The sequence below is a fragment of the Bos grunniens genome, chromosome 24 (genome assembly GCF_055505025.1).
Source record: "Bos grunniens cultivar Pamir isolate PY7600 chromosome 24, Bosgru_T2T1.0, whole genome shotgun sequence".
Lineage (NCBI taxonomy): Eukaryota > Metazoa > Chordata > Mammalia > Artiodactyla > Bovidae > Bos > Bos grunniens.
The window spans coordinates 35,367,953-35,440,041 of record NC_141188.1 but is presented as its reverse complement, the minus strand read 5'-3'; the positions used below and the strand labels follow the sequence as shown (position 1 = coordinate 35,440,041).

The following is a 72,089-nucleotide window of genomic DNA, read 5'->3' as shown; positions in this document are numbered from 1 at the left end:
TATTACCATATTGCTTTCCAGAAAGCTTTTATCCACTGTTACCTGTCCCTCCCCAAAGGATTTGAGTATGCCTGGATAACTGGGGTTCTCAACATCTCCTCATCCTCTGGGTCCTGGTTTAAATGTCACCTTTAGGGGACATGTCATGGTCATCTACACTGGTTCTCTCCCTTGTCATGCTTCTATATCGCATCTCTCCTAAGACTGCTTAGTTATCTGGATCCTCCTTCAGAGGAACAAAAAAATCTCTATTTGAAAAGGCCACCATTTGTGAAATCAGAAGCTCTGTGAAACTGATTGATGGCTTTTTGTATTATGCTGATTTTCATGAGATTTTAGCACAAAATTTCTGGTTCTTTTAATTTTTGCCAACAGGATACACATTAAGATAAACTATTACCATATGTACATTAAATATTGCCATTACTATAAAACAAGTGAAAATTTACCCAGAAGTGAATATTTTGAAAATTCTTATTTTAAAATAAAATAACCCAAATAATCAATATTAGGTGAGTGGTTAAGTAAGTGAGGCAAATCTAAGTAATAGTACAGTCTGTAGATGTTAAAAGTAATATTCACAAAGACTTAAAACAACATGGGGAAAATACTTGTTAAATATGGATATTTAATTGTTATGGGTAAAATAACCATTAGAAAATCAAAATGCTGAATGTAGCACAAAAAGACCAGTAAGATATAGTTAGTGATGCAGCTATGGGTGATCAAAATTTATTTTCTTAAAAATTTTCTTTATTTCTGACCACAACACAACAATGAAAGAAGGAGCTTTGGAAAAAACATTATTTAAGCATCTATCATTCCTACTTACCAAAGCTTTAAAGAGGAAGGGAGTTTTCAATCATGGTAACTTCTAAACTTTCCCATCTAAATTTTGCAGCATGAATTTAATGTTAATACTACTTCCATATCTAAAGAATCTAGCAAAAAGAAGTCAATCAGCTAACCAACAAATAAATATTTGGGATTCTCCATTTCTTTCTGAAGATTTTCAGCCATATTCTATTACAACAGTATTTATAATTATTCCTTATTTTTTAAATCTGTAGTCTCTTTGACTAAAGTTATCAACACCTCCACTCAAACTGATGAAATGTGCCTCAGTAGGCAAATACATAATAAATGCCAGGTTATTTCATTGTCTTCATCTTGAGCAGTAATTAAAGAGCATTTGCTAAGCATTACTTGAAGCTATTACACTTGGTGTTATATAAAGAGGCTTACACGGTAGACTTGGCCTTGAGTTCTAGAACCTTAAAGCTAATGATCTGTGTTGAATTCCATGACAACCCCCCTGGACCTAAAGCCAAAGGAATTTACAGCTTTCCAGGGGAACGTGATATTTTCTTTGACAGTTTCACATAGCTTTATCCTGGAGCCAGACAAAGAGCTGAGGTTTCATCTTCACTCGCCTTTCCAGGGATCAAGCTCTTTGATGGGAGGAGATCACTGGGAATCCACCCCTAGGCCTGGAGGTGTTAGAGGCAGAAACCAGACATACAAATCCTGCTCACTTTGGGCCGCTGGGAAAATACCTACCCATCATTACCCTGATCTACCAATCTCATGTTGCCCGTCCGGCTCCAGTGGCAGCACAAATGCTGACTCCTCACCCTCTGTGTGTCTGGGAGATGCGAGGAGAGGAATGGGAAGATGAGAGGTATGGAGAAAAGCCAGCTAGCCAGTGACGCCTGCCCAGCACGCTAGCAGACCTTGTTAGGCTCTGGACTGGTTTTCAAAGGTTCTATTGCTGCTCCTGCCTGGCATCCAGACACCTACCATTTGTAAGCATTCCCCTCTTAGCCTCAATTTTACAAGGTAGAATCTTTGTTTTTCTTACAGCTCCAACATCAACGCTCCTTTGAGCAAAACTTTCACAAGCCATAGACAGTCCTAGCGCCAATGTATCATGGCTAGTTTCTATAGTCAAAGGGAAACAAAGGAAACTTTATAAAAATTGGTGCTGTGGAAAGGAAACAGACACAATAAATGATAGTCAGTGTGCAGGTTAAGTGACCTAAAGGCTTAGCACCCTAAAAGATTTCTTGAGGTGTCATGTGTAGATTTTTGAGAAGAGGGGGCATTTTCTAATTGGGAGTCCAGAACAGAGGGACTCTCTGAAATAGAGTTAAATAGAGCAGTCAGGTTGGCACATGGCAAAACAGGATGAAATTTCTAGCCATGTATGTAAAATACCTTCTCAGAACGGAGACATGACTTGTAGAATATACATGAATATGAAGCAACCAGGCACAGCCCACATGTGTTGGAGCTCCTCCATCAGGGAATACGGTGCGTTGTTGTTTCTGTTAAGTCACTCAGTCTTTGCCCATGGACTGCAGCTTGCCACGCTCCTCCGTCCGTGGGATTTCCCAGGCAATGATACTGGACCAGGTTGCCATTTCCTACTGTAGGAGATCGTCTCAACCCAGAGATCAAACTCATCTCCCGCAATGCTCCTGTATTGCAGGCAGATTCTTTACCACTGAGCCACTTGGGAAGCCAAAGAACTGAAAGATGTTCAGGGTGGCTAGAATGGGGAGGTGGAGGTGGTAAAGGTTATTCAGTTCAGTTCAGTTCAGTTGCTCAGTCGTGTCTAACTCTTTGCGACCCCATGAAACGCAGCACGCCAGGCCTCTCTGTCCATCGCCAACTCCCGGAGTTCACTCAGACTCACGTCCACTGAGTCAGTGATGCCATCCAGCCATCTCATCCTCTGTCGTCCCCTTCTCCTCCTGCCCCCAATCCCTCCCAGCATCAGAGTCTTTTCCAATAAGTCGACTCTTTGCATGAGGTGGCCAAAGTACTGGAGTTTCAGCTTTAGCATCATTCCTTCCAAAGAACACCCAGGGCTGATCTCCTTCAGAATGGACTGGTTGGATCTCCTTGCAGTCCAAGGGACTCTCAAGAGTCTTTTCCAACACCACAGTTCAAAAGCATCAATTCTTCGGCACTCAGCTTTCTTCACAGTCCAACTCTCACATCCATACGTGACCAGCATATTAATAAAAGACATATGCCAGCAAATTTGGAAAACTCTGCAGTGGCCACAGGATTGGAAAAGGTCAGTTTTCATTCCAATCCCAAAGAAAGGCAATGCCAAAGAATGTTCAAACTACTAGACAATTGCACTCATTTCACACGCTAGTAAAGTAATGCTCAAAATTCTCCAAGCCAGGCTTCAACAGTACATGAACCGTGAACTTTGAGATATTCAGGCTGGATTTAGAAAAGGCAGAGGAACCAGAGATCAAATTGCCAACATCCTTTGGATCATCAAAAAAACAAGACAGTTCCAGAAAAACATCTACTTCTGCTTTATTGACTACACCAAAGCCTTTGACTGTGGGGATCACAACAAACTGTGGAAAATTCTTCAAGAGATGGGAGTACCAGACCACCTGACTTGCCTCTTAAGAAATCTATATGCAGGTCAGGAAGCAACAGTTAAAACTGGACATGGAACAACAGACCGGTTTCAAATAGGGGAAGGAGTACGTCAAGACTGCATATTGTCACTCTGCTTATTTAACTTATATGCAGAGTACATCATGAGAAATGCTGGGCGGGATGAAGCACAAGCTGAAATCAAGATTGCTGGGAGAAATATCAATAACCTCAGATATGTCGATGACACCACCCTTATGGCAGAAAGTGAAGAGGAACTAAAGAGCCTCTTGATGAAAGAGGGTGAGTGAAAAAATTGGCTTAAAACTCAACATTCAGAAAACTAAGATCATGGTATCTGGTCCCATCACTTAATGGCAAATAGATGGGGAAACAATGGAAACAGTGACAGACTTTATTTTTTGGTGGGGGGCGGGGCTCCAAAATCACTGCAGATGGTGACTACAGTCATGAGATTAAAATACACTTACTCCTTGGAAGAAAAGCTATGACCGACCTAGACAGCTTATTAAAAAGCAGAGACATTACTTTGCCAACAAAGGTCCATCTAGTCAAACTATGGTTTTTCTAGTAGTCATGTATGGATGTGAGAGTTGGACTATAAAGAAAGCTGAGCACTGAAGAATTGATGCTTTTGAACTGTGGTGTTGGAGAAGACTCTAAGAGTCCCTTGGACTGCCAGGAGATCCAACCAGTCCATCCTAAAGGAAATCAGTCCTGAATATTCATTGGGAGGACTGATGCTGAAGCTGAAACTCCAATACTCTGGCCACCTGATGCAAAAAACTGACTCATTTGAAAAGACCCTGATGCTAGGAAAGATTGAAGGTGGGAGGAGAAGGGGACAACAGAGGATGAGATTGTTGGATGGCATCACCGACTCACTGGACATGAGCTTGAGTAAACTCCGGGAGTTGGTGATGGACAGGGAGGCCTGGCATGCTGCAATCTGTGGGGTTGAAAAGAGTTGGACGCGACTGAGCGACTGAACTAAACTGAACTGAAAAAGAGGTAAGCAGGACAAGTTTGTGAAGGGCCTCATAGGTCCATTTGACAAGTTCAAAGTCGTTTAAGGGTTTAAGCAGAGCTATTGGACAATCAGGGGTCTTCCCTGGTAGCCCAGATGGTTAAAAGACAAATCTGCCTGTAATGCAAGAGACCCAGGTTTGATCCCCGGATCAGGAAGATCCCTTGGAGAAGGACATGGCAATCCACTCCAGTATTCTTGCCTGGAGAATTCCATGGACAGAGGAGCCTGGTGGGCTACAGTCCATGGGGTCACAAAGAGTCGGACACTACTGAGCAACTAATACTTCACTTTATTGAACAATCAGATTCACCTCTAGGAAAATCATTCTCATTGAAATGCTGAGAATGGATTAAAAGCAGACAAAAGTAGAGGCAGAAAGACCAGTTACAGTATCCAAGTGAAGGATGACGGTGGCCTTGAAGACTCGGAGACATATATGGATTGGGGAGCTATTTAGGAGGGAAAATCGGTAGGTCTTGGTGACTGACTAAGGATCTGGGGTGAGGGGAACGATGGAGAGAGAAAAGCTTAGGATGGCTGTCAGATTTTTGGCTGAGGCATCAGGCATGAATGGATGACAGCACCACGCCAACAGGAGAGCCCAGGAGAGTCACTTTAGGGATGATAATAACGAATTCAGGTCTTGGTGGGTTGAGTTAAAAATATGTTTGGAAAATCTCAGTCAATCCTTTCCTAGGTAGTTGGATATACAGCTCTGAAGATCTGTGTTTTACTTACAGAGTTGGGAGTGATTCATACATGAATGATAAATGAAGCTGTAGGTACACCAGGGGTGAGGGAATGTTGTCGAGTAAGGAGAGACAGGAGGGCGCGTGCGTCTTTGAATACTCTGGTCATTTTTGGCAGCTTAGCATAAATTCATTTAACAACCTTTCCCTAAGAGCTGGAGGGAAGCAGTACGTCACATGGGGCTTAAGGATGACAGAGGGGCAATTGCCGACGTGGGGAAGAGAAATAACCCTCAGAGTGGCCTTCATTACGAAGCACTTTCCACGTACCAGGCCCTGTGCTGAGAGCTTTGTACACATTGCTCTTCCAAATTTAATTCTTACAAAAATCTTACGTTAGAATAATCTCCATTTCATGATAATAACAGAAGCAAAACTTGGAGAGGTTAAGTAACTATATCTGGTGTTGAATATGGTAACTGCTAACTGCACTGACTATTAAGAACTTGAAATGTGTGATTGAGAGTTTTGAAGTTAATTTAAATTCAATTTTATTTAATTCAAATTAATTTAAAATCAAAAATCTAATACTGAATTCAGTTATTGGGAAACATTTTAGTATGTTAGAAACAACTTGAGTGTGTGAATCCACTTTTCCCACTGCAAGTTTTATGAACTCTGAATACAGATCAAGTATTTCCAATGGAAAACTAGTGTCTAAACTGAGATGTGCTGTTAGCATAAAGCACAAACTGGATTTCAAAGACTTAGGGTAACCAAAAGAACATAAAATACCTCATTAATAATTTTTTATATTGGTTATGTGTGGAAAGCATATTTTGGATATACTGAGTTAAATAATAGTATTAAAGTTAATTCCCCCGGTTTCTTTTTACTTTTTCTTGCCTTCCCTATTCCAAAGCCGTAAATCACCTAAGAGGCTCGCACGAGATTTCCCCTAAAAGTGACATGGGTTATATGCCCGGGAAGCAAGGTCACAAGGACTTGATGTTTTAAGGAGCTGAGCTGCAACAGAAGTGGACGCGCACGTGCGTCCCGCCTCAGTTGCACCGAACCTCACCCTGTGCCTGCGACCAGCCGGCTTTCCTGTTTGCCTTTCTGCACTATTTTCTCTGAGCCTCGAAGCGCCAGGGGCTGTGATGTCACTGAATAAACACAGGGAAGGGTGGGGGCGCAAGTTGCCCTGGAGAGGACCGGGAGGAGGAGGAGGATGGGGGCGGGGATGGGAGGCTTTCAAAGGTGGCCGGGGATCTGGAGCGCGTGGGAGCCGCAGGGGGACCGCAGGGAAGATAAAGAAACCCAATGGGACCGCCAGTCGCTAAACCCAGGCGAGGACGAGGGGACGGGGCTGCGAGACAAGGGGGGCTGGGAAAAATATGGGACGCCTCGAGCTAATTCCCCTGATTAAAAATGCATTCGTTTGGAGGTGTCAGGGACACGCAGCTGTTTTCAAGGAAAAGTCTGGCTCCGAAAGGTCCTCCCCGGCCGGGCCGCCTGGCGGCTCCATCTCTCGGAGTGGATGTCAGCAACCCCCGCCCCCCGCCCCCCGCCCGGGCCCCGCCGCCGACGCTTGTCCTCTGCCTGACAGGGCCCTGGCCAGTGTCCTGCTGCCGAGGGTCGTGGTAATTTACATCCTCTCTGTGTACATTAACTTATCTGCAGCCGCACTGGCTGCGCTCCTTCAGTCAGCCTGTCTCCTGTGCAGCCTGGGAGACTTCCCCCACCGACGGCTCGGGGCTGCCTGTCCTGGGGCGGGGGGTGGGGAGCCGGGCCCGCCGGGTTCCTGCGCCCTCCGGAGCAACAACAAACGCCTCTGGAGGGGGCGCCCCCGCCGCCTGGTCCCCGACCTGGAACGCCGGGGCGCGAGGGGCCGGGGTGGAAGCGCAACACTTCGTGGCTAATTCAGGCCTCATGACTCACGCGCAGGCTCCTCTTCAGTGACAGCCGGGACGGTTCCTGGTTATTTGTAGCCCCCCACCCCCACCCCGCGGCTTTCCTTTGGATGTAATTAAGCAGTCATTTGAGGGTCATTTCATACCCGTTATAGGTTTCCCTGTTTTAATAATGTTTTCAATTCCAGGAGAGAGGGGGGAGGGGGCGCAACAGGGAGTGGAAGGGGAGGTTGGGAAGGAGGCGCGGAGGCCAAGAGGGTAATCGTCTCTGAGAACGTGTGCACTTTCCATAACTCTTTCCATGACAGGCCCCAGTGTGGAGGTTCCTCTCATGCCGCCCCCAGAGTTCTGTTTCGCGGCGCGCAGGCCAGATCCTCCTTCCTCCAGGACACGAATGGTCTGCCCCCGAGAAGAGGTCTGGCCAGGCTGGAGTCAGATGTTGGATTTTCTCCTTTCCCCTCTGGCACCACACTAATCATTCTCTTTAATCACTGTAGCTTTTTAATGAGGCCAAGTAGGTATTTATGGAGCCGTCTACTCTAAACGCTAATGCTTGATAAGTCATTTATAACTTATCGGTGGGCTTTGCATGGGCCAAACCCAGAAGAGAGGAAGTGAGAGTGAAATAGAGTCTCCAGTTCACTAGGAAAAAATTGCAACAGTATCTTCAGGTCCTAGATGGTACCAAGCCCTTGGGGGGAAATGTTCAATCCATCAGGCTCTAGGAATAAGGAACAACCAGTCTGTCCCAATTTGGGGGAAACTTCCCTGGCTGTCATTCTTGATTTTCTTCACTTTCTCCTTTGGCTGGTTCGTGTATATTATTTTGAAGCTTCCATTCTAAGGCCAATTCTACAAAGTTCTTCAGAGGATCCTGGCGCCATTACATTTGGAGGGTGCACAGATGCAAAATGAGAGGACTGGGAAGAAATAAAGGACAGAAACCAGATTTCCTGTCATTGCAAAAGTAGGTGCCACATGCTCCAAATTTCCGTACATGTTAAAGTTAAAGCTGGAATATGTAGCAGCAGCAGGAATGTAGTCGCCTTCAAAAGAGATTAGGAGAGAAAGCCCTTTCTAGGGCGGGGGAAGAGGAGTGTGAGGGAGAAAGCAAGACAGGACCCTGTAGATGCGGAGAAAAAACTGCATCAGTCCATCTACTTATTAGTATTTAATATGCATTAAGGAGACTTTGTAAAAGTTCTCAGCCATAAAAAAAGGACTAAGTACTGATATATGCTACAACATGGATGAACCTTGGAAACGTTATGCTAAGTGATAGAAGCCAGCTACAAAACAAACACACATTGTATGATTCCATTTATGTAAAATGTCCAGAATAAGAAAATCGATAGAGATGGGAAATAAATTCAGTTCAGTTCAGTTCAGTTTCTCAGTCATGTCCGACTCTTTGTGACCCCATGAATTGCAGCACGCCAGGCCTCACTGTCCATCACCAACTCCCGGAGTTCACTCAAACTCACGTCCATCGAGTCAGTGATGCCATCCAGCCATCTCATCCTCTGTCATCCCCTTTTCCTCCTGCCCCCAATCCCTCCCAGCATCAGAGTCTTTTCCAATGAGTCAACTCTTTGCATGAGGTGGCCAAAGTACTGGAGTTTCAGCTTCAGCATCATTCCTTCCAAAGAAATCCCAGGGCTGATCTCCTTTAGAATTAATGGTTGCCTTAAAGCGGGGTGGGGTAGAAAGAAGGGAGGAATAAGTATTGATACTTAAAAGAGTATAGAGTTTCTCTTTGGGGTGCTGAAAATGTTGTAGAATTGATTGTAGTGGTGGATGAACAACTCTGACTATATTAAAAATCATTGAATTATAAGCTTTAAATAGGTGAATTATATCCCAATAAAGCTATTTTTTTTTTTTTTAAAAAAAGGTGCAATTAAAAATTCTCTTTCTGGAGCTTCCCTGGTGGCTCAGTGACAAAGAATCTGCTTGCCAATGCAGGAGACATGGGTTTGATCCCTGATCCAGGATGATCTCATATGCTGCAGAGCAACTAAGTCCGTGTGCCACAACTATTGAGCCTGTGCTGTAGAGCCCAGGAGCCGCAACTGTTCGATCCATGTGCCACTCACTGAAGCCTGCACTCCCTAGTGCCTGTGCTGCAGAACAAGAGAAGCCACTGCAATGAGAAGCCCACACCCTGCAACTGAAGGTAGCCTCTGCTTAACCGCAACTAGATAAAAAGCCCACGCAGCAGTGAAGACTCAGCACAACCAAAAAAAAAAAAAAAAGATTATTTTACTAAGTGCACTGCTGGTCTCTCGATAACAATGAAGCCAGCAGGTAATGTCCATCAGAGCAGGAACTTTGTCTTATTTTCCACTCGGCCCCTAATGCCTGAAACAGTGCTCCTTATTGAAAGTACTGGACAAATATTTGCTGAAAGAGAATTTGCAAAATAACCAGACTGGCCTAACTCAGATGTGTGCCACGCTTATCCTACCATCTTGTCTCTGCGTCTTCTATGTAGCTTTCCAATATACCTATTATTATTATCATTCTAATACAGCTAGAAACAATAGCAAATACACAAAATTTATCTGTCTGTGCCAGGCACTATACATATATTTGTCTTTAATCCTTATAAAACCCAGCAATGTAAACCCACTGAACCTAGGTCTGTCTGGCTGTAGTCTACGATAAACACTGCTTCCTAAAAACACTAACCACAAAGGCAAGGAGGAGCATTGATGAACAGGCATAGATACTCCACCAAAGTCCCAGATAATAGGAAACCAATTTGGTTTCTGTTTAAACTGAAGGAAGTGTCAAGGAGCATCGTAAACACATCATTTAATTGATGATGGATTTTCTTGTTTAAAATTATTGTGGATTATGTAACCAACATATGTACTTATCATGTACATAGCCCTGAGTGAAGCACTGGGAAGAGCTATAAAAGCAGTTAACACAGGAGCTTATACTCAGGCCTGCTATAAAGGCCACCGTTCTTTCTCCTTTTTTAAAGAGTACTCAGTCGTTTGTCTGAGTAGTATACAGAAGACTTAGACACACATAATCTGAAAAGTCCTAGAAACATTTTTGTGGGATGTGAAGGACAAGGCCCTGAGCTCTGTGAAGAACTGCTTAAATGCTCCCTGAGCATGGCTAGAGAGGAACACAAGTAAGAATATATCTGAACACAAGTATTCGAAAGTGTCTGTGGTATCTGCTGTGGGCTTGAGACTGCTGCCTGGGTGTCCACTGAATGGTTACTGTTTCTCAAATAGGTAATCCAGAATTCCACTCCCACATACCACTAAGACTCCGACTGGCTAACTTATCTCACACATTGTAGTATAGTATGATACCAGCTAGAAAAGGACAAAACCTTCTAATCAAAGAAGTTTTTACTTTAAGAATTTTTAGGCAAAATACTCTCCGACATACATCACAGCAGGATCCTCTATGACCCACCTCCCAGAATATTGGAAATAAAAGCAAAAATAAACAAATGGGACCTAATTAAACTTAAAAGCTTCTGTACAACAAAGGAAACTATAAGCAAGGTGAAAAGACAGCCTTCAGAATGGGATAAAATAATAGCAAATGAAGCAACTGACAAACAACTAATCTCAAAAATACACAAGCAACTCCTACAGCTCAATTCCAGAAAAATAAATGACCCAATCAAAAAATGGGCCAAAGAACTAAATAGACACTTCTCCAAAGAAGACATACAGATGGCTAACAAACACATGAAAAGATGCTCAACATCACTCATTATCAGAGAAATGCAAATCAAAACCACTATGAGGTACCATTTCATGCCAGTCAGAATGGCTGCGATCCAAAAGTCTACAAGCAATAAATGCTGGAGAGGGTGTGGAGAAAAGGGAACCCTCTTACACTGTTGGTGGGAATGCAAACTAGTACAGCCACTATGGAGAACAGTGTGGAGATTCCTTACTGGAAATAGAACTGCCTTATGACCCAGCAATCTCACTGCTGGCATACACACCGAGGAAACCAGAATTGAAAGAGACACGTGTACCCCAGTGTTCATCGCAGCACTGTTTATAATAGCCAAGACATGGAAGCAACCTAGATGTTCATCAGCAGATGAATGGATAAGAAAACTGTGGTACATATACACAATGGAATATTACTCAGCCGTTAAAAAGAATACATTTGAATCAGTTCTAATGAGGTGGATGAAACTGGAGCCTATTATACAGAGTGAAAGCCAGAAAGAAAAACACCAATACAGTATACTAACACACATATATGGAATTTAGAAAGATGGTAACAATAACCCTGTATACGAGACAGCAAAAGAGACACTGATGTATAGAACAGCCTTTTGGACTCTGTGGGAGAGGGAGAGGGTGGGGAGATTTGGGAGAATGGCATTGAAACATGTATAATATCATATATGGAACGAGTCGCCAGTCCAGGTTCGATGCACGATACTGGGTGCTTGGGGCTGGTGCACTGGGACGACCCAGAGGGATGGTATGGGGAGGGAGGAGGGAGGACGGTTCAGGATGGGGAACACATGTATACCTGTGGCAGATTCATTTTGATATATGGCAAAACCAATACAATATTGTAAATTTAAAAAATAAAATAAAATAAAAAAATAAAAAAGCAACCCAATTTTAAAAACAAAACAAAACAAAAAAAGAATTTTTACTTTAAAGTTTATAGTATGTAGCCCACATTTTACAGTTGAAAAAACCAAATAACCTCTGAAACTACTTACTGAAACTGTCACAAAGATCCACAGCACTATCCAGAGAAGATCACCAATAATGGCCAGCAGGAGCTCCTCCCAACTGTTAGGGACCGCTCCCATCTAAGTTGATGAGAGGTGATCCTGCTTAAAAACAAACAAAACAAAAAACTATTCTTTTTTTTTTTAAGCTAAGTCTGAAAAAAAAAATCTATCAAATTTTCTTTGCTAAGTCCAACCCAGCTCATAAATGTGAGGGAAAAAACACAGTTTCTCTGCTCTCCTCCATTCTAGAGAGATGGAGGTTCTAGAAGTGAAAGTGCAACCACTTAGGCTGATGCCCTTCAAGACACTACTCAGGACTTTGGAATGTGCCTAGGTACCAGGTCGACGGAATAGCCGTCCATCCCTAAGCATATGTGGTTGTCACCCTCTAGTGGATGATCTATGATAACAGTTGGCAGCCTCCTGTGGGGCATGAGAGCAAATGTCATCCACGACCAGTCTATCTCCAAGAGGTAGATGACCCATAAGCTTGCAGCAGGACTATTCCATCTTGGATGTGTATCTCCCAGGAACCTGGATGGTCACGGACTGCTTGTTTAGTCTGAAGTTCCTTGCTTCTGAGTCCACTGTTTGTTTCCTACTGGAATTGTGGCATTTTTGAGAACAATACGTATTCCCTTAAGACAGACTTCTCCTACAATTGAGATAGTTTCAGGCAATTCATTCCTGGATGTTGTTTGCCTCCAGACTGGCCTTGAAAGCTCTCTTGGTGTGCAGGCCTACTGAGGATGCCCAACTATTTAGCTGGTAACATGGAGCTTGCCAATTAAATGCCGCTCCTGAGCTGAAATATCTGATCTGCTTAGGGAGCTGTGGACCAATAAATATTGCCTCGATATTTACTTTTGTATAAGGAGCCTAAATGTAGGGGTCTGAATATAACACTCTAAAAATGAAGTATGAGATGCAGACATAAAGAACAGACTTATGGACATGGGCCGGGGGGAGGAAGGAGAGGGTGAGATGAATGGAGAGAGGAGCATGGACGCACATACACTAGCGTAAGTAAACTAGATAGCCAATGGAAATTTGCACTATGACTCTGGGGACTCTGAGGCTCTGTAACAACCCGGAGGGGTTGGAAAAGGGTGGGACATGGGAGGGAGGTTCAACAGGAAGGCGACGTGTGTATACGTATGGCTAATTCATGTTAATGTATGGCAGAAATGAAACCAATGTTGTAAAGCAATTATCCTTCAACTAAACATAAATTTTAAAAAATGAAGTACAGCTTGGAATGTATTCATATAAAATATAATAGCATGATTTTCTTGCTTCCATCTTATCAGGTACCTGAAGAATTGCACTTTTAAATCTGGAGGGGAATTGGGTTTCTATGTCGTGGACAGTTTCTAGGAGGGAAGGGATGACGGGTACAGGAAATACTCTACATTCTCAAAACCCTCCATTGTTGGTACTTGCATTTGCTTGCAAAGGAGAGGAGTAGAATATTTCAAGTTGAGGATAACTTTGGTTCTCAATCTGAGGTCAAATAACAAGTATTGTAGAAATTATGCCCTTCCTCTCACCTTACTCACTTGATAGATGAGGAAACAGGTTTGGCCAGGCTAGGTAATGTTAGCTAATTACAAAGCTGATAGCCCACAAGAGAGCCCTCTGCACCATCCAGGCTCCTGCTCTTCCCCTTACATCACTGTCATCTCTCAGGTAGAATTTTCTTACTGCTTGTGAGGAAATCGGTTTCTTAGCCTTGTTCATAGTAGTATTGTTTGGTTAGAAAGTGTTTTTTATGGTAGCAAAATATATACAGTGCAAAATTTACCATTTTAACCATTTTTAAGCACACAGCTTAGTGGTATTACATGCATTCACATCTTTGTGCAACCATCACGACCATCCATCTCCAGAACTTTTCTATCTTCGCAAACAGAAACTCTGCACCCATTAAACAATGGCTCCCCATTCCTCTCTCCCCTCAGCCCCTGGTAGCCACCATTTTGCTTTCTATCCCCACGAGTCTGACTGCTCCAGGTCTCTCACATAAATGGAATCATGCAGTATTTGTCTTTTCTGACAGGCTTGTTTTCACGTAGCATAATATATTCAAGGTTCATCCATGCTGTAGCATCTGTCAGAATTTCCCTCTTTCTCAAGTTGGAATAATATTCCATTGTAAGTATATAATACATTTTGCTTATCTGTCAGTGAGCATTCATGGGAAATATATTTCAAATGAACAAGAGAAACAAATACAAGTTTTCTTTAAGAAGTGAAAGCAAGAAGCTTCTTTTGCAAGAAGCTTGAAACTACATATTTTTTAAAAACTCCCGGAGATTGTTAGAGTCATTAAAAGCAGTTTAATAATTCCATGTACACTTGTTTTAAATTAGAAGTATAGGATTTGATTTTCTTATCCTTATAGTCTCTGACATCACCTCCCATGTTATTCCAATATTTCATAGGGTCACGTGTAAATACTCAATAATTGTGTTAAATTTCCAAGTCAAGAATGGGGAATATTGAACATGGTCCATATTATCTTGGTTTTTCTTTAATGTTTCTGTTGCTAATACCACCGGAGGATGCAAAGTTTCCTGGCAGAAATCTAGTAAAACTTCTATTTCTATTATTCACATTTTGTTAATTGACTCCTTTTCCCTCAAACAAATATCACCAGATAAAACAGATATATGCCTGGAAGGAAGTCACTCCCGAAGGGCCGACAGTGCTGGCTCTGACCTACTGGAGACACAAACACAAAGGCAGTCACATGTACCAGCACAGAAAAAAAGCTTGGAGTAAAATGTCAAAGAAGAATCTAGTTACATCTGACAGTGGGTTTTCTCCCCAAATTACCTCAAATGGGTCAGTCCCTAAGTATCACAAATTGTCATGATTTACCAAAAAAAAAAAACAAAACTTCTGTGAAATCCTATACATCTGAATACCTTCAAGTAACTCCCTTCATAATAAAGTTACACAGATCAAGGAAATCTACCCACTGAGAGACATGTGCTGCTGCTGCTGCTAAGTCGCTTCAGTTGTGTCCGACTCTGTGCGACCCCATAGACGGCAGCCCACCAGGCTCCACCATCCCTGGGATTCTCCAGGCAAGAACACTGGAGTGGGTTGCCATGTCCTTCTCCAATGCATGAAGATGAAAAGTGAAAGTGAAGTCGCTCAGTCATGTCTGACTCTTCGTGACCCCATGGACTGCAGCCCACCAGGCTCCTCCATCCATAGGATTTTCCAGGCAAGAGAACTGGAGTGGGGGTGCCATTGCCTTCTCCTGAGAGACATGTGCAGTAACAATCATTTCCCCCTTAGTATTAGTCCTTGGATTCTTCAATAATGTATGATCTATGTCCACGAAAAATGGTTCATTAAGTATACGAAAGTTGATGGAGGAAAAAAAAGTTTAATCTATATTTCAAACACCCCCGGTGTAATGTTACATAATTAACTACTTTGGTTCATTAAAATGTTATTTATATATAAATAAAGCAGAATTCTCCTTCCTTTAAATGGCTACAGGCACTCTATAAATTTTTGCCTTTAAAAAGATCTTATGTAACCTAATAAATGCACTATTTTTTTATATATTTATTTTTTTAATTTTATTTTTTAACTTTACAATATGGTATTGGTTTTGCCATATATCAACATGAATCCGCCACAGGTATACATGTGTTCCCCATCCTAAACCCTCCTCCCTCCTCCCTCCCTGTACCATCCCTCTGGGTCATCCCAGTGCACCAGCCCCAAGCATCCAGTATTGTGCATCGAACCTGGACTGGCGACTCGTTCCATATATGATATTATACATGTTTCAATGCCATTCTCCCAAGTCATCCCACCCTCTCCCTCTCCCACAGAGTCCATAAGACTGATCTATACATCAGTGTCTCTTTTGCTGTCTCGTATACAGGGTTATTGTAACCATCTTTCTAAATTCCATATACATGCGTTAGTATACTGTATTGATGTTTTTCTTTCTGGCTTACTTCACTCTGTATAATAGGCTCCAGTTTCATCCACCTAAATGCACTATTTTACAAAGAAAAGCCCGGAGTCCAAAGTAGAAAATTAAAATCCTAAACTAGAATGAAATAATGTTAAATCTGAAATAAATTTTCCAGATTGTCTAAACTAGGGTTGACAAATATATGGGGGTAAGGATACACATTTTCTTAGTTTCTGTTCAAGGCAGGCATAACTAATCAAACTCAGCAATTTCTAGCTGAGCCCAGACATACCTAGTCTTATTATTCTTCTTCCAGAGCTCTCCAGCCTCTATGATTCACTCAAAGTTGGCTTATGTAAAGAAACTATTTGCCATCCTTGGTAGAATACCCAAGGAGCTCTTCAATTTACGTATAGTGCAGGCTGAAAAGCACAAAATGATCAAAGTCTTGACCAATGTCACCGAGCTGAGAAATGAAAGTCAGCATTATAAGACTGATTATCTGTGCATGACTTGGATCAGATTCATAGAGTACATAGCACTCACCTGATCGCAATCAAATCCTTGAATTCCCAAGTTTAGTAATTATGATGCTCTTGAAAGAGTTTATATTACCAACTTTATAATTTCCATTGTGAAAGAAGTGAAATTGGGGGAAAAAAAGGAATCTTGTGGCTTATGACTATGTATGCTGCTGCTGCTGCTGCTAAGTTGCTTCAGTCGTGTCCGACTCTGTGCGACCCCATGGACTGCAGCCCACCAGAAGTTCCTTTATTTTTCACAAAATGGAATTTTTTCCCTCTTTACTCATAATTTAAAGGATAATGTTAAAGCTTTTACTGCACATGAAATTATGATTAGGCTATGGCTGCAAAGTAAATTCAATGCCCTTATAAACAGAGCATAGACTCTACAGAGACTGTGACAAAAGAGTTCTTTTGAACGAAATTTTTTGCAACAACAAAATTCACAATATACCACAACACCTGCAGCTTAAACAGATATTTACCTTCATATTAAAATGATGATGATCAGCAGTGTCTTTCAGACATGATAGAAATGAACTTATTTACAAAGCAGAAACAGACCCACAGACTTAGAGAATGAACTTAGGGTTGTGGGGTGGTGGGGGAGGATGGGAGGAGGAGATAGGGGTTTCAGATGGACATGTACACACTGCTATATGTAAAATGGATAACCAACAAGGACCTACTGTATAGCACAGGGAGCTCTGTTCAATATCATGTGGAAGGCTGGATGGGAGGGGAGTTTGGGGGAGAATGGATACATGTATATGCAAGGCTGAGTCCCTTTGCTGTCCCCCTGAAACTATCACAACATTGTTAATTGGCTATACTTCAATACAAAATAAAAAATTCAATACAAAAAAATAAAGCCTGCATCTTAAAAAAAAAAAGTGTCTTTTGGATTTAATAATGTCTTACCCTACCCTACCCATTAAGACAGCATGGTTATCCAGTGTTAAGTTTGATACAGAGTATCCATTACTCTGCTCAACTCCTGAGAGAAAACAAAACACAGAAATTATATGCTTGGAAGTAAAAATCTCCAGAAAGAAGAAAAAAGAAAAATCAGTGTTTTTTGTTTGTTTGTTTACAGGGCAGTGGTAACTTTAATTGTTATTATTATTTTTTTAATTTATTTATTTTTAATTGGAGGATAATTGCTTTACAATGTTGTGTTGGTTTCTGCCACACATCAACATGAATCGGTCATAGGTATACATATGTCCCCTCCCTCTTGAACCTCCCTTCCGACTCCCACCCCAACCCATCACTCTAGGTCTTCACAGAGCAGCAGGTGAGCTCCCTGTGTGATACAGCTGCTTCCCACTAGCCAGCTATTTTACACACGATAATGTATATATCTCAACGCTACTCTCTCAGTTCATCCCACCCTCTCCTTTCCCTGGTGTGTCCATAATGTCTGTTCTCTCTGTCTGAGTCTCTATTCCTGCCCTGCAAACAGATTCATCGGTGCCATTTTTATAGATTCCGTATATATGTATTATAAAACACTCTTGTTTGATAATCACTCACCTAAAATCAAAGTCTACATGCTGACACATGTTCTTTCTAAATTTTTTTCCTCAAACATACTTTTGTTGTTTTCCTCTTTGGATACTTTTATTAATATAACATACACATATTCTTCTAAAAATCAAATTGTGCTTAAAAAAGAAAAAAAGTGAAACAGTTTTATATTGCTAACAGCAAACAAAATTCTAACAGCTCAGGAAAATTGGTAACTCAGTACTCCTAGGGTTCATAGAGGCTCTGAATTTGGCCCAATAAACTGCTTTGAAGCCATTTTTGTTATGGGATCAGGGACAGCTCAGGTTTTTTTCACAGTAATCATCTGTGCTCTTGTCAACAGTACAGGTTGGTCTTTAAATGATCCAGCAGTTGCTAGACTATGAGGGAGATAGGATCTTATTAAAAATACAAAAGTTGGAGCTAATATTCCAGAATATGGAGCTGTATTGATAAGGGGATGTGCATTATATATAAACAGTCCTTTCTCATTTGACCTCATAAGGAATAGACCCTGTTCAGTGAAAATCAATATAGATCAACGCTGATCTTCCTTAATTAGCTCTTACACAGAATATCCACAAACAGAAAAGGTAGAAAGTGAAAAGCAAATACAGACAGCCCCCACTGAAGTGTGTTCTGTGCCTTTGTCCAAAAACATCAACCCATTACTGAGGGTGCTTGGGTGAGTGCTTAGTCACGTCCAACTTTTTGAGACCCCATAAACTATATAGCCCACCAGGCTCCTCTGTCCATGGGACTTCCCAGAGAGAATATTGGAGTCAGTTGCCATTTCCTCCTTCAGGGGATCTTCCCAACCCAGGGACAGAACCCGTGTCTCCTACATCTTCTGCATTAGCAAGTGGATTCTTTACCACTGATCCACCCAGGAAGCCAACTAAGGGTATATCTTGGTTAAAAAATATGTTTCCCTTGAGAAGGTAAAAACTGTTGCATTCTTTTCTAATTATAAAATACATCCTCTTTTTACGAAAATTAGAAATCTATAACATATGGAAAACAAAAATCACCTATAATTCTCCCACCCTGAGATTTTTTAAACAACTGAGATTGTGCTGAATTTACTTTTATAACTTGCTTATTTTTATCAATTCAAAGCATTATATCATGAACCTTATCCTGTGTCACAAAAATGGTTCACAAACATGACATTCAGTGAATGTTTATTAGTCTATGATATGAATTAACCATATTTTACATACTATTTCCATATTAGGGAAGGATGTTTTTAATAGCCCTAATTTTTCAATATCATAAATAATGCAGTGATGAGCATCTTATAAATTTTTATTCATATTTCATATTATTTTATTAAAATACATTTAGTTCAGTTCAGTCGCTCAGCCATATCCAACTGTTTGCAACCCCAAGGACTGCAGCGCGCCAGGCTTTCCTGTCCATCACCAACACCTGGAGCCTGCTCAAACTCAAGTCCATTGTGTCAGTGATGCCATCCAACCGTCTCATCCTCTGTTGTCCCCTTCTCCTCCTGCCTTCAATATTTCCCAACATCAGGGTCTCTTCCGATGAGTCAGTTCTTCTCATCAGGTGGGCAAAGTACTGGCATTTCAGCTTCAGCCTCAGTCCTCCCAATGAATATTCAGGACTGATTTCCTTTAGGATTGATGGGTTGATTCTCCTTGCAGTCCAAGGGACTCTGAAGAGTCTTCTCCAACACCACAGTTCAAAAACGTCAATTCTTCAGGGCTCAGCTTTCTTTATAGTGCAACTCTCACATCCATACATGACTACTGGAAAAACCATAGTTTTGACTAGATGGACCTTTGTTGGCAAAGTAAAGTCTTTGCTCTTTAATATGCTGTCTAGGTTGGTCATAGCTTTTCTTCCAAGGAGCAAGTGTCTTTCAATTTCATGGCTGCAGTCACCATCTGCAGTGATTTTGGAGCCCCCCAAAATAAAGTCTCTCTCTGTCTCCATTGTTTCCCTATCTATTTGCCATGAAGTGATGGGACCAGACGCCATGATCTTAGTTTTTTGAATGTTGAGTTTTAAGCCAACTTTTTCACTTTCATCAAGAGGCTCTTTAGTTCTTCTTCACTTTCTGCCATAAGGGTGGTGTCATCTGCGTATCTGAGGTTATTGATATTTCTCCCAGCAATCTTGCTTCCAGCCTGCGCTTCATCCAGTAATGAAATACATTACTAGAATTGAAATTATTAGGGAAAAGGTAATGAACATTTTTAAGGTGCTTCCACTTTAAACAGCTTCTTCAGAAGTTCTTTCTACTCTACTTGTTTACATTCCCAGATGCGCTTTATTGAAATTTTTCACATTCTAGGAAAAAGCTCTTTAGAATTTTTATTGGGATAATGTTAAAACCAAATAAATTCAAATGGGAAGAATCAACATTTTTACAATTTTCAGAGAATTGTCCATTTACTCAAATCTTTTATATCTCAAAAAACTTTTATAGTTTTTTCATATTGTTTCCATGCATTTCTTGTACTTTAAAGTTTTGTTGCTGTTATAAATATAATTTTGTCATTGTGTTATTTAACTAGAGGTTGCTGGGATACAAAATGTAGTTACTAACTTTAGAAATATTTATCTTCTAATCAGTTTATTTAACTCTTATTATTACAAGCCTACAGCTGGTATGTGTATGTTAACATGTAGTCATTCCAACTGGAATGATTACATTTTGACTTTTTTTCTTACCAGTAGTTCTACCCTTTTTTGAGTTCTTATCTCTTCCATTGGCCACAAAAGTTACGTAGTAATGGTGACGTGTGTGCTGTGACTAAAGCTCAGTTGCTTCAGTCGTGTCTGATTCTTTGAGACCCCGTGGACTGTAGGCTGCCAGGTTCCTCTGTCCATGGGATTCTCCAGGTAAGATGACATATTTCATATATTCCTAAGAAGAATGACAATAACTTCGTAGATTATAATGCCAAGTGCGATTTTTGTTGTTAAGTTTAATGCTGGAATAGAGAGATTTGTGGAAACCATGACAAACAGGAGAAGGCTCCTTCTGAATGGAGCATTCAGGAGATGCTCAAGCTTAACAGTGAAAATGTGGACCTACCACTAACAGAGCTGCCATTTTTTTCACACTGAAAATCCTAACCTTGATCCTAAATTTTTTTTTCACATAAGGGAAAACATATGATTTTTATATGAAATCTCTCAATTATAAATTGCTTATAACTAAAATCATTTCCCCAAATTACAGCGGCCAAAACAAAAACATTTACAACAATGGCCCATATTCAGCTTATTTGCAAACTCAGGTTTCAGATAAATATTCTTAACCATATTAAGGAAGTATCAGTTTAATCCAGATCTTCCAGAGTTTTGGTTTTTAGAAGTAGATGTTATATTTCATCATATGTCACATTTTTACATTTGTATTTTACTCACTGAATCCATCATCTTCCTAATATTAATAAAGTTGCATGTTGGAGTGTAGTATACAATGGTATAGAGTTGAGTTTTGTTGGGGGATTTTTAGGTTTATAATCAAATGCAATTCTTTTTAAACTTTTTTTTTTAGATTTGGTTTTGGCATATATAAGTTTCATAAAGTGATTTGAAGATTTATAATATTCTGAAATAAAATAGCACTGAAATTTTCTGTTCCTTGACAGTTTGAAGAAGCTTCACCAGAAAAACTGTCTAGCATAAAGCCTTCTGAATTATTTCTTTAATACATTTCTCATTTCCCCCACAGTTATTAGTCTACTTGTTACTGAGTTAATTTTGGCTGCTTTTACTTTCCTTGAAATGTGTGTTATTCAAATTTAATATCAAAGAATTTTACATAAAGCTCTGTTACAATTTTATCACCTTTTCCGTATGTGTTGTTATATATTCCATCTTTATTTTAGTGCCTTTCGGGTAGTTGTTCTTTGAATCAATTTTTTGGGTTTTTCTCCCCCATAGTGCTATTTTCTTTACAGAATCATCTTCTATATTTATTCTATTGAGGTTTTTTTTTTTTTTTATTCTTCCAATTTTATTTTATTTTTAAACTTTACATAATTGTATTAGTTTTGCCAAATATCAAAATGAATCCGCCACAGGTATACATGTGTTCCCCATCCCGAACCCTCCTCCCTCCTCCCTCCCTATACCATCCCTCTGGGCCGTCCCAGTGCACCAGCCCCAAGCATCCAGCATCATGCATCGAACCTGGACTGGCAACTCGTTTCCTACATGATATTTTACATGTTTCATTGCCATTCTCCCAAATCTTCCCACCCTCTCCCTCTCCCACAGAGTCCATAAGACTGTTCTATACATCAGTGTCTCTTTTGCTGTCTCGCACACCGGGTTATTGTTACCATCTTTCTAAATTCCATATATGTGCGTTAGTATACTGTATTTATGTTTTTCCTTCTGGCTTACTTCACTCTGTATAATAGGCTCCAGTTTCATCCACCTCATTAGAACTGATTCAAATGTATTCTTTTTAATGGCTGAGTAATACTCCATTGTGTATATGTACCACCGCTTTCTTATCCATTCATCTGCTGATGGACATCTAGGTTGCTTCCATGTCTTGGCTATTATAAACAGTGCTGCGATGAACATTGGGGTACACGTGTCTCTTTCCCTTCTGGTTTCCTCAGTGTGTATGCCCAGCAGTGGGGTTGCTGGATCATAAGGCAGTTCTATTTCCAGTTTTTTAAGGAATCTCCACACTGTTCTCCATAGTGGCTGTACTAGTTTGCATTCCCACCAACAGTGTAAGAGGGTTCCCTTTTCTCCACACCCTCTCCAGCATTTATTATTTGTAGACTTTTGGATCGCAGCCATTCTGACTGGTGTGAAATGGTACCTCATAGTGGTTTTGATTTGCATTTCTCTGATAATGAGTGATGTTGAGCATCTTTTCATGTGTTTGTTAGCCATCTGTATGTCTTTTTTGGAGAAATGTCTATTTAGTTCTTTGGCCCATTTTTTGATTGGATCGTTTATTTTTCTGGAGTTGAGCTGTAGGAGTTGCTTGTATATTTTTGAGATTAGTTGTTTGTCGGTTGCTTCATTTGCTATTATTTTCTCCCATTCTGAAGGCTGTCTTTTCACCTTGCTAATAGTTTCCTTTGATGTGCAGAAGCTTTTAAGGTTAATTAGGTCCCATTTGTTTATTTTTGCTTTTATTTCCAATATTCTGGGAGGTGGGTCATAGAGGATCCTGCTGTGATGTATGTCAGAGAGTGTTTTGCCTATGTTCTCCTCTAGGAGTTTTATAGTTTCTGGTCTTACGTTGAGATCTTTAATCCATTTTGAGTTTATTTTTGTGTATGGTGTTAGAAAGTGGTCCAGTTTCATTCTTTTACAAGTGGTTGACCAGATTTCCCAGCACCACTTGTTAAAGAGATTGTCTTTAATCCATTGTATATTCTTGCCTCCTTTGTCGAAGATAAGGTGTCCATATGTGCGTGGATTTATCTCTGGGCTTTCTATTTTATTCCATTGATCAATATTTCTGTCTTTGTGCCAGTACCATACTGTCTTGATAACTGTGGCTTTGTAGTAGAGCCTGAAGTCAGGTAGGTTGATTCCTCCAGTTCCATTCTTCTTTCTCAAGATCGCTTTGGCTATTCGAGGTTTTTTGTATTTCCATACAAATTGTGAAATTATTTGTTCTAGCTCTGTGAAGAATACTGTTGGTAGCTTGATAGGGATTGCGTTGAATCTATAAATTGCTTTGGGTAGTATACTCATTTTCACTATATTGATTCTTCCAATCCATGAACATGGTATATTTCTCCATCTATTAGTGTCCTCTTTGATTTCTTTCACCAGTGTTTTATAGTTTTCTATATATAGGTCTTTAGTTTCTTTAGGTAGATATATTCCTAAGTATTTTATTCTTTCCGTTGCAATGGTGAATGGAATTGTTTCCTTAATTTCTCTTTCTGTTTTCTCATTATTAGTGTATAGGAATGCCAGGGATTTCTGTGTGTTGATTTTATATCCTGCAACTTTACTGTAGTCATTGATTATTTCTAGTAATTTTCTGGTGGACTCTTTAGGGTTTTCTATGTAGAGGATCATGTCATCTGCAAATAGTGAGAGTTTTACTTCTTCTTTTCCAATTTGGATTCCTTTTATTTCTTTTTCTGCTCTGATTGCTGTGGCCAAAACTTCCAAAACTATGTTGAATAGTAATGGTGAAAGTGGGCACCCTTGTCTTGTTCCTGACTTTAGAGGAAATGCTTTCAATTTTTCACCATTGAGGATAATGTTTGCAGTGGGTTTGTCATATATAGCTTTTATTATGTTGAGGTATGTTCCTTCTATTCCTGCTTTCTGGAGAGTTTTTATCATAAATGGATGTTGAATTTTGTCAAAGGCTTTCTCTGCATCTATTGAGATAATCATATGGTTTTTATTTTTCAATTTGTTAATGTGGTGTATTACATTGATTGATTTGCGGATATTGAAGAATCCTTGCATCCCTGGGATAAAGCCCACTTGATCATGGTGTATGATCTTTTTAATGTGTTGTTGGATTCTGATTGCTAGAATTTTGTTAAGGATTTTTGCATCTATGTTCATCAGTGATATTGGCCTGTAGTTTTCTTTTTTTGTGGGATCTTTGTCAGGTTTTGGTATTAGGGTGATGGTGGCCTCATAGAATGAGTTTGGAAGTTTACCTTCCTCTGCAATTTTCTGGAAGAGTTTGAGCAGGATAGGTGTTAGCTCTTCTCTAAATTTTTGGTAGAATTCAGCTGTGAAGCCGTCTGGACCGGGGCTTTTGTTTGCTGGAAGATTTTTGATTACAGTTTCAATTTCCATGCTTGTGATGGGTCTGTTAAGATTTTCTATTTCTTCCTGGTCCAGTTTTGGAAAGTTGTACTTTTCTAAGAATTTGTCCATTTCTTCCACATTGTCCATTTTATTGGCATATAATTGTTGATAGTAGTCTCTTATGATCCTTTGTATTTCTGTGTTGTCTGTTGTGATCTCTCCATTTTCGTTTCTAATTTTGTTGATTTGATTTTTCTCCCTTTGTTTCTTGATGAGTCTGGCTAATGGTTTGTCAATTTTATTTATCCTTTCAAAGAACCAGCTTTTGGTTTTGTTGATTTTTGCTATGGTCTCTTTTGTTTCTTTTGCATTTATTTCTGCTCTAATTTTTAAGATTTCTTTCCTTCTACTAACCCTGGGGTTCTTCATTTCTTCCTTTTCTAGTTGCTTTAGGTGTAGAGTTAGGTTATTTATTTGACTTTTTTCTTGTTTCTTGAGGTGTGCCTGTATTGCTATGAACTTTCCCCTTAGGACTGCTTTTACCGTGTCCCACAGGTTTTGGGTTGTTGTGTTTTCATTTTCATTCGTTTCTATGCAAATTTTGATTTCTTTTTTGATTTCTTCTGTGATTTGTTGGTTATTCAGCAGCGTGTTGTTCAGCCTCCATATGTTGGAATTTTTAATAGTTTTTCTCCTGTAATTGAGATCTAATCTTACTGCATTGTGGTCAGAAAAAATGCTTGGAATGATTTCTATTTTTTTGAATTTACCAAGGCTAGCTTTATGGCCCAGGATGTGATCTATCCTGGAGAAGGTTCCATGTGCGCTTGAGAAAAAGGTGAAATTCATTGTTTTGGGATGAAATGACCTATAGATATCAATTAGGTCTAACTTGTCTATTGTATCGTTTAAAGTTTGTGTTTCCTTGTTAATTTTCTGTTTAGTTGATCTATCCATAGGTGTAAGTGGGGTATTAAAGTCTCCCACTATTATTGTGTTATTGTTAATTTCTCCTTTCATACTTGTTAGCATTTGTCTTACGTACTGTGGTGCTCCTGTGTTGGGTGCATATATATTTATAATTGTTATATCTTCTTCTTGGATTGATCCTTTGATCATTATGTAGTGATTTTTTTTTTTTTTAATTCAGTAGTTCCTGATCTCAGCATCATTGCTCTATACTTCCTTCTTTCTTAAGGTGAGAAAAGTGTTAGTCACTCAACTGCATCTGACTCTTTGTGACTCCATGGACTGTAGCCCCCCAGGCCCCTCTGTCCAAGGAATTCTCCAGGCAAGAATACTGGAGCGGGTAGCCATTCCCTTCTTCAGGGGATTAATCTCCAGAGATCAAACTTGGGTCTCTTTCTTTGCAGGCAGATTCTTTACCGTCTGAACCACCAGGGAAGCCCAAGATTTGGCTATACATTGCCAAATTGCCCTTCAGAGGTGCTGGAATAAGTTCCCATCAGCAAAACACAAGCTTGTTCATTCCTTCTCACCTTATTAACATTGAGTATTAATTTCTACCATTTCAGTGGGGAGAACATTTTCATTTACACTTCTTTGATTACAAGTAAAGTTGAAATAAGTATTTTTATATATTTAGGGGCTATATTTCTTCCTTTGTGAATTATTTACCTACATTTTTTGCCAGTTTTTCTGGTAAGCTGTACATCTTTTTTCTGATTTGTACTTTATTTTTGTTAAGGATATTATATCTGTTAGTCATATATGTTTCACATATTTATTTTCAGTTATTCTTTGCTTTTATCAATGTTAATTTATTTAATGTATAAATTCAACCTGTCATAAAGTTAAATGTTTTCCAGCATTTGGTTCTTTTCTCTTTGTGTTTAGGAAAGCCATTCTCTTTCTAATATCAGATAAGAAAGTGCCTTATGTATTTTCTGCTTCTTTTAAGATTTTTTAAAATTTAATAAGTCAGCTGAATATGTGTGATGGGATAAAAGTACTAGGTTGGCCAAAAAAGTTCATTTGGGGTTTTCCACATGCTGTTACAGAAAACCAAAAAGAACTTTTTTGCCAACCCAATAGGTATATAATTTTGATTTTGTTTTATTTTTCCCCAAGCATTTAACAGTTGTCCCAGATTCATTTTCACATACTATTGTCATTTCCTTCATACACATTTTGGAGGCATTTTTTAAAAAAGATATCAAATGCTAAGACTTGTAAATACTAGGATCTGTTTCAAGGCTTTTAAGACTCACTAGTTTCAATCCATCATGATATGATTCAAATGATTAGATCCATATAATGTGTTTTTTTTTTTTTGTAGAAATGTGAATCCTTGCTATTTAGCTTTGAACGTTTCCTGACCTATCAATAACTTGGTAAAGGCACAAATCAACTTTGTTCTCTGTGTCTTGCTTTACTTGTAAAATAGTGTTCACGCACTCAGATCAGATCGGATCAGTCGCTCAGTCGTGTCCGACTCTTTGCGACCCCATGAATCGCAGGCCTCCCTATCCATCACCAGCTCCCGGAGTTCACTCAGACTCATGTCCATCGAGTCAGTGATGCCATCCAGCCATCTCATCCTCTGTCGTCCCCTTCTCCTCTTTCCCCCAATCCCTCCCAGAATCAGAGTCTTTTCCAATGAGTCAACTCTTCACATGAGGTGGCCAAAGCACTGGAGTTTCAGCTTTAGCATCATTCCTTCCAAAGAAATCCCAGGGCTGATCTCCTTCAGAATGGACTGGATGGATCTCCTTGCAGTCCGAGGGACTCTCAAGAGTCTTCTCCAACACCACAGTTCAAAAGCATCAATTCTTCAGCACTCAGCCTTCTTCACAGTCCAACTCTCACATCCATCCATGACCACAGGAAAAACCATAGCCTTGACTAGACGGACCTTTGTTGGCAAAGTAATGTCTCTGCTTTTGAATATGCTATCACTACTAAAGCCTATAGACATAGGCTTTAATTGGCAACAAAGTTAATTCCTCTGTACGGTGTACCCCATCTTCCTAGACTTAATTATTTATTAGAAAAATTAACCATCTTAGGCAAGGGACACTGGTAATGCTCCGTTTTAACACCTGGTTGTTGGTGAACGAAACTATTCATTTATGAGCCAAAACCCCAAAGACTTGTGCACTTTGCTGCAGGTATTTTATTTTTCAAGATAAAGTTTATCCCTCTTTAAAAAAAAAAAAGAGAGAGAACCCTCGAACCCCTGGTGCTCTGGATAAGACCATCCCTTTCCTCCTTGGTGCCTGTCCCCATACCACCACCACTACCACCACCAGAGGCGGCGGGCAAGAAGGTCCAGAACTGGCTGCTGGTAGCAAGGCTCTCAGCCCTCTCTGCCCACGCTCCCTACTACTCTAAGAGCCTTGCCAACATCATGTGACAAGGGACCAATAGGAATCATTTTATTATGCTTTCATCTGTTTTTGCATTCATCACAAGAGACACAGGACGCCTGAACCACCACTCATATGCCTTCCCCCCACCACCCCCACCCTCCCCACCGCGATGGCTTAGACGGTAAAGCGTCTGCCCGCAATGAGGGAGACACGGGTTCGATTCCTGGGTCAGGAAGATCCCCTGGTGAAGGAAAGGGCAATCCACTCCAGCACTCTTGGCTGGAAAATCCAGTGGACGAAGGAGCCTGATAGGCTACAGTCCATGGGGTCACAAAGAGTTGGACACGACTGAGCAACGTCACTTTCATGCCTTTTTTGCACCCCCTCCCACCCCGAGACCATATCTCATCCCTCTCCAGATTTTGAAACCTTTTCACTGTTGCCCTTTGGACTGAAATGGAAAGCCAGTTTTCCAGCAAAATCCTCAAGTTTGTAGCCTCATGTCCGAAAGTACTTGCAGCTTCTGGCTCTCACAGAACTGGCTCTTCTCCCGAGGACGCACTGTGCCTGCAGCCCCTTGGGAGGGCAGGCTTCCCCTGCCACCTTCTGCTGTGAGGCCTGTGGTGGGGGAAAAGGATTCCCCGGCTCTGAGCACCATTTCCTAAGCACCTTTCACGGGTCTTTCTTAAAACTCCCAGGCTCGACTTTCAGTTTCCAGGCTCAGACCCCCACCCTCCTCGCTGTTGCCTTTGCCTGCCACTCCCAGTTCGGTCCTCTCAGTTCCTGATGGTTTTGTTTTGCCCACTGTCACTTTCTCCAGTGCTCCTGTCGTAATTCTTAATGTTTCACGATCCACAAGGGTGATTCTTCTGGTATCTTGGCCAATTTGTTCTTCCACCTCTTCTCATCCAGGAAACACTTCCTCCTGTCCTTAGCCCCTCACCCTCAAGCCAACACCCCAGGCTTTACAATTGCCCCAATCACACCACCTCTCTGGCCACCACCCCCAAACTTTTTGGCTCACTCTCTTCTTTTGATTTCAATACTTTTTCATTCTTTCCCACTGAGACCTGCACAATACTGTCAATGTCGTGACTGTTCATCTCTCTCATTTTTTCTTCCCAGCTTCAGTGAGATTTAGTTGACATATAGCATTGTCAGACAGGACTGAGGGACTGGACTGAACTGAACTGAACGGAACTGAAGTTGAAGGTATACAATGTTGCAACATTTATATATTGCAAAATGATTCCCACCATAGCATTAGCCAACACCTGCATCCCATCATCTCCCTCATCTTCCTTCCTGTGCTGTGCTGTGTTCAGTCGCTTCAGTCATGTCTGACTCTTTGCGACGCTGTGGATTGCACACCATCAAGCTCTGCTGTCCATGAAATTTTTCTGGCAAGAATACTGGAGTGGGTTGCCCTTTCCTCCTCCAGAGGATCGTCCCAACCCAGGGATAGAACTCACATCTTCTGAGTCTTCTGCAATGCAGGTGGATTCTTTCCCCCTGAGCCACCGGGGAAGACCTCTTCCTAACCTAGCTCAAATTCTGTGCAGTAATTATAAACACTCTTTTACATGCACCTAGACTCTTGTCCTTCTCTCGTTTTGTGGTATTAAGCTCCCTACTGAAATCAGAATATTTAGCAAGGAAGAAAGGAGATATAGATTTAATATCAATGAGGTTGAGTATAAGCCCTGTAGACCTGAGTTTGAGCTGGAAGTACTTATATAAACTCATGATAAAGTTAATCTTTGAAACACCCACATGCACACATTTCCCAGCTCTATCTACCAAAAAGGGCTACAAATGATGGCCACACAATACCAGTAAGCACCCTTAATGTCCAGACTGTAGTCTCTAAAAATAATTTCCCACTAAAAGTAACCAGAGATTCTTGGGAAAATGTCCATTTTTGGATCTGGGGCAGGAAATGCACAAGATAAGCCTGGAGCATCTTTTTGTACAAGAAAGTAAAAAGTTATCAGTGATTTTTATCATGTCTAAAGAGTGCAAGAGCCAAAGTCCATGGATTGCCAATGGCTAAAGATAGAATGATTTGAACCTCAATAAAGATAATAACTTCAATGGACTAAAGCACATCAAACATGTTTAAAAACCATGTATTCATCATGATACAAAATGAAACAGAACATTTCTCGCTGGTCGCCCTTGACAGATGCTAAGATATTAGTGTTTTGAAAACTAATAAATGGAGAGAATGACATATATATTCTGCCTTTCTCAAAAGAATGCACCTCAAGTTATTGTACCTCAGTATACATACAAATAGTTGATGAGGGAAGTACCTCTGTTTAGAAGTCACCCAATCTAATAAATGGAGAAAACTGATCTAAGTAGAATATCACCATTTGCAAGCCTTAATGAAACAATAGACACAGAAGATAACTATCAGTGTCTTCTAAAACCACAAAAAGAAAACCAGATGTTATACAGTCTTCCTTCTCAAAAATCCAACTTGAATTTAATCACATCTCTAGCACTAATCACCAATCTATAGGAAATGCAGAGGAATAAAGGAATATGATAACTCCACCGGGAGCCAACCAGCAAAATCCAAATTATGGGAATCTCAACAAGAAAAATGGTTCAATTACTTCAACAAAAGATGTGCAAGGTAAAAAACAGCTAGAGGACAACCCTATACATTAAAATAAACTTGAAACATTTCAGACAATAGTGATATACAGATTTTATTTGGAATCTAACTCAAATGACCCAGAAAAGACTTTAAAGACAAAGAAATATCTTGACGATATTAAATTATTGTAAAATATTTGAGATACAAAATTTTTATGGTAGGATATTTTTTCAAGTTACTATCTTTTAGAGATACATACTTAAATATTTACAGGTGAAATGGCATGAAATCTGGATTTACTTCACAATAATCCGAGTAGGGGAGGATGGAAGGAGGGGGTTGGATGGAATAAAACTGGCCATAAGTTGAAAATTACTGAAATGAGGTGATGAGCACAAGGAGCGTCACAATCCTATTTTCTCTAATTTTGATGTGTTTGAAATTTTCTATCATAAAATGTCTTAAACAGTCATAATGGAAGAAAAGATTCTCTTTACAGTAGAAACAAAAATATAAAACATCTAGAAAAATAGGTAATAAGTATATGAAAATAAAACTTTAAAACATTACTGAAAGACAGAAGAAGAATTTAACAAATGAAAAAGTGTACCGTTGGGAGGTAAGCCTCATTACATATAGATGATTTTCCTAATCCTTCTCCAAAACATAGGCTGATAATAAAAGGTAATCCCAATAAAATACAGAAGTGTTCTTTTAAGCCAATAAGCTTCATACGGAAACAAGTAAATATACATGAGAATCCAAAAGAAATCAGGGAAGGAGGGATAATAGTGAGGGGATAAGCTTTAGTGGATATTAAATCATGTGATACTAGTGCAAGGACAGATCAGTGAAAGGAAAAACCAAAATTCAAAAATAAACATAAAAATCCAAGGTAAATCACATAACTTGGGTAGCAGGTTAAATCCGTAAAGAAAAGGTAGATTATTTAATAATGGCATTGAGTTACTGAGTAATCATCTGAAAAGAAAATTAAACTTGGACACATACCACTAAAATTCTAAAGCATGATACAAAACCCAAAAGCCATGAAAGAAAAGATTCATAAATTAGACATATAAAATAACAAACACAACAACAAAGCAAAAGCAAAATCTTTTTTAAAAATAATCCAAAGTCAAAATATCACATCTCCCCTCATAATTTCCCTGAAATTTAGAGAGCTCTTTTAATTAAAAAGAAAATAATAACAATTCAATAGGAACACAGTATAGGATACAGACACAAATGGTCAAGCTTCAGAAAAATTAATGCAAATGACACTTGAACATGTGAAAAGATGCCCGAACTCACCAACGCAAGTTCACAGCACACTGAGTTTTCACAGCATGAAGATATAAGTGCTTACATGTCGAGTGTGAGTGAAAGTCATTAAACCTTTTTTAAGGGAAGTTTAGAAATATTTCACCCCAATTTTCAAATGTACATATACTTTGACCCAGAAATGTTGGTATACTGTAGTTATATTCAATGGTGAAATGAGGCATGCACAAGTTTATTGACTACGATGTCATTAATACTTGTCATAGCCAAAGACTGAAAACACCCTGAATGCTCCTTAGTAGGACTAGTTATTAAAGCATTACAGATTCAGACCATGGAATACAGATACTGGAAACCACAGCTACAAAGAATAAGGCAAACCTTCCAAATTATACACAAGAATCTCTTTGTATAATAATATACTAAACACATTGTCAAAAAATCAAGTGCAGAATACAGCACTTAGTATATATCTGTTTAGTAAAAAAGGAAAAGAAAAAGTTACAAGAAACTGGTAAATGTGGGTGCCTTTTGGGTTTTGTAGCTTCAGCATAAATTTTCAAAAATAAATGATATTATGGATGACAAACTCTAGACTTGTAGTTCTCTTCAAATGACCCAATTTAATTCCTTTTGGTGATTCGCTTCATTGCATAGCAGAAACTAACCCAACATTGTAATGCAACTATACGCCAAAAAAAATCATAAATAAATGAAATTAAACTACCTCCAGATGGATTTGTGGAGATTAATTTTTGTGAGATGATTTATGGGAAAATAAAGTCTAGGCAAATACAGTTTTCAAGAAGCAATTTGTTACTGGGTATCGGAACTTCAAGTCCTGTATTCAAGGATGAATTCTTTCACTTTCGTACAGTTCTCTGTATGTTACCCAATGTCTTATAGTCTTGGTAACTGTGTGTGGTTTCTTTACCTTTTCTCTGAAATGGTAACAAAAATTCATTCCATCCTCACAGGCACTGCTCTGAAGGCCACTGAAGACAGTATATTGAAAGTGTTTTGTAAACCAGTCTTCAAAACTGTAAGGCGTCATGTCTATAGAGTTAAAAGATGGGCTGAACCTGACTGATTAGACCTGCAGTCAAGCACAGTGGCTACTTGCTATATGTGGCTATTAGCACTTGCAATGTGGTAAGGCCAAATTGAAATGTACTTTGTAAGTATAAAATAGACACTGGATTTTGAAGATTTAGTCAAAAAACCCACAGTGTAGAATATCTCATTGATCATAAGTTGAAATAGTATTTTTGATATATTGAATTATATAAAAAATCTCTGAAATCAATTATGCTCGATTTTTAGATATGCCTACCAGAAAGTTTAAAGTTATGTATGCGATTTGCAGTATAGGACAGCACTGGACAAAGTTCAGGAGTGACAAGGACTTAGAAAAATAGAGAAGAGGAGTGAGGCATTTCAGGCATTACCAGCAACAGATGCAAACACTCAGAAAGATCTCATGCAATGCTCACGTTCATGCGACAGAAAAGATTGCCTGCCTTGTTGAAAGGGATCCATGAGAAGAGACAGCACTGGATAAGCAGTGTGAGTCTAAATGATGGCAAATTCTGGGGCTCGACCTGAAGTTTGCCTCCCATTGGGAGTCTTTATAAGACAAGTTTGAGTGTAAAGCAAACTGAGGCAGAGTGTGATGCGCACCGAGAACCGATCTGGTCACAGCTGACTTACTGCTCAGTTGCAGGGTATGTGTTTACTGTGTTTGCTCTAATCTAAGATTGCCCGGATTTGAGACGCTTCACTACTGATGCAGAGGAAGTAAATGGAGAAGAGAAGGTGGGCTGGGAAGGAGCTCGTATTTATTGAAAGTCTAGAGCACTATGTTAGGCAAAAGACATATCCCCACCCACCTTGCTCTTGTTCAGTCTTATGAGAACCTGATTATCGTCCCCATTTTACATAAGGTAGGGTGATTCAGAAATATGTTGCCACAGATCATTCCAACCAGTCCATGCAGGACCAGCAGGGGAAGCCAGTACAGTTGACCAATTCTTACTATACAATGCTACCTATTAAGAAGAAAAAGAAACTGCAAACCATGCCTTCAAATCTGTTTGTTTGTTTGTTTGTTTTCACTTATGAGCATACACAATAAAAAAAAAAAAAACTGAAGAGGAGAAAGATCCATGTATCTAACAAAATATTGGTGGATTTGAATAATGAACATTCTATTTGTTGCTCCATAACTATAAACAAGGAAGACTTACATGGACTCATGCATTACTACATCTGGGATGAAGGGCAAATTTCAAATACTGGCTTTTAACTAGAATGAAGGATTTGCTGTGTTTTTTAACTGGCCACACCTTTGGTGAGAAAGTTAGAGTGATATGACATCACAGAGGTTCAGATTTTGAATCTCTGCAGGAGAAATGGGGGAGGATGAGAGAAGATGACATCAAGAAACAGTAGGAGGCGGGGAAGTGGTTTCTCTCGAGTTCTTTGGGAGCCTGTAAGAAAGTGGGGGGTTTAATATGTAAAAAAGAAATAAAGTACAGATGAAGACTAGAGCCTGAGGTAGTGGAGGTGACATGAGGAACTCCATCTACCTGCTATTTCTTTCCCCTTTTTGGAGGGGGGGAATTTACATCTTCATGAATTTTTAATCTGGAAGATATTCATACACAGAGATCATACGCTCATAAAACAATATAGACTCTTCAAGGAAGGGATGTGTCTGGTCCAGCTGTCAGAAACCACCAAAAGTCTCTCAGCATGTGCCCCTTCGCTGTTCTGGAAGCTGTGTCAGTTCTTTGAAGCAAAATGTATTTTTCTGGGCACCACACCAAAGAGTGATGTAAACCTCAGAGCCTGACAAATTGGATCCCAGTTCTAGCTTTTTCTCAGAAAACTTTGTCTGTTAGAACAACTTTAAGAAGATGCAGAGGAAGAGACTTTTATTGGCTGGGATAATGATCAACAGCGTTAGGATGTTAGAGAAAAACCAAGTTGAGGAGAGTTAATTTGATGTTTGAAACGCTTTGATGACAAAAATTTTCCTCCATATTTTTTATGATTCTGAATCATAAATACCTAGAAATAGATCCTGCAGGACTGAAGTGCAAAGAATTTTGGGAAAAACAGATTTTATGGGAAATTGCTGGTGTTTTCAACTGCATCTGTACATGAAAATGGTGATTTTTAAAGTGTTTACTCTGTCCCTGGCACTAATGTTGGGGGTAGTGGTTTATAAAGAAAAATGAAACAAATCTCTGCTCGTAAAGAACATATAATGCTGTAAAATACATATAACCAAATAACACTACAAGATAATATAAAATACATGAATAGTGTAAATAAGTAGATTACCATAGTATGTAAATCCACGTGCCACTTGGAGCAAAGAGAGAAGAGAAACATGAGTCATTATGTCATTCCATGTAAAATTCTACCTTGAACCAATGGAAATTAGGGAGAGAGGGTCAGTTCTTGTTGCTTCTTCTGATGCCTTTGATGTTGGGAGCAAGATATATCATAGAAAACAGATTTCTATAGCTTTTCCAGAAATACTCTCCTAATAATATGGAAGATGTCACAGAATACAGTAAACTCAGAGGATAGGCCCCACATCAGAAAAATAAATCTATTAAAACTAATGAATGAATGATAGTTTCTTTTTCTTAAATTTACAAGAGAAAAAATAAATAAAATGAACTAAAACTTTGAGGATTAAAGACAGAAGGCCCAAATAGAGTCTTGTCTGCCTCTTTGCGACACCATAGACTGCAGCATGCCAGGCCTCCCTGTCCTTCACCATCTCCCAGAGTTCTCTCAAACTCATGTCCATTGAGTCGATGATGTCATCCAGCCATCTCATCCTCTGCCACCCACTTCTCATCCTGCCCTTAATCTTTTCCGGCATCAGGGTGTCTTCCCGTTAGTCGGCTGTTTGTATCAGGTGGCTAAAGTATTGGAGCTTCAATTTCAGCATCAGTCCTTCCAGTGAATATTCAGGGTTGATTTCCTTTAGGACTGACTAGTTTGATCTCCTAGCAGCCTAAGGGACTCTCAAGAGTTCTCCAGCACCACAGTTTGAAAGCATCAATTCTTCTGTGCTCAGCCTTCTTTATGGTCCAACTCTCACTTCTGTACATGACTACTTTGACTATATGGACCTTTGTTGGCAAAGAGACGTCTTTGCGTTTTATGTGCTGTCTAGGTTTGTCATACTTTCCTTCCAAGGAGCAAGCATTATTTGATTTTATGGCTGCAGTCACCATCAGCAGTGATTTTGGAGCCCAAGAAAATAAAATCCTTCATCACTGGGTCCTTCAGAGCTCATTATAATCATCAATAAAGATCACTTCTTATTTTCTGAATGAATTATCTCTCCATCCTCACCAAATATTCAAGAAGCCTTCTTTCTACTCTAAAATAATATAAAAATATTTTAATATTTTTGAAATATTAGATGTGTTCACTCAGATGAAAGGAAGAGTACAAGATTCTTCCATTTTCAGACATCTTTCAAATCCATCCTCTTTTCGTCACCTTCGGGTTGTCTACTTATTGAATTTTAAGTTTTTTATGTAGTCTGGATACAATTCCTTTGGCAGCTAAATATACACAATATTTTCTCACAGTCTTTAAACTTTTATATTCTTGACAATGTTTCCAAAAAGTAGAAGTTTTAATTTTCTCTGATGATTCACGCTTTTTGAAATCTTTGGCCACCCAAAGATTATAAAGATTTTTATCTATTTTTCTCCAAAAGTTTTCTAATTTTTATATGCAAAAACTATAGTTTTTGTTAACTGGGACTGCATTAATCAGATCATATTGTGGAGAAGATATCCTAAAAATACCAAGCCTTCCTACTCACAAACATGGTTTATCTGTTAACTTATTTAGATTTTCTCTATTTTCTCCACCTGCAATGTGGGAGCCCTGAGTTCAGTCCCTGGGTTGGGAAGATCCCCTGGAGAAGGGAAAAGCTATCCATGGTCCAGTATTCTGTCCTGGAGAATTCCATGGACTACAGTCCGTGGGGTCGCAAAGAGTTAGACGGGACTGAGTAGCTTTCATTTTCACTTTCTATCTTCTCCCAGCAATGTTTTATGTTTTTCATTGTAAAGATTCTGTACTTATTTTGTAAAGTTTATTCCTAAGTATTTCATACTTTTTGATACTCTTTCACATGATACTTTTAATTTCTATTTACAGTTGTTCATTGCTGGTGTGTAAAAGTACAGTTGATTTTTGAATATTGACTTTGCATTCCACAAACTTGATAAATTCATTTATTGGTTCTGTAATTTTTTATAGACTTATTGTTTCAAACATAATCATATTATTTGCAAATAAAAAGAGAATTCTTTCTTTCTTTATGTGCCTTCTGTTTCTTTTTTTGCCTTTTTGCAGTGACTAGACTCTCTAGCATAATCTTGAGTATAAATAGTAAGTGTGGGCATCCTTGCCCAAAACTACCAAGAGATCATTTTGTTTTTCCGAATTAATCATGATGTCAGTTGTAGGTTCTTCGTAGATATTCTATCAGTTTCAGGCTAAGAGAGTTCCCTTCTATTCCCAGCTTGCTGAGAGTTTTATGCCAAATGGGCATGGCATCATTTTATACGTTATTGGATTCTATATTGCTAATATATTTTAAGTATTTTTATAGTCATGTCTGTGTGGTATATGGGTCTTTAGTTTTCCCATTTCTGTAATATCTTAATCTGATTTTGGTAGAAGAGTAAATCTGTTCTCAAAAATTATTTTCATAGTGTTTCCTTCTTTTTTCTGAATTAGTTTGTATAGAATTGGTGTTTCTTCTTTAAATTTGAATATAATACACTAGGAGAAACATTTGGGTTGAGATTGTGTGTGTTTGTTTGAAAGTTTTCTATTATTAATTCTGTTTTGTTAATACATATAGGGCTCTTCAAATTTTCTATTTCTTCTTGAGTCAATTTTTATAAACTGTCTTTAAAGAATTTTTTATTTTCATTTGAGTTTTTCAGTTTATTGACAGATTTTTCAAAATATATACTTATTATTTTTAATACCTATAAGATCTGTAGAGATGTCTGTTTTTCTTTGTAGTCAGTCTACTTAGCATTTTAATTTTATTGGTTTTTCAAATTACCAGCTTTTAGCTTCATTCTTTTTTTCTCTACTATTTTCCTATTTTTTAATTCTATTGCTTCTATTTCCTTTCTTCTACTTACTTCAGGTTTAATTGCTTTTGTTCTTCTAAGTTCTAAAGACAGAAGCATGTGCATTGGTATACTCTTTTTCATAATTTATAACATTTTATAACATTATATCTTATACTTTCCTTTATACTCTATACTTCATAAGTATTTATAATACTTATTTTAATATCTTTGCTAAATCTATTTTACTTGTTATTTCTATGTCTGTCTCTATTTACTTCTTTTTCCTGGCTATGGGTCACATTTTTCACTTCTTTATAAGTCTAGCAATTGCTGAATAGTTGCTGGACATTTTGAATATGTACTGAGTGCTAGATTTTGCATTGTTTTTAGATTGTTTGACTTTTTCTGGTAGAGGGTTATTTATAATGTGGTTTAGTTTTTTGAGGCTTATTTTTAAATTCTTTTATGGTAGATGTAAGTAAAGTACTTTATCTGAAGTGAATTTAGCCCCACTTCCAAGGTACCACTATTCTGGGGTCTCCATTAAATGCTTCAAGAATTTAATACGTTCTCTCCTCTTGGTTGAAGGGAATTAGAATAATTCATAACACTGTTTGAGCTGTAGAAATTACTTGTACCACAGTTCTCCAGTAATAATGCTTTCCTTGAGATTTACCCTGTCTTGACCTCATGGATTTTACCCTATATATGTGTGTTCTGATGTTCAGCCAAAGTTCAAGGAATTTCTATGCCTATTTCTGGGATTCTTCTGAATAACTCTGTCTTATTGCATACTCTGCCCTCAAAATTCTAAATGCTTCAGCTTGCTGGAATTTTGAAAGATTGCTGAGCTCTATTTGAGTTCATGCTTCCTACACCTAAGACTGGAAATTACCTCCAGACAGAATACTTTAATGATGACAGGCCTTACATCATCTGTTTTCCTTTTCTCAGTGATTGCAATCCTGTGCTGCCTGTTGTGAAACATCTGAAAATAGTTGTTTCCTATATTTTGTCCATTTTTCTTATTGTTTACAGGGAAAGGATAGGTCTAGACTCTATTCATTCCTTATGGCTGAAACATAAGTCTTTTCCCTCCACTTTTGACATTTGCCTCTCATTCTTTACACTGTCACCAGAGTGATTCTCTCAACACAAATCTGATCATATTAGCCCCCAGATGCAATGAGGGCTGCTGGCTCTACACAGTCTTATCCTTCCCACTCCTCCAGCACCATTTCTCACTATTCCTCAATTTCCGCTTTATGTTCCAGCATTATTAAAATACTTTCAGTGTTCTTCAAACGTGCTGTGATCTCTCTCTCACACATGTGGACCATTGCAAATATTCTCTCAATTTAGGATATTTGCCTTGCATTCACGTATTCATTAGGAGCTTCCCTGGTGGTTCAAATGGTAAAGACTTTGCCTGCAATATAGGAGACCTGCATTTGATACCTGGATTGGGAAGATTCCCTGGAGAAGGGAATGGCTACCCACTTCAGTATTCTTGCCTGGAGAAACCCATGGACAGAGGAGCCTGGCAAGCTACAGTCCATGGGGTTGCAAAGAGTCATACACGATTGAGTGACTGACACTTTCACATATTCATTATCCCTTCATAAATAATTTATATGTCCCTTTTCCAGAGAGATCTCCCATAAAACTTAAGAGTTTGTTTTATAGCTGCCTGACACTCTCATCATACCTTGTATTTGTCTTAAAAATAACCCTCATCATTATAATTATTTAATATCTGTCTTCTTCATTAGACTAAATCCAAATGAAAGCTCAGCATTGCTCTCATCAAACCTGCTAAAACTCCCGTGCCTTGCACAGCAGCTGGAAGAGTAGATCTCAACAAATACTTGATGAAGAAATTAATGAAAACTTAAGGTAATTAATCAAAGAACTGACAGAGGGAGGTAGAGAGGCAAAGGGAGGAAGGAAACAAACAAACAAACCCTAATGTTCAAAAAGGCAGAAGGATCTAACGGACAGCACGTTTCCATTTCGTTGACACCACAGGTCAAATTTTCCAGATGTCATTTAACTTCTCACTTTTGTTTTGCCTTTGTTGACAGAGGCACTAAAAATAAAAATGGTACATTTGATACCTTTCTTTTTGCAAACCAAGGAGACTCAGAGGAAATGTTTTTCCATAATGGAGTTTTCGGAAGCAATCATGATGAACAAAGTTTCACAATAATGAGTGCAGTGTCTGATGATTCTATTACTCTGTCTTGGGTAATTCCATGGTAGAAGAGATCCATTATGGCTCGACCTGTTCTTTGTCACCACTGTTGATTTAATGTCAAGGTAAAAGAATGTCTGCAGACCTGATATGATATTTATCATCTTAATTAAGTGTCATGTGAACAAACAAAATTAGGCTGTGGCAATCAAAGATCTGGAAAAGAATGTTTAGAAGGATTGAAAGATTGTATGTTTCATACAAGGCAATGATGCAAAGGTTGTAACATTTTCATTCAAAAGTCGTGGATCTGTTGCCTAAAATGAAGAAGTGGCTTGCTAATTTGTCATCACTCAGTCTTTATTATTTATCACTTTTTCAAAAAATAAAAGGAAATAACATAAGATGTTTCCTCACAAAGTGATATGCTTTAGTGACCTGCTTAAAATCTTCAAAAAAGAGAGGCATTTCCAAACTAAAGCTTAGATCTCCTTGTGAAACTTTCTTTAGGTGGTAAGGAAGTCGTATATTCACCAAAAGTTCAGTGGCATCATAAAATATTAGGTAGAGATAGAAGAATTTGTACAGACCATTTGGTAAAATCTCCCATGTTAGAATCAGAAAGTGGTTTTTCAAGAGCATCCACTATTTCTTTGGATATCATTTCTCCTCTGCAGTTTGACCTCCTTTGACTTCCAGCCCATTCACACTTTTATTCTTTCTCCTTCCATCAATCCCTCTGTATCTCATTTGTTCTCACCGGGAACCCAAGCTCTCTAAGCAGGCATTTCAGCATAGGTTTAACTAGCAAACCGGGTCACCTTTATACTCCTGACTTGCCCACCATTCCAACACCCCAGCTTTGAGCTGGCCTCATGTCCTCAAAGTGCTTTTGGACTTTTCTCCAGCAATCATCTCCTCTCCAGCTAACTTCTTCATGTAGACCCTTTCACTGATTCACAGCAGCAAGTCACCCAACTCTGAGGACTCAGTGTGCTCTCTGCCTTCCGGGGGCTCCCAGTGCTGCTTCTTGGTTCTTAAACTCATCTCATACTGATGCTCTGTTACACTCCACACTCACAGCATCTTCAAATCTTGGGGTTTTGTAAATACTTAGAACTCTAGGGTCCGGATAATCCAAATCCTTTATTTTACAAACAAGGAAAAGGAAAAAAGTCTAAGATAGGAAGTTTCACAGTTAATGATAAAGGTCTGACTGTAATTCATAAAAGGGGAAACCCAAATTCCTTACTCTGATTCGCCTGTGCCCTGACCTTTCAAGTCATGGGTTTTAATTTCAACACCTATTGCGCCAACAATAAAAAACCATCCAGTAAAAACTCCCTTAACTTTCCCAATCTCTACCCCAATATCATTGAGTGCAAAGACTACGGGCCTTGGTACCAGAAAGAGCAGGAGTCAGTCTCAGCTCCCTCATTTGCTATCTGTGTGACAGCAGGAAAGTTACTAACCCCATTTTGGCCAGACTGTCTTCACAGCAACAACAGACTGGAAATCTACCCTTTAGGGTTTTTGTGATGGTTAGGCTTCCTGTGTGTAAAACTATAAGCCTAATGGCTGACAAGGAATTGGTCAACAATGACAGTTACTTTCACTTTGCTTTTTAGCATACTCTTCTCTCTGCTTCCAAAGCTGTCCTTATTTTCACCCACTTGCTTCCAATCTTCTCAGAAGATGCAGGTTTCATTTTCCTTTTCAAAATGAATCCCTCTTCCTTAGATTGTGAATCTGTTTTTGTCCCCTTGCTCTGGGCTCTGAGCCATTAGCTGGCTGTTCTCTCCAACATCTTATACTCCTCTTCCTCTGGGGACTCCCTTGCAGCTGGCTTTTCACCTGCACACAACTCCCCTGGCCTTGAACACACCTTCAGGGGAAGGTTGCAGGAGTGTGGGGGTCAGCGAGGCGATAAGCAGCAGGTTCTGAGCATGACGGGTATTTGACAACTCTTCAGGGGAATTTTGATGTGCTTCCTTCCAGCCACACTGGAGAAAAGAAAAAAAAGAAAGTGAAGTCGCTAAGTTGTGTCCGAATCTTTGCAACCCCATGGACTGTAGCCTACCAGGCTCCTTTGTCCATGGAATTTTCCAGGCAAGAGTACTGGAGTGGGTTGCCATTTCCTTCTTCAGAGGCTCTTCCCGACCCAGGGATCAAACCCGCGTCTCCCACATTGCAGGCAGACACTTTACCATCTGAGCCACCAGGGAAGCCCTACACTGGAGAAATTTCACCTTACAGATAGAAGAGTTCTAGCTTCCTTATTCCAGTTACCACCAATTTCAGGGAGGTGGGGAGTAGGGGTGGGTAACAGACCTTCCTATGCCATTGTCTGATTACTCATTCACTCTTTAACACTGAGATGGTTTGTTAAAACAGATTTCTGAGTCTCAACTCTAAATTTCTGATTAAGTTTGGATTAGGGATAAGAATGTTATTTCCAACAACTTCTCAGGTGATATTTATGTCTTTGTCCAGAGACACATAAGAACTACTGCTCCAGAGGTGAGTGGTCTGTGAACCAGCAGCATCTCACCTGGGAAGTGTCACCAATGCAAGATCCAGTCTCCACCCCAGATCTACTAATCCAGAATCTGCATTTTAATAAGACCCATATGACTCACATGTACATTACAGTCTGAGAAGCCCTGCTCCAAATCAGTGGTCCTCAATACAGTATAAATGTTAAAATCACTGGGAAGTAATTTTTAAATACTGCAACCTGGACCCCACCTTTAAGAGTCTGATTTAGTTGGACTAGGGTAGGCCCTCAAACATCAGTATTTTCTTATACCTGGGAATCTTGTTAAAGTGCAGATTTGGACTAAGTAAGTAGTTCTGAGGTCACGCATTTCTAGAAAGCGCTGAGGTGATGCTGCTGTTATGGTCTGGGGGTCACATGTTAAGTAGCAATCCACTCCGGAAAGAACTGTTAATGCTCTCCTCAGCTCCAGATTTAACCATTCTTTTTCACCCTCATCCATCTTCATCTCTCTGCAGCTATTATCCATTCTTCCTGCTTTAAAACACTAGTTCTCAGCATTGACCACAAATCGCCATCATCTGGAGAGCTTTTAAAACTACTGATTCTTGGGTCCCACCCCCAGGGATTCTGATGTAACTAGCATGGGGTGTAGCCTGGAGACTGGAATGTCTACATCTCCCCAGATGATTCTAGCGGGAGCAAAGTTTAAGAAGCTCTGGTTTAAAAGCAGTTTGCCATACTCCTGAGATACAGCAGTATTCTATATTCTCTCCTACTTCTCAGACACTTCTTAGTATCCATCACTTGCTACTTTTTCTATCACTCTGGTAGTTTTATCCATCACGACTATAAATATATGTCTGTATCTGAAAACTTGACAAATTCCCCAAACATGCCTCTCTTGACTTTCACATCTGGAGGAAAAGTCCATTCATTCTCACAGTCACCAGGACACATAGAAAAGTCTAGACACTTAACAGCTTGATTCTTTTTTCTGCTGCTCTGTCCTGTCCAGCCAGGGCCAGGCTATTTCCTCTCCTCCCCTTCAGTGTCTCTGCTGCATGGCTTTTCAATTCCATTTTTACTCACAGCTGATTTCAGATTTCATAAGTTTTTTTGTAGCTACTAAAATAGCCTCCAAAATGTCTCTGCTTCTCACCTCTCTCCCTGACTCAGTTTACACACCTACACCATGGAGCCAACTCCTTACCCCATCTCCATGGCATTTATTAATATCCCACTGAAGTATTAATAGCATTCTCAGGGCTCCACCAAGGGAATATTGCAATGAATCATTTTCCAAAGTAATATTCACACACACACACACACACACACACGCCCAGCCCACTTTATCTGGTGCATTTCTTTTCTTCATAGCATTTGTCATCTTCTAACTATATGATTTGTTTGTTATGTTCATTGTTAAGTATCTGTGTCCCACTATTAGAGTTTAAGCTACATGAAGATGTTTTTGCATCTTTTGTTCTTCGATTTGTCTCAGGAACGTAGAAGAGCACCCGCCACTCAATCACTATTGGTTGAATGAATTAATACATTTTAACCATAGTTAGCAATGCAAATATCAGTTACTTACTCATAAACTAGGTAACTCCTGCTACCCAAGTTAGGAGCTCCCTGGCAGGATTCTGCCAAGACCGTCTCCTCCTTGGGGTCAATTCGGGCTTTCAGGAGGTGGGAGGGTGCAGAGAAGAAGAGCAGAAAAGGTCAGGGAGGAAAGGAGAAGAGAGGGGGTAAAGAACAGGCATCATACAAAACGGTTCCTGTATTGATTTCTGCAGTTCTTTATGTGGCTTGTCCCATCTGAACATGTTTGTAAGATGTGCAAATGCCTTGTCTGGTCACTCCTCAGCCCTGCCACAAGGGCAGAGAGTTACAGGAGACAAGGTAGACAAGCTAACCTTGTGACTAGGTGGTGGGGGGCGGGGGGAGGCTCCACAGGCAAAAGTGACTTCTCCAGGCCCTCCCAGCACCAAGGACTCGCGGCACGCAATCTTTCTTCTCTGAGATTAACCTGGCCGAGAGCCACAGTAAACACTCAATCTCCCTTACAGGGAGGAAAGATTAAATATCTGATTAAAAATTTTGGCTGCTAATTTATTGAACTTGGATGGATGAACCGTTTGGGAGTCACATGACTTTCCCTGTGTGTCTGCTGTTGTTGTCCCACAGAAAGGGGTCAGGGCTCCGCGTGGGCGTGCGGGGGCGCTAGGCCGAGGGGCCATCTTTGAACACTCGGGGGCCAGTTCTTTCCCAGTTAGGTCGGGAATGTCCACGTCAACCGTGGCAGTTTCTGTTTCGACCTTTCTCTCTCTTTCTCTCTCTCTGTTCTGGGCAGCTTTGTGGATTTGGTTCATCTCAGCTCTCCCCCGCCTATTGTTCTGAGCCGCCCAGAGAAATGATGTCATGGGTGGCTTAAAAGTATACAGGAAGTCTTCAAAGCCGAATGACTTCAATATACTTTATTCCGTGGGCTCTGGCTGCTGTTCTGTCCATGGAAAGCACACCCCACAGACCTGGGGGAGGCAGCCATAGGATTAGAGCCTCTCCCCTCTCCCGCCCGCCAGTCCATTCTCTCCTTGACCCACGCGGCCAGGGTGCCCGCCCCTCACCTCCACCCCAGGGCCTTGGACAGAAGCCAGCACCAGAGGAGGCAAGGGAAGCCAGAGGAATAGGAGGTCAGAGGGAGTTTCCTCAGAAAAACAGGGGCACAGGACTCTCAGGAGAACCAAAGTTACCTTCACCGGCCCTGGGGTGCTCCAGTCAGTCAGTTTAGCAGAGCCGCCAGCCACCGCAAGGCCCCCAGAGAGGGCAAAGTGACAACCACCACAGGGGACTTGTCTCCGCTTGCAAATGAAAGTGAGAGCACCGCATTGAGACCGCTGCCCAGTGATTTGGAGTAGAGTTAACAGGAGAAAAACAAAAATGTGTTCAGGCTTTATGGTTTCCCCAGCAGGCCTTCCCATATATGCCTGTGTGAAAGTGAAAAGTGAAAGTGTTAAGCACTCAGTCCTGTCTGACTCTTTGAGATCCCATGGAATGGAGCCTGTCAGGCTCCTCTGTCCATGGAATTCTCCAGGCAAGAATACTGGAGTGGGCTGCCATTTCTTTCTCCAGGGGAGACCAGGAGACCCAGGTCTCCTGCATTGCAGGTAGATTCTTTACCATCTGAGCTACCAGAGAAGCTGTTTCCTGTATGAGTTCATCACAGAAACCTTGTGAGGTATTCAGTTCCGTTCAGTTCAGTCGCCCAGTCATGTCTGACTCTTTGCAACCCATGGACTGCAGCACGCCAGGCTTCCCCGTCCATCACCAACTCCCAGAGCCTGCTCAAACTCATGTCCAGCGAGTTAGTGATGCCATCCAACCATCTCATCCCCTATTGTCCCCTTCTCCTCCTGCCTTCAGTCTTTCCCAGCATTAGGGTCTTTTCCAATGAGTCACTTCTTCGTATCAGGTGGCCAAATGTATTAGTCCCATTTTAACAGTGGGGATTAGTAATAAAAAGTGGAGGACTTTTTTTTCACTTATTCAAAGTCACCAGCTGTCAAGGGTGGAACTGGGACTCTAGTCCCAAGGCCATGTACTTCCCAGCCCTCTACTCTGTGCTCAAACTGGGGTCATTGCTTTCTTTCCTCATTGCTAGTCTTCATAGCAATTGCCCGAAATTAGTCTTGTTCAGCTATCTAGTTTGTGGTATGGCTCCATTCTAAAGAACTACTACAGCTTTCCTTTGCCCCCCATAAATGGCACAGAATTTGTGCCTGGCCCTGGCGCCTTTCCCCATCTGCATCTGCTCAACCCTCCACGACTTTGGAGATAACTAATTTCACGTGTCCACAGACTGGCTCTGCAATGGGGCTGGGCATTGCCTTGTCATTATTACATAAACTGGGGACACTGTAGCTCGGTGATATTGGTGTTCCCAAAACCAGGCACATGACTTCCTAAAGGCATTTTCCATTTTCCAAACACATAACGTATGGGGTCTTAACCGAGGTCCATAGACAGAATTTAGGTGGTCTATTGAAAACTACGTATTTGTTTTCATTCCCTTTCATTGAAATTTAGTGTTTCTCCCAATTATGAATGTAGGCAACATACTCTATTAGTATTACAGTGTCTGTGACTTTGTCAGCAATAGAAATCACAAATTTTTCAAGTCACATTGTAACAAACATCTCAAATACCCTTTATGCTCATCATTATTTGGAATTATGGTAATTATTAAGCCTGCTATTAAGTCTTGTTATTTATTATATTATTAATGAAGCATATACATTTTAATATCACAAATTTAACTTTTAGGCATTTTGATTGTGCAGGCTCCTACCTGCAGAGAAAAAAACCTAGCCCTCATTCAAAATCCTTACCTCCACCTGGCCCTAATTATTTTTTGAAATCCCTACAAATATTTCAGACTATATTTCCAGGTAATTGGCTTCCTTTGTAACCCTGAGTATAATATTCTATTCATTTAAAAATATGATTCCGGGGCTTCCCTATTGGCTCAGTGGTAAAGAATCCGCCTGCCAGTGCAGGAGCATGGGGAAGAAGATGCCACATGCCGTGGAGCAACTATGCCCGTGTGCCACAACTGTTGAGCCTGTGCTCTAGAGCCTGGGAGTCACAACTGCTGAAGCCCGTATGACCTAGATCCCATGCTCCACAACCAGAGAAGCCACCACAATGAGAGGTCCACGCAGTGCAACCAGAGAGCAGCCCCCACTCTCCACAACTAGAGAAAAAAGCCCACGCAGCAATGAAGCCCCAGCGTAGCCAATAAACAAATAAATAAAACTATTAAAAAAACCAACATGATTCTGATAAGGAGTCCCTAGGCTTCACCAGGCCATTGAAAGGGTTCATGCACCAGCCATTTTGCTGGAGTTGAAGAGCTGAGGGGATAAAGGCTTGGTCAGCTGACATAGGTCTTCCCACCACCTGCTGGGACTTCAGTCTAGGCAGGCAGAGCATGAAGGTCAACAAGCCAAGGGCATTTCTGGGGAGGAACTGAGGAGACCTGGGAAGCTGGGCTCAGGGACACCTGGCAGGGCTGGTGTCTAGGTTGATTCACCCTGGCACACTTTCCTCAGGAACCGCACACCCCATCAGCACATGTACTAGTGCCTCTTCTCACTAGCTTCACAACACTCCCCAGGGCTGCTTCATGGCTCCATAGCTACACTACTCACCTCCAAGGCTTTGTCTCTGGCTATCTCGTCAACCTGAGAGAGAAAGCAGGGTCAGGACAAGCTGCTCGATGGATAGTCATCGAGCCTGACTTCACAGCACATTTAAGTGACAACTGTCTACCACTCTACACAACTGGCAGCTGACTTGAGCACCTCTCCATGAACCTTAACTGGGAAATAGTCAAGCCAGGTGTGGAGGGATCTGGGTAGGCACAGCTATTAGGGACTTTTGCCCAACCTACCTGGCTAAAGTAGTGTGATTCTACAAAATCTAACATTTACTTGCTATACACCAGCCATGCTATACTAGATTCTCATTACCCATCTACAAAAGTAACTCTAGGGCTCCCTGGTTGATACAGACATAACATTAATGACCAACTCTATGGGCTCATGGCCCCCATCTGCATAGAAGGAATCCATCCCCTTTACAAGAACCTTGTCTCTATTCGGCCCTATTTGTTGAAGTCCCTGGGGATGTTTCAGACATTGTTGTGAATCAATGTAGACTGAGTCTTGACTGCCACCCCTACAGCTGGACACAAGGATCCAGGCCTCCCCTGATCTAGAACCAACTCTTGGGTATGCATCTCAATCATCAGGCCACTTGGCTACTCAGTGAAATTGAAAGTGTTAGTCACTCAGTCGTGTCTGACTGTGACCCCAAGGACTGTAGCCCACCAGGCTGTTCTGTCCACAGGATTCTCTAGGCAAGAATACTGGAGTGGGTTGCCATTACCTTTTGCAGAGGATCTTCCCAACCCAGGGCTACTCATTACTTGGCTGTAAAATGAGAAGAGTAGTATCTCCACCCCCAGGCTCCCCTGCTAGAGGGCAGCATGTCAGGGGAGCCTGGGCTGAGAGGCACTGGAAGGCTGGCTCAAATAGTATTCCTTGAGCATCATCTGATCCTTCAGGATGTCTGAAGCTGGGATGACTCTTCAGAGACTTCCTGAATTGAGGCAAAGTGCCTTGACTATCTATAAACTTTATGTTATAGGAGAGCTTAGTTGGCCTTCTTGTTGGAACATGGCTGTTTTCCTTAAAGTGTCAATTCTGAAGTGATTCAACCAACCGAGGATCCTTCGTTATTGAATCCAAGTATCTGAAATAGATATCTCACACAGATAGCCCTTCCAACTCCAGAATGTACAGAACCCTCCAGAGCAGTGGGGTCAGGACAGTTTCTAGAAAAACCAAGATGGTCATGGTCATGGTTACAACTGCACCTTCTTTCCAACTGTAGCTTAATTTGCCTTTGCTGAATCAGATTCACCGTGCCTGACACCCCTTCCCTTCTGCTGAATCCTCTCTTAGATGCATTCAAAGATACTCCCTTGCAATCTTACCTCAACTGTCCTGCCCTGCCCTCCCCATTTTGTTCCCCAGACAAACTTGCAAACATCAAGACCCCCTTTAAGGACCTATTTCAACTTCTATTATTGGGAATGTCCTATCCCCCAGAAAAATCCAAGGCACAGTTGTCTGGAGGGTGAAGAAAATCAACCCTGAATATTCACTGGAAGGACTGGTACTGAAGCTGAAGCTCCAATACTTTGGCTACCTGATACGAAGAGCTGACTCATTGGAAAAGACCCTGATGCTGGGAAAGACTGAAGGCAGAAGGAGAAGGAGGCAACAGAGGATGAGATGGTTGGATGGCATCACTGACTTAATGGACATGAGCTTGCTCCTCGAGCAAGTTCCAGGAGGTAGTGAAGGACAGGGAAGCCTGGTGTGCTGCAGTCCATGGGGTTGCAGAGAGTGGGACATGACTTAGCAACTAAACAACAACAGGGGGCAAAAGATTACCTAACTCCACAACCCAGATCTATCTACATTTGTTAGAATTGGTTTCTTTCTGCAGATGCTCTTGAGAAAGCTAAGTTGTATAAGCTAGTGAGAGGTCTCTTGCTCTAGCTTTCAGGACTTCCAGTACAATCCTGGCATGATGATAAGGGGAAAGAATTAGGACTTTGAAATTAGAGTGAGCTCAGCTCCAGCAGCAGCTTTGACACTTACTAACTATAAGACTTGGGTAAGATCTCCCTGAACCCACTTTTTTTTAAATTTTATTTTATTGAACCCACTTTCTTATATGCATGTGGGAAATAGTCAGCTTTGAGGGTTGTTTTGAGGATTGAATGGAATATCTAATATATAGCACCCAATACAATGCCTTGCACATAGTTGGCAGTTGATATATCTTAATTCTTACTTCAGATATTACAGTTTTTCACTTGTGCTTAGGTGTACCAGTTGGATGTATGACACATTGAGGGGAGGTTTCTGGAATTGTGCAACAAGTTTATTCGTTAGAAAAATATTTCTTTGCTATTCACTAAATCCTAAGAAAAAGAAATATAAGCAATATGAAATTGTTTACATTATGCAATAATAAAAGATATATTACTGACTAACCTGCAGAGTAAAATTAAATCTTTTGGACACATACAGACTGAAAGTGAAGGGCTGGAAAAAGATTTTCCATGCAAATTGGGACCAAAAGAAAGCAGGAGTCACAATACTCGTATCAGATAAATTAGACTTTAAAACAAAGGCTGTGAAAAGAGACAAAGAAGGTCACTACATAATGATCAAAGGATCAATCCAAGAAGAAGATATAATAATTATAAATATATATCCACCCAACATGGGAGCACCGCAGTATGTAAGACAAATCCTAACAAGTATGAAAGGAGAAATTAACAATAACACAATAATAGTGGGAGACTTTAATACCCCACTCACACTTATGGATAGATCAACTAAACAGAAAATTAACAAGGAAAAAAAAAAACAAAACATGTATCTATAAAGCTCACTAAAGCAAAGCACAGTAAAATGAGGTATGGCAATAAAAGGCATTAAAAAAAAAATAGATTTTAAAAATAATAAGAAAAAATATCACAGATCACCATAACAAAATAATAATGAAAACCTTTGAAATATTGAAAGTATTGCTAACATGGGACACAGAGACACGAAGTGAGCAAATATTGTAAGAAAAACACTGCTTGTAGACTTGCTCCACGCAGGCTACCACAGACCTTCAGTTTGTAAAAAATGCAGTGCCTGTGAAACGCAAAAAAGGGGAACGCAATTAAACGAAGTCTTCCTGTAATTTGAAACTATGGAAAATCCAATTCCTCATCACACATTCAATGTAGTTATTAACATTTATTTATATTAGTATGGATTCATGGTTCCCTATTTTATTCAATGACTGTCATCCATTATTATCACAACTTGCTCGAAAGCTCAAAATTTATCATTTTGGGCCAGTTTTAGCCTAGTTGGCTGCTATAGCTTTAGGGTATGTTTGACATTTAATATATTCAAAGTTTTTAAATATCTGACAAGGCAATTCCCCTTTCCACAATATTGTTGTTCTTTTTCAGAATCATTTTGGCTATTCCTGCAGATTTTTCTCTTTCCATATTGAGGTTAGAATTGGATTTGTCAAATTATGTAAGAATTCCAAATGAAATCTTTGTTAATACTCTTTCGAATTTATTGAAGAGAAGGAAAAGTAAAATATTTTCCCTGGGAACATTAAATGTTTCTTCACTTCATGTAGCTCTATTTTATGTCCTTTATTATATTGTTGCAATTCTGTTCAATTAGAAAAAAAAAAAAATTAAATCTTTTGATAGAAGTATGAAATAAAAAGAATTTTTTAATAAGAAATAAAAAGAACAAAAAATCAGGGTAGGAAATTTACATTATTTATGTAACTGCATTTGCCATGAAATATACCAATTGTTTTTTTTTCCTGTATTCTCTAGTGGTCATGTTATAATGAAAACACTGAGGCTCTCTAGATTAGATCACTAGAAAATAATAGCTGTCATTCTTTCCTCTTCTTTCACCTTCCTGTGTGTGTCTAAAACTCCAGTTTAATTATCCACTTTCTACATAAATCTAATCCCATGCCCCCATGGTTCTGCGCCTCACAGTCATTATTTCAGATTTAAAGCACCCTGGCTTACTTGGAGATATGAGTATGGGCTGTTCTTCCTTGGGTTCCCTCCTGAGACTAGCAGAGTTCCCCAGCCTGTGTACCAGGAGAATTCCCAAGGCTACACACTGAAGGTTTCAAGAGCTGCTTTACTTATCACTATTGCTTCTCGTCTAGTAACTTCCAGGACACCTTTCATTGTGACCTGCTTTGATTGGAAACCGCTGGAAATTCTGAGCAATGTTCTGCTTAAATCCAGCACAACCTCACTTCTAACAGAAATGGGGAGAAAAAGTGGGTGGGAAGACCGATGGAAAGGTGGAATCTCCCTCCTGTGGCTCCACATGATTTGATTCTGTGACCTTCAAAGTCTGAAAAAAAAAAAAACAGATTGATTCAAAAACAACCGGGGACCAAAATACTTCTGGTTTCCTTTTATTGTACTTCTGGGAACCAACCAATTATGTTCAGAACTCCAAGTTATTGGTAGGTTGGGTTTTTTTTTTTTTTTTTCGTAACGATCCAGGAAACTTGATGAGCTTTCTGGGTTGTTCATTTTGGCATTTTTGTCTAATTTTTGTCACCCAATCATAAAGGAATAGAAAAGATTCATCCTAAAAAAAAAAAAGGAAGCCAGTCAGTGACCACAGCTGCCAAATAAAAAAGCAAAACAAATAAACCCAAAGGAATAAATTCTCACACATCACTGCTGGGCCCATTTCCAGAACAGAACCTGAAAGGTGAGAGGCAGGGGGAGGCTGGAGACTCTGCTCTGCACTGGGTTTAGTATTTAACCTCAAGTGGCTAAAGTATGTCTGTGCTTGACTCAACTGGAAGGATGTTGAGGTATTAAACAAGGTCTGTGTAACCCTTAAATAAATAGAGAAAGGAGCCAAGAATTGGTGTAATCATAATACCTTACATTGCTACAGCATTCAATAGTGTTCAAAGCATCTTATAAACATTCTATATTTTGCTTGATTCACATAGGATTAGATCCATTGCTCACAATTTTGTGGCTGAAAAGCTGCTGAAAAGGTAGTCTAAAAACTATTAGAGACATGCTTTGGAGACCACCCCCTCCCGCAAAAGAGAAACTCTCCCGCTAGTGTTACAGGTTCAGAAAAATCTACCTTCATCCTTCTAAAATACATGCACGAGACTTCCCTAGCAGCCCAGGGTTAACACTTTGCCTTCCAATGCGGGAGTGCGGGTTTCATCCCTGGTCAGGGAACTAAGGGCTTCCCAGGTGGCACTGGTGATAAAGAACCCTCCTGCCAATGCAGGAGACATGAGACTAGGGTTTGATCCCTGAGCCAGGAAGATCCCCTAGAGGAGGGCATGGCAACCCACTCCAGTATTCTTGCCTGGAGAATCCCATGGACAGAGGAGCCTGGCAGGCTATACTCCATAGGGTGCTGAAGAGTCAGACATGACTGAAGCGACTGAGCATGCACGGGGAGTTAAGATCCCATATGCCTGGGGCCAAAAATTTAAAACAGAAAGCAGAAACAACATAGTAAAAAAATTCAATAAAGACTCTTTTTTTGGAAAAAAAAAAAAGTTATCCACATCAAAAAAAAAATCTTAAAAAAAATAAAACACATGGATGCCTGCTAACTATTTCTGTGATTTAGGGGAAAACAAAAAGGTGTTTTATTCTGTAATGTGTATACAACACTAGCACCCAGGTGGCACTGGTGATAAAGAACCCGCCGGCCAACGCAGGAGACATAAGAGATCCCTGGATTGGGAAGATCCTCTGGAGAAGGAAGCGGCAACCCACTCCAGTGGGAGAATCCCATGGACAGAGGAGCCTGGCAGGCTACTGTCCTTGGGGTCACAAAGATTTGGACACAACTAAAGAGACTTAGCGTGTGCATACAATTGCAACAAATTTTTTAAATTTTTTGGAAATTGATGTGATATAAATCTTAAATAAACAGTGATAACAGAGAGCAACAAAGGTTTCCAAAACAGTACTATTTTATAAATAAAGGTATAAATTGATAGGCACAAAAATACAAACAAAAATGAGAGTTTTCTACCAACTCACAGTAATTTTGCGGTTTTCTTTTCTCATCTACGAGAGGTGGTAAGGTGGAAGAGCTCTCTTGAGAGTCTAAGGACAGGAACCTAGACTTCCTGTGCTTGCAACTTTAGGTAATACATGTAACCTCTGGATAATGCTCCTCAACTAAGGAATAAAAAAAACACTATCTATTTGAAAGCAAGGAATTGGATCAATTAGCTTATAGTCCTTTTATTTCTTAGGATCCACAGCATTTGCATCAAAACAGTTAACTCTAAAAGCAATTGTGTAGATTAATTCAAACCCAAACCACAAAAATGTGTCTAAAATTTTTTTTTAACAGTCCAACCTCGTCTTGCAGTCATGTTTGGGAGAGAAGTGAAATCAGTCCCACTGTTTCTGTCTGGCTCTCATAAGCTTCTGCTCATCCTAAAAATGTAACCCAAGCGCCCACTGTGGCGGAGAAGAGAAGATGAAAGCTTGCTGCTTTGTGACTAATATAAAAAGAAGACTGGTCACTGATCTTAGAGGAATTTTCATTTCTAAGTGCATATTTTTTTTAACTCCTCCTTTGTCTTTATGGCATTTATGTTTCCTAGGTTACCATAAACTGAACCCACACAAACATTTTTACGTGCATCTTCTTCACATGTTGGGCTGAAGTGCTGTGCCATCTTAGGTTCCTAACTAGCCTCCCAGCTCCCTGAGGTAAACATCTGTTCCTTCCCCATCCTTCTGTCCGCTGTGATGCTCAACTCAGTGCCTCGCCTGCAGCTGAGACATAAAGAAGGCTGAACTGATTTGACCTGACTTCATTATTCAGCTGACTGTCTAGCTTTTGCTCCATATTTCTTAGTTCTAGTTGGGAGCCAAAGCATTGAGAAGATTTTACTAACAACTAAAAATAATACTAAAACTATCTTCTAGCCTAGAAGAGATTATGTCTATCTCAAATTAAGAACAGATGAAAAACATTAAAATGTCCATTAGAATACTGTAAAATGCTCTGATTCTTTACTTCCAGCATGAGTCAGGGATCCCATTTGGAGATCCTCTGTGTCTTCAAATTTATATAAGAAGGGCTTCCATAGCAAAGCATCAGAGTCCTTTTGCAAATTCAAAATATCCAGGAAAGTTGTTCATTCATATTTGTATTTATAATTTTTTTTTCCAAAATCACTTTTAATAACATAGGCTCATTCTTAATAAAGCTCTGACTTGGGGATTTTGGATACTTTCTGAAATAGGAGGTGGAGGAAAAATATGGAAGGTGTAATTTTCCCTGAAAATAAGGAAAATGATGCCCACAGAAGATACACTGCTTGTTCTGTATTTCCTGGTTGCCTCTGAGGAGCCTTAACTCACTATATTGACTGTAGGGTTCTAGTGGCTGGTTTTTCATCTAATTACATTCTCAGTAAAGGGATGCTGGTCAATTTGCCATAACCTCTCCCTCAACTTTGATAGGATCTCCAGTACCATTTGGATGCTTCAGAGGAAAACTGATTTGCTTTTTTACAGAATCACTCTCCTGGGATTCATGCACTGCGGTGAGAAAGCCCAAGTTCTGCATATAAAACACGAGAGCTCCCTCTATGCGGTTACCCGCAAAAGTGCCCTCCAGCTGGTAGCCCTATGCTGGGACCCAGATGGAAGCCCACAAACAAGAGCAAAACAAAAGGAAGCTCTGTTGACTTCTTTTCATGAGTACAAAACGGTGGGAATGAGAAGGTTGAACTCCTCCGTTTGCCCAGCAGAGGAGAAGAGTGATGAAAGAGAAGGGATTGTGTAAGAGAATGCAATGTGTATAAGCAGATTATCGCTTGCATTCGGTGTGAAGTTCTCCGGTAATAACAATGACCAATTTAGTTTACTTCAAGCTATTCATATCCTTGGGGATTTGCTTTGTCTCGTTTTGTTTTTTTGTTTTAAGATGGGAAAGGAAGGGGTGCCATGAAGAGGAGGGAGGAATTATAACACAGTACAGAGCCAGCCGGGCTTCCAGCTCCACGGCAGAGGCCCATCCCACCACATTCCTCCAGGCGGGATCGACTGGCCAGATGAAGAGCTTCAAGGTCATCAAAGGAAGTAGAAATGAGGAGTTGCCTGAATGTGTGTTGATTGGTGCGTTGCACAGAGCAAGGATGAAACATAAAACTCAAAGGGAAAGGGCAGAGCAGATGAGGAATTATATTCCTGAAGAAACCGTGCGCTTTGAGAACTGTGAAATGTCATTGGCAGGTAGCCCATTCCTTTCAAGAAAATGTGAAGTATGTGCACTGCAGACAAAGGGGACCCACTGTAAACATGGCTCAATAACTCTTTCGAACGAGAGAGAGGCTTCGTATTTACCTTTCAGAGACGCTGGGTCACCCTGCCTCACACTGAAAGAAGGAAATGTCTCTAACACCTTAAAATTTTGAGTGCATACCACATACCACAAAACTTGAATATGGCTGATAATGGGCACGGCGGTCACTGAAAGGTAACCAGCTCAGCAAAGGCATTCGTGTGGTGATGATGTGTTCTGGTGACTTGAATTGATGCCCCGTCCCCAGACATCAGAGTGTATTCCTCTATCTAAAAGGTAAATTTACTAATAGAATCAGACTCTTTTTTTTTTTAAACCTTCAAATCCAAAATGAAAAGTGGGTGAGAACTTTCTGGGATGCCCCACACCTGCTTCCCACCTACACAGAGACAACCTGATGTGCTAACAGTTCTTAAAGACTTCAGTCAGATTCTCCTAGAAAAATAACAGGTGGGATTCTAAAATAAGAGACGGGATTCTAAAATGGTTGATGCCGTAATCTTCTATTGCACTCTGTATTGGGAGGAGGGAGAAAGAAAATGAAGATTACTAAGTGAATAGATGGGCAAATAGCTGAATAAAATCTGGGATAGCCAGAGTTGGATGCTATTCAGCAATCTAAACAGCAATAAAATACTAATACACACTACAGCTCCAGGAGATAGTGAAGGAAGGGAAGCACGGTATGCTGTAGTCTATGGCTTCACAAAGAGTCAGACATGACTTAGCGGCTGAACAACAACAACAAATGCCAAGTGAGAGAGGCCAATGAAAAAGAAAGAAAGAAACATATTGTGTGATTCTGCTGCTGCTGCTGCTAAGTCGCTTCAGTCGTGTCCGACTCTGTGCGACCCCATAGACGGCAGCCCACCAGGCTCTCCCATCCCTGGGATTCTCCAGGCAAGAACACTGAAGTGGGTTGCCATTTCCTTCTCCAATGCATGAAAGTGAAAAGTGAAAGTGAAGTCGCTCAGTCGTGTCCGACTCTTAGCGACCCCATGGACTGCAGCCCACCAGGGTCCTCCGTCCATGGGATTTTCCAGGCAAGAGTACTGGAGTGGGGTGCCATTGCCTTCTCCGTTGTATACTTTAGATGGGTAAATTTTATGATATGTAAATGATAACAGTTGTTTGTTTTTTGAGTTAATGGATAATTTGGTGGAAGCAGTGACTAATTTGATTTTATAAGATTTTAAGAAAAGAAAGAAGATTTTAAAAAATGAACATATATGACTACCGCCTAAACTTCCTTGGATAGGTCTACATCTAATGTAACTAATAATAACACTTTTCTTCTTAACTAAGATACTTCACCCACTCCACCCAGAGTTATCTGTGCATGTATTTCTCATCCCCCTGACTGTGAGGTCTTAGAAGAGAGTATCCCTTTTGTATTTATTTTCTGCCATCCTCAGTGTCATGCACAGTAGCTTTCAGAGACACTTAATGAATATTTTCTGATTCAGAAACATAATCTTTAGAAGAAAGAGCTTGAATGGGACAGGAGGAAAGATGAAGCATTCAAAGAAGTTAGATGGTGTATAGACAGACTTTGCTTTTTAGAAAACCAACTTCCAAATAAAGGTTTATTCAAGAGAAAGCAGCTTTAGAGAGAACCCAAGTCCTTGAGGGACGGAAGAGAAGTCTAGGTAAAAATGAAATACCAGAAACAAAAATTTTTCAGTTAATACATCACAATATTTCATTTATGTATGCATTTTTCCTGTATACCACTACCACTCTTAACACACACACACACACACACACACATCCACACATACATTCACGTGGGGAACCACACACAAGAGCAGAAGGCAATGGTGAGTGGAGGGACACACCTTTAACTGATCAATATTTATCAATATATAAAACTCAGTCCTCTGGGCCTGCAATGACACACGTCACTGCAAGGACAGCTCAGCTGGAACATGCTCTTCTGTGTCATCAAGTATACTTCTGGAACCAAAACCACTAACTAGAATGGTCAACCAAGTGTTTCCGCTAGTCACATTTTTTGTCTGATGTCTCGGACAAAGCTGTGTTAAGACCTTAAGATTCAGGAGTTACTCCAAGGAGTAGAGTCCATGCAGCTACTCATGTTGGCAGCAGCGTTAAGAACAAAGGCTCACTTATCAAAATAACCAAGTAAATATCTGTTATATTTAAATTTGAAAAGGAAAGAAAGGAAGGCTTTGACATTTTTTTTCCTAGTCTGCAAAAAGGGAGGAAGGAAGAAAGGAAGGAAAGGAAAAAGGAAGGAAGACAACAACCCTTGAAAACAGTAAAAACACTAATTAAATGGGTAGAAAAACAGCATCAATCCAATTTTACAGTTAATTTGTATGGGAAGCTGGAAAAGCTAAGGGATAGCAACTATTGTCACATTTTAAAAATTATTATGAAGAAACACTGAATAATTATTCTAACTCTTCAGAGAACAGAGAAACAAAGAAAATGCACTTAAGTTGCGAGAAAAAGAAACTTCAATTAGCCACAAAGTAAGCTTGTCAACAAGGATAACTCACACGTTCCTAAGAGAGCTCACACACCATTCATCCCCATGGATGTCTGAGAAGGCAATTACTATTGTTCTTAGCTGGAGTAAATATAGACCTGTCCAAGGCAAGAGGCTGAACCAGGAACCACTTCTGCTCCCTTCCTGATCTCTGATTTTATTCGATTTTCCTATTGCTTATCTTCTAAATGTGCTTGTAATAACCTGCCCTCTTGCTAGTACCTTCTTGTAAATGAGATGCCTATCTGGGTTTATCCCAGCTAAATAAACTGAATTCAATAAAACCCATCCTGGGTTATCCTCCAAGAGAGTTATTACTTCACTAACATGCTACTGTTGCTACCGTTACCTAATGCTTTAACTTCTCCTTTAGGCTTGAGTTATGCTACGTCGTTGTATATCTAAGATAAGAGGCTGTCTGGAGTCTGTTCAATGTTATCGCATAATACACAGTGACTTTTTTATTGAAGGCACTCCGAGAGTACCTCTGCACTGATGCAGATTTCACTGAAACTAATTCAGAGACTCTGAGTGCGTGTACCTGCATGTGTATACAAATTCATATATACATATATGTTAAAGAATATACATGTATTTTTAAAAGATAAATGTTGAACTGAAAAAAGTCATGATGTTACTCTTAGTGCATGCTCAGTTGCTCAGTCGTGTCTGACTCTTTGTGATCTCATGGACTACAGCCCATCAGGCTTCGCTGTCCATGGGACAGCCCAAGCAAGAATACTGGAGTGGGTTGCCATTTCCTCCTCCAGGGGATCTTCCCAACCCAGGGACTGAACCCACATCTCTAGTATCTCCTGCACTGGCAGGCGGATTCTTTACTACTAGCACCACCTGGTAAGCTCATTACTCTTCACAGTTAGCTAATCATCTGCATTGATCTGTCAGATCAGTACATCCTGTGTTTAATCTAATTTAAAGCTTAAAGTGGTGACCCTAGTCTCTTAAGTACATGCCAGCACACTGGGAGTTTGCTGTCTCGCCATGCTGATCAACCCAACCTCTGCCCAGTTTCTGCCACCTCAGATCTCTGAAGGTACAGCAATCCCTGGCCATAAGGTCCCTAGACTGCTAGGCCTTCTTGAGTTAAAAATGGGCTGTTGTGATAGACTGTCCATGTTTCTAAAGTCCTAATGGCAATTTTTACGTCTCCTACAAGGTTACAATTAGCAAACAATCTGCTTTCTTTGACTTTGAGTTTTACTAAGTCCTTATATAATCCTGATTGTTTCATACCTATCGAAACCTCTGGTTATCATGGGACATGATTTTTATGAGTCAATTACTAGGGGGAATTAATTAGTCCTTAAAATTGTAGTTTGATAGGAAAATATTTGAAAACATAGGACTCTGAAAAATTATGTAATTCCCCTGATGACAATGGAGGCATACCCAGACATCCAATGAAATAGAAGTCCAACTAAAATTAAAAAAGAGTAAAAATACATGCCAAACTCCTTCCACTTCCTGCCCTATGATTCAGGGCCCAAATTCAACATGAATTTGAAAAATTCTATAACAATTTCTTTGTTACATAGACCAAGATTTCTGAGGCAGCTAGAGAAATATTCTACATCTTTTTCTGTTGCCCATCTCCTTACATGCATTCAGAGACCACAGCTTCCGGGGGAAAAATGTGCAATAAGTAGGTAGAAGGTTAGCACTGGCACTTTCGTGCTTCCAACCGGGGACAAAGATAGGAAAAATTTCTCTTTTTGCTGCGTGGAACCTATGAGTTTTTGTGTACTCCATTACTCCCGAGTAATGAGGAAACAGGTATACACATACAGATAGATCGATCTATCTATGAAGAGCTGACTCATTGGAAAAGACTCTGATGCTGGGGGGGGATAGGGGGCAGGAGGAGAAGGGGACGACAGAGGATGAGATGGCTGGATGGCGTCACTGACTCGATGGACAGGAGTCTGAGTGAACTCTGGGAGTTGGTGATGGACAGGGAGGCCTGGCGTGCTGCGATTCATAGGGTCACAAAGAGTCGAACACGACTGAGCGACTGAACTGAACTGAACTGAACTGATATATATGATATATATCACATTTTCTTATCTTTCATCTGTTGAAGACACTAAGTTCTTTCCACATCTTGACTATTGTAAGATATGAATATATTAGCCATAGAAATGAAATCCTGCTGTTTCCTTCAGTGTGAATGTACCTAGAGAGTATTATGCCTAGTGAAATAAGTCTGACAGAGAAATATAAATACTGTATATCATTTACACATGGATTCATGAAAAACTATGTATATAGCAAAACAGAAACAGACTCACAGATATAGAAAATGAACTAGTGGTTATTAGTGGAAAGAAGGAAGAGGGGAGCAGCAAGATAGGGGTATGGAATTAAGAGATACCAACTACTAGTATAAAATAGATAAGCAAAAAGGATACGTTGTACGGCACAGGGAATTATAGCCATTATTTTATAATAATTTTTAATGGAGTACAATCTATACAAATACTGAATCATCTGAAACTAATATAATATTGTAAATAAACTATACTTCAACTTAAAAAACCCAAGACTATGTATACCTACAAGAGTCTACCTTTCTCCTCATGAGCTTTAGAAATCATTTTTGATGACTGGAAAGAAAAATCATAACACTATATGACATTTAAGATATTTAAACATGGGCAAAGTAAAGAAACCTAAATGAAAATAAGATTTCCACACTTCCTTTGAAGTTGCAAAATGTTGACACTAGAATGTGATGTCACATATGCATATGGTAATACGCAGAGCAACCACTAAGAAAATTAAACTAAGAGATATACTCAAAAACATTAAAAATAATTTCAAATGGTGTTCTGAAAATATGTGCAAGTAATACATAGAAAGGCAAACAGAGAGGAGAGGATTAAGAAACAAGGAAACAAACAGAAAACAGGTAACAAATGGCAGACTTCAGTCTTAACATACCAATAATTACCTTAGGTATAAATGATCTCATTATACCAATTAAAAGGTAAAGATCGAATATAATTAAACATGCAGTTACCATAGGACCCAGCACTTGGGCAGGACTACACACTTGGGCATTTATCCCAGAAAAGTGAAAACTTGTGTTCATACAAACCTGTACACAAATGTTCATCATAGCTTTATTTAAATAGCCAAAAACTAAAAACAATCCAGATGATCTTCAATGGGTGAATGGTCCAAGAAACTGTGGTATATCCATACTATGGAATACTACTTAGCTAATAAAAGAAACAAACTATTGTCACACATGACAGCCTAGATGAATCGCAAGGAAATTATGCTAAGTTAAAAAAGCCAATCCCCCCAAATTGTACACTGTATGATTTCATTCATATAACATGCTCAAATTGAAAAACTATAGAAATGGCAAAGAATACACGACTTTTATGAAATAACCAAAAATGTAAATACTGAGTGATAGAGAAAATTAAGGTATTAATTTTTCAGTTTTGATAATGTCTCTATGGTTATTGTTAAAGTTCTGACATTTAAGGATACATATTGAAATTTTTATGAATGAAATATGATATCTTGGATTTGTTTCAAAATAATATAGGGAGTGGATGGGAGAGTGAAAAGTCTAGAATTCACCGTGGATTCATGGCTGTTGGGGCAAGATATGGGTATGTGTTCATTATATTGTTCTGCCTACTTTTGTACGTGTTCAAGCCACCATTAAATAATTATTAAATAGTAAAAACACTTGGAAAATAGTTATTAAAAACTGAATGTAGAGACTTCCCTGGTGGTCCTGGGGTAAAACTCTGTGCTCCCAATGCAGGGGCCCCGGTTCGATCCTGGTCAAGGAATATGTCCCACGTGCCACAACTAAGAGTTTGCATGCTGAGACTAAAGATCTGCATGCTGCAACTAAGACCCAATGCAGCCAGATAAGTAAATAAATATTTTTAAAACAAAACAATGTAGATTTATATTATTTTAAATAAACATACAACGTATAAACGTAATAAGTAAGTGTTAGTCGCCCAGTCGTGCCCGAGTCTTTGCAATCCCATGGACTGCAGCCCACCAGACTCTTCTGTTGATGAGATTTTCCAGGCAAGGATACTAGAGTGGGTTGCTATTTCCTTCTCCAGGGGATCTTCCCGACCCAGGGATCAAACCCAGGTCTTCTGCACTGCAGGCAGATTCTTTACCGACTGAGCTACAAGGGAAGCCTTATAAACGTAATATGTTTTATCTGAAACCTATGGAAATAATAATAAAGACCAAGAACCATGGAGTGGTAAGGAGGAAGTTAAATTGCATTAAAGAATTTGTTTTAAATAGGGATAACTCAAAAGATACCTCTTAATTCTGACTCTGTCAGAACATACTATTACAACTAATAAACCAAGAAAAATTGGTAAACCTTACTACTCTAAAACTAAAATCACAAGAAAGCACCACAGTAAGAAGTTTTCATAGGAAATTAGAACCAGAGCTTTAAAAAACAGGTAACTCTTGTATTACTTAAACTTACTCAGAATATATAAAAAGAAGGTGCATGAGTTATCCATTGTTGCTTAAGACACTGCCTCAAAACTTAGTAATTGCAAACAACAAACTTTATTATCTCACAGTTTCTGATGGTTAGAAACCTAGGAGTAGCTTACCTGGATGGTTCTGGGTCAGGATATCTCACCAGGCTATACTCAAGGTGTTGGCAAGGGCTGTAGTCACCTTGAGGTTCAGCTGGAGGGGCGTCTATTACCAAGCTCATTCACACGGCTTTTGATGGACCCCAGAAGATCTACTTCCAAGTTCACTCGTGATGGCTTCTCCATGGGATTGTCTCATGACATAGCAGCTGAATTCTCCCAATAGGAGAACCTGAGAGAGTGTACAACATGGAAGATACATTATTTTAAGAACCTAATCTTGGAAATAACTTTCCATGGCTACTTCCATGTCTGATTCAATAGAAATAAGTCTATAAATTCAATCCACATTCAAGAAATGGAGATTGCACAGGAGCAAGAATACCAGAAGTGTGGTCATCTTATAATTTGCCTACCATGGAAGGCAATCCATTCAATTCAATTTATTAGACTGACACCAAAACTGAAAAGAACAATACAAGAAAATTTTGGATTTGCAAATATCCAAAATATTTCAGACAGAATCCATAGCATATTAAAAGAATAATATACCATGGCCAACTGAGGAGTATTCTAGAAATTCAAGATTTCATATTAGAAAGTATATTAATAACAACCACCATATGAATACAACAAAAAATAATTTGATAATTTTACATGTGCTGAAAAAAAATTTGATATAATTAAACACCTGTTGTTGATGAAAACAAACTGCCCAACAGCATAGTAATGTAAGGTTATAATTAGGGTAGGCTAAATTGCTGTAACAAATGTATCCAAATGATAATGCCTATATTACAATAAAAACGTATAATTTATGTAAGTCATAGCATATGATGGATGTTCTTGATCTGCTTCTCCACACCATTACTAATTCAGAGGAAAAGTAAGTTATGAGCAGTTATTAGTTGCTGTTAGAAAAATAGAGAAATTAAGTAAAGTTGCAATTTACAAAATTAATATGCAAACATGGGTCATGTTTTTATATACTAATAACAAACTATCAGAAAGAGACATTTTTTAAAAAAAATCTCATTTACAATCCCCTCAAAAAGAATAAACTATCTGTAAATAAATTTAACCAAGGATCTGAAAGACCTGTACACTGGAAATCAGACATTAATGAAAAATATTGAAGACACTAACAAATGGAAAGATATTCCATGCTCATGGGTTGGAAGGATTACTATTAACAAAATGCCCAAACTCCTCAAAGCTATGTAAAGATTCAATACAATTCCTATGAAAATTTCAATGGCATTTTTCATTAAAATAGAACAATCCTAAAATTTGTGTAAAACCACTGAAGACCCCAAATATTCCAAGCAATCTTAGGAAAGGACACAGGTGGAAGCATCACGCTCCCTGGTTTCCAACTATAATCATCAAAACAGTATGGCATTGGTGTAAAAACAGACAAGCAGATCAGTGAAGCATACAAACACAGTGGAATGTTATCGCCATAAAAATGAAGGCAGTGTTGCCATAATCATCAAAACAGTATGGCATTGGTGTAAAAACAGACAAACAGATCAGTGAAGCATACAAACACAGTGGAATATTATCGCCATAAAAATGAAGGCAGTGTTGCCATCTGTGACAAAAGATGGACTTCAAGGGCATTTTATTAAGTGAGAAAAACAAATACGTATCATTTCACTTCTGCTGCTGCTGCTGCTGCTAAGTCGCTTCAGTCGTGTCCGACTCTGTGCGACCCCATAGACGGAAGCCCACCAGGCTCCCCCGTCCCTGGGATTCTCCAGGCAAGAACACTGGAGTGGGGTGCCATTTCCTTCTCCAATACTTCTACTTCTAACCAAAAATAAAACAAACTCACAGGTACACGGAAGCTATTGGTAGCTCCCAGAATGAGGAGAAGTGGGGTGGGGGTGGGGGACAAAAATGGATGAAGGAGTCAAAAGGTACAACTTTCAGTTTCAAAATAAGTAAGTCATAGCGATACAATGTACAGCATGGTGACTGTAGTTAATAATACTATATTGTGTTTGAAAGTGGCTAAAGAGCAACTCTTAAAAGTTGTCCTCACAAGAAAAAAAATTGTAACTAATTTATGGTGACAGATGTTGACTAGACAAAAATTTTTTTTAAGCTATGGGCGCAGGGTTAAACTAGTTCTGCCTGATATTAAAACATTAAAATTGCACATGTATTCATTTCCTATTGCTTCTATAAAGAATTATCACAAACTCAAACAACACAGATTTGTTTTACCTCTGGAGGTCAGAAGTCTGAAGTGGACCTTCCTGGGTTAAAATCAAGGTGGGGGCAGATCTGTGTTCCTCTCTAGAGGTTCTAGGGAGAATTCATTTCCTTAGCTTTTCCACCTTCTAAAGGCCATCGCTTTCCTTGGCTCCTGGTCCCCTGCTTCTATCTTCAAAGCCAACAATGTTGCATTTCTCTAATCATTTTTCTGTAGTCACATTTATCTCTTACTCTGAACACAGACGGAAGAGTTTCTCTAATTTCAAGGACATTTGGGGTTGGATTTTGCCCATTCAGATGATCTAAGAAAAATCTCAAGGTCCTTACCATTTTCATGTTGGCAAAATCCCTTTTATGGTGACATACTCATAGGTACCAGAGAAGGCAATGGCACCCCACTCCACTACTCTTGCCTGGAAAATCCCATGGACAGAGGAGCCTGGGAGGCTGCAGTCCATGGGGTCGCTAAGAGTCGGACACAACTGAGCGACTTCACTTTCACTTTTCACTTTTATGCATTGGAGGAGGAAATGCCAACCCAGTCCAGTGTTCTTGCCTGGAGAATCCCAGGGACGGGGGAGCCTGGTGGGCTGCCGTATGGGGTCGCACAGAGTCGGGCACGACTGACGCGACTTAGCAGCAGCAGCAGCACTCATAGGTACCAGGGGACAGGATGTGGCCATCTGGGAGACAGCATTATTTTGCCTACCATAGCATAATTCTAGGGCTTCCCTGGTGGATCAGAGGTAAAAGATTCTGCCTGCAATGCAGGAGACACAGGTTCAGTCCCTGGGAGGAAGATCCCCTGGAGGAGGGCACAGCAACCCACTCTGATATCCCTGCCTGAAAATTCCCATGGATAGAGGAGCCTGGTGGGTTACCGTCCATGGGGTCACAAAGAGTTAGACACGACTGAAGTGACTAAGCATGAGTTTAATTCTAATTCATGTATAAACAGAGAAATAAAGTGTGATAGAAAATATCACAGTAATATTCTAGAAAGGCTGATAGTAGACTACAATAGACATAAGGGGTTATTTTGTTATTATAAATGTCAGTTTGAATCAGTGGGGAAATGATTGCTTATTTAATAGTTATTATTGAGATAACTGAATTACAGTTGGAAATTAGTTAAATTGGATACCAACCTCATATACTACAACAAAATTAATTCCAGATGGATCAAAGATTTAAATGTAAAAAGAGTTAAACCATAAAAACTAATACAAACTATGGAGGAAATCTTTATATTCTTATATTTTTATCATCAAAAGTTGATTCCAACTGCACATCTGATACTAACTGTTATTGTTATAACTCATCCTTTAGGCATATCAAGTGTAAGCCAGCAAAATTTGTGTGGGTAGATCCCTCTCTTCTTTCCACCTTTCCCTAGCAAATATTCTGGGAACTGAGGCATTTTTTTCCTGAATTAAGTTTGCTTCACTGTGACATCATTCCTTCTTCCTTTACCCGATACTCCCAACTTGACCCATAACCCAAACTACATTCTTTTCCCATTGGAACTTAGTTTTCCCCCAAAATGGTATTTTAACCACACAAAAGGAGCCTTCAAACTAAAGACTAATTTTTAAAATTCCTTAAACGTTATTGCAAAATCACTTGGCAAAGTGTCTGAGAATGATTGCAGACTGTTACCCTACCTGCCTTAGTTTTCAGAGATGCTGTATAGTATGAATGATTGGAAAGTGAGACTTCCTGCCGTAGGCACGTTTGTTTTCAAAACCTATTTTCTAGAATGATTGCTGACGCCTTGGTATCTATTCTTTTCCTTTGCTTATTAGATACCCTGCTTTAGAATATGACTCAGCAAAGTAGTACAGCTGCCATCTGCCTTTCACCCTTGATCTGGTTCATCCTCGAATCTTCATCTACCAGGAAATGTAATCGTTAAAATCAAAGTCCTGGAACTCAGGTCAAGAAAAACACATTTCCCGCAGGTTGTAGGCTTTATACCAGGGCAACCCATACATTTTGGTTTTTGGCTTTATTTTTTGTATCATTCACATTAGACTTTTTTTTTTTTTTTTTTTGGTAACTGTCAAGCAAGTGACACTTGTTGCCTATCACCAGGAGTAGGAGTCCAAACACTTCTGCCAACTGCATCTTGGTATCAGAGTCACTATGGAACACCTCATTACTCACACAGAGAAGAGCAGAACAAGGAAGGTCAGCTTTGGTAATGGGCACTTGTCCCCCATGGCCAGAGGACCCCTGCAGGCAACCACCATAGAGTGACCAACCTACAGGCACTTCTCCTGTGCCTAGAATGAAGGATTCTGCCCCCTCCCCACAGAGACAAATATAGTAGTGGTGCCCTCTGATACATGCTTAAACATGGCATCACCAACTCAATGGACATGAGTTTGAGCAAGATTCAGGAGGTAGTAATGGACAAGGAAGCCTGGTGTGCTGCAGTCCATGGGGTCGCAAAGACTCAGGCACAACTGAGCAACTGAACTGAACTGAACTAAACAGAATAAAGGTCCAAAACAGGGAAAGATATTCCGACACAAGGTGACAAGCCCAGCACAGGCTGTGAGGATTCCTCATGTCTTGGTAAAGAAGAGTTCCGGGCCTAAGGCTCATTTTTATGTGGCCAAGTAGGAGTCAAAAGACTGCATACATGAGGCTATCTTTCCAGAAGTGGCCCTGTAACCAGTGACGACTTCCTCCTTCTCTGGGAATGGTCCCATCCACAGACCATGTCTATTCATAAGGCTCCACTTTTCTCGCTATAGGCATAAGTTGATAGCTGATCTAAGATGCATAAGCAGTACATACAGTAAAAAGAAAACCTGACTGCAGTATTGAGAGAGAATTTCATGCAGAAGGTAGATTTTAGCTGCATCTGTACTTAGGGAAGGAGGTAGACAGAGGGAGGGGTGGGATAAGAGAGACTAGAGTGACCAAAAATGTAGTGACGAAAAAGTTCAATGAGCTATTTAGAGAAACAATGAGTAAATCAGTACGGGTAATCATACAGGAGAATTTGAATTATGAAGTAAGGGAATTAAAGTAAAAAAAAAAAAAAGATAGGCCCATCTTGTCCTGTTGAGAAACGAGAGTTAAGTGCTCATACTTTACTTACACTGGAGAAGAGCTAAGAGGGTATCTGTGTATATGGAGAATTGTCAATTAAAAGACCTCAAGCTTCCAAAAAACAAAACAAAACAAAAAAAGAATAAGGAAAGAAAAAGAGAAAAATAGGCCCACCTTATATATAATTTTGACTATTAGGCTAATGAACTCACCTATTATAGAGAATAGAAAATTATTTTAACAATTCAGATTGGCAAAGAATAAGTATTGTAGGACTATTTATCAGTAGCCTTGAACTGGGTAAATTGAAAGGAAAATAAGTTAAAAGTAAGAAATCATGTATGTGTAGTAGGTCTTTATTGTGATAATAGTAGAAGTTAGAAGATCTACATGAGAACTTGCCTGGGGATATCTCATTGACCCTCACTGTCTCTTTGATTTTAGTGAACAAACAGAAGGATTTCTCTTATCACATTGAAGAAACTATGCATTTGATTTCAGACTGAAAAGAGAATTAGAAGTAACAATACAGGTAACCTTTAGCATATGTCTTAGTGCTTTTCTCATTTTCTCTTTTTCGGGGGGAAAGCCCTTGCTGGTATTTTGGGTGTTATTTCTGTTGTTTCAACACATTAGGTGGGGAACTGTTGCAGTTTTCACTTTGTCAATTCCATTGACCAAGAAACTATGTATTGCATTTCAGCTGATGCCTTCCATATTTGTATAGATCCCAAACCCCATAGTTCAGCAATGAGCCAAAAATATGCCATATGTGCAAGCTAAAGGTCATTCCCTTGAAATGCCTCATACTAAACGGAATTTTATTTCTTGCCAAAAATATTGTGGGCGTCTGTCACAGTGTTTATCTTCTTTCCATCAACAGCAGCAGCGGCAGCAGCATCATAATACTTCACTTTCAACCTTGGATGACATCAGCAACTCTCTAGCATGCTTCTATGGATTTTCACCATATGCCTGGAAACTCAAGGCCACTGTTTCCACATTCCCCACCTCTTCGTCATCACAGATCAAGATTCACTTTCTTTGGAAACTCTGCCTGGTTAACCCTGCCTGCTAGCAAAAACACTGACTTAACCTTCATTGACTTAACAATAAAATTTTGTACTTGCAAATGTCTATTTCTTTTGCATTGGTTGGTTTCTGTCTTTTCCATTAGGTCACAAACTCTTTATGAGCTGTGAGTGTTCAAAAATGTCTCCTGACTGACCAGCTCCTATTCTTTGATAATATATGAACTTATCTTATTCTCATAACTTTTTTTTCTTGCATTGCTTTCATGGATTAATGTAATCAGAACACCTTCTGGCATTCTGAAAACACTAACAATGCTGAGGAAATTATTACTTTTTAAACATTTATTTTCTCTGTTCTCATGCTATAGTCCCCAAAGCAGACATAATTTTCTTACTGCTGATGTTGTCAATCATGAAAACACTGGTATACCACAATATTGCTTCTCTTTTTAAGTTTCAATTTTTGGCCATGAGGCATGTAGGATCTTAGATCTTCGACCAGGGATCAAGCCCATATCCTCTGCTTTGGAAGGCGAAGCTCTAACCATTAGACCAGCAGAGAAGTCCCCAAATGCCCGTGTGAAAAGGAGTTCATCAAGGCTGTATATTGTCACCCTGTTTATTTAACTTATATGCAGAGTACATCATGAGAAACGCTGGACTGGAAGAAACACAAACTGGAATCAAGATTGCCGGGAGAAATATCAATAACCTCAGATATGCAGATGACACCACCCTTATGGCAGAAAGTGAAGAGGAACTCAAAAGCCTCTTGATGAAAGTGAAAGTGGAGAGTGAAAAAGTTGGCTTAAAGCTCAGCATTCAGAAAACGAAGATCATGGCATCCGGTCCCATCACTTCATGGGAAATAGGTGGGGAAACAGTGGAAACAGTGTCAGACTTGATTTTTCTGGGCTCCAAAATCACTACAGATGGTGACTGCAGCCATGAAATTAAAAGATGCTTACTCCTTGGAAGAAAAGTTATGACCAACCTAGATAGCATATTCAAAAGCAGAGACATTACTTTGTCAACAAAGGTTCATCTAGTCAAGGCTATGGTTTTTCCTGTGGTCATGGATGGATGTGAGAGTTGGCCTGTGAAGAAGGCTGAGTGCCGAAGAATTGATGCTTTTGAACTGTGGTGTTGGAGAAGACTCTTGAGAGTCCCTTGGACTGCAAGGAGATCCAACCAGTCCATTCTGAAGGAGATCAGTCCTGGGTGTTCTTTGGAAGGAATGATGCTAAAGCTGAAACTCCAGTATTTTGGCCACCTCATGCGAAGGGTTGACTCATTGGAAAAGACTCTGATGCTGGGAGGGATTGGGGGCAGGAGGAGAAGGGGACGACAGAGGATGAGATGGCTGGATGGCATCACTGACTCGATGGACGTAAGTCTGGGTGAACTCTGGGAGTTGGTGATGGACAGGGAGGCCTGGCGTGCTGCGATTCATGGGGTCGCAAAGAGTCGGACACGACTGAGTGACTGATCTGATCTGATGCCAAGAGAACTTATTAAAAGGAAGAAATACATCCTCCCCACTTCTCTCATTGCTTTGAAGAAGGATTTTTTTTCCAAGTACTTCTGGTTTGTTGGCATACCCCTTACTTTTCATGGTGGATATACAGTGAGTTACACAATTTGATGAGTCTGGGAGAGGAATTAGACATGTAGAAATCAGCGTCTTTTTTTTTTTTTTTTTCATTCTCTTCCTCTGGGAGCCAGCAATGCTTCTCTATGCCAGATGATTTAGAGGACAGCCTACAGAGGAGCAGCAGTGGCCTGGGGCTGGCTAGATCAGTCTTTCCAAGTATTAAGTATTAGCATTAAGCCGCCCTTTTAAGGCTCAGTGGTAAAGAATCCACCTGCAATGCAGGAAATGCAGGTTTGATCTCTGGGTCAGGAAGATTCCCCAAAGAAGGAAATGGCTACCCACTCCAGTATTCTTGCCTGAAAAACCCCATGGACAGAGGAACCTGGTGGGCTACAGTCCAAAGTATTGCAAAGAATTGGACACAAATGAGCAACTAACAAGCAAGTTTCTGACTGACATCTAGACTCTCAGTTTCCATCTTACTTATTCTTCGTCATAGAGTAGTCAAGAGTAGTCAGGAAAGGAGTGTGTGTGTTTATATATACACCCTCCAACCTCAAAGTGCTATCAGACATTTGGCTGGGATTTGCAGACATTAGTAAGTTCTCCAGGCAATGCTGCTCTTTGATTGTGGGCATGGCAGACATCCATTTCCTCTCTGAAAGCCTATGCTAGGGTTCACATTCACCATGGCCACTGTAATCCCCTACACTTCTGTCTCTGATAAACTTCCAAGTTCCTCTGGTTCCTCTCATTCAACTTCCATGTGGCTTAAAGCCGCAAACCAATCTCAAGGAACACATGGCATCCCATAATGATCCATCAATGCCTTCCTTCATCAAGGCCGAGCCATTTCCCAGCCCATCAGATTCCATGTCCCTTTTCAAATAACAACCCAGCACACAATGTGATCTTAC

General features: G+C 40.0%; 2 long non-coding RNA genes across 2 annotated transcripts; one reads left to right on the top strand and one right to left on the bottom strand.

Moving 5' to 3' along the window:
- Positions 1-40,440: 40,440 nt before the first annotated feature.
- Positions 40,441-63,487, bottom strand: LOC147346039 (uncharacterized). Its single transcript, XR_015153445.1, has 2 exons — positions 63,274-63,487; positions 40,441-42,104 (listed from the first exon to the last, which is right to left on the bottom strand). It is a non-coding gene; the product is annotated as an uncharacterized LOC147346039 (long non-coding RNA).
- On the top strand, positions 59,594-69,677 carry LOC147346038 (uncharacterized). The gene is made up of 4 exons (XR_015153444.1): positions 59,594-59,687; positions 62,214-62,280; positions 68,989-69,076; positions 69,428-69,677. It is a non-coding gene; the product is annotated as an uncharacterized LOC147346038 (long non-coding RNA).
- Positions 69,678-72,089: the final 2,412 nt, after the last annotated feature.